General features: G+C 51.8%; 18 protein-coding genes and 1 non-coding gene across 19 annotated transcripts; 12 read left to right on the plus strand and 7 right to left on the minus strand.

Moving 5' to 3' along the window:
- Positions 1–2,005: 2,005 nt before the first annotated feature.
- BDP81DRAFT_394922 (ABC transporter) lies at positions 2,006–7,525 on the plus strand (the record flags this gene model as incomplete). Its single annotated transcript, XM_060588017.1, has 18 exons — positions 2,006–2,437; positions 2,469–2,696; positions 2,769–3,015; positions 3,095–3,356; positions 3,413–3,681; positions 3,747–3,904; positions 3,929–3,980; positions 4,034–4,773; positions 4,849–4,972; positions 5,105–5,461; positions 5,560–5,683; positions 5,769–5,840; positions 5,906–5,956; positions 6,020–6,084; positions 6,153–6,571; positions 6,629–6,707; positions 6,930–7,239; positions 7,309–7,525. 18 exons carry the CDS (start codon positions 2,006–2,008, stop codon positions 7,523–7,525), a joined length of 4,206 nt encoding a protein of 1,401 aa, XP_060444922.1.
- A 298-nt stretch (positions 7,526–7,823) lies between these two features.
- BDP81DRAFT_320902 (uncharacterized protein) lies at positions 7,824–8,711 on the minus strand (the record flags this gene model as incomplete). The annotated part of the gene is made up of 2 exons (XM_060584562.1): positions 7,824–8,272; positions 8,363–8,711. The coding sequence occupies 2 exons, from the start codon at positions 8,709–8,711 to the stop codon at positions 7,824–7,826; spliced, it is 798 nt and encodes a 265-aa protein (XP_060444923.1).
- A 1,223-nt stretch (positions 8,712–9,934) lies between these two features.
- Positions 9,935–10,624, plus strand: BDP81DRAFT_461611 (ribonuclease; the record flags this gene model as incomplete). The annotated part of the gene is made up of 2 exons (XM_060593799.1): positions 9,935–10,259; positions 10,395–10,624. 2 exons carry the CDS (start codon positions 9,935–9,937, stop codon positions 10,622–10,624), a joined length of 555 nt encoding a protein of 184 aa, XP_060444924.1.
- A 693-nt stretch (positions 10,625–11,317) lies between these two features.
- BDP81DRAFT_489664 (heterokaryon incompatibility protein-domain-containing protein) lies at positions 11,318–13,916 on the plus strand (the record flags this gene model as incomplete). The annotated part of the gene is made up of 3 exons (XM_060595261.1): positions 11,318–11,780; positions 11,850–12,572; positions 12,805–13,916. The coding sequence occupies exons 1-3, from the start codon at positions 11,426–11,428 to the stop codon at positions 13,914–13,916; spliced, it is 2,190 nt and encodes a 729-aa protein (XP_060444925.1). The 5' UTR covers positions 11,318–11,425.
- Positions 13,917–14,216: 300 nt separating this feature from the next.
- On the minus strand, positions 14,217–14,624 carry BDP81DRAFT_394926 (uncharacterized protein; the record flags this gene model as incomplete). Its single annotated transcript, XM_060588018.1, has 2 exons — positions 14,217–14,292; positions 14,350–14,624. The coding sequence occupies 2 exons, from the start codon at positions 14,622–14,624 to the stop codon at positions 14,217–14,219; spliced, it is 351 nt and encodes a 116-aa protein (XP_060444926.1).
- Positions 14,625–17,270: 2,646 nt separating this feature from the next.
- BDP81DRAFT_350243 (glycosyl hydrolase family 43 protein) lies at positions 17,271–19,250 on the plus strand. Its single transcript, XM_060586196.1, has 5 exons — positions 17,271–17,458; positions 17,512–17,555; positions 17,636–18,023; positions 18,084–18,248; positions 18,300–19,250. The coding sequence occupies exons 1-5, from the start codon at positions 17,366–17,368 to the stop codon at positions 18,954–18,956; spliced, it is 1,347 nt and encodes a 448-aa protein (XP_060444927.1). The 5' UTR covers positions 17,271–17,365; the 3' UTR covers positions 18,957–19,250.
- On the minus strand, positions 19,093–20,672 carry BDP81DRAFT_489675 (uncharacterized protein; the record flags this gene model as incomplete). The annotated part of the gene is made up of 3 exons (XM_060595262.1): positions 19,093–19,659; positions 19,718–20,466; positions 20,539–20,672. 3 exons carry the CDS (start codon positions 20,670–20,672, stop codon positions 19,229–19,231), a joined length of 1,314 nt encoding a protein of 437 aa, XP_060444928.1. The 3' UTR covers positions 19,093–19,228.
- Positions 20,673–21,656: 984 nt separating this feature from the next.
- BDP81DRAFT_429463 (FAD binding domain-containing protein) lies at positions 21,657–23,442 on the plus strand. Its single transcript, XM_060590518.1, has one exon. The coding sequence runs from the start codon at positions 21,711–21,713 to the stop codon at positions 23,316–23,318; it is 1,608 nt and encodes a 535-aa protein (XP_060444929.1). The 5' UTR covers positions 21,657–21,710; the 3' UTR covers positions 23,319–23,442.
- A 157-nt stretch (positions 23,443–23,599) lies between these two features.
- On the plus strand, positions 23,600–25,214 carry BDP81DRAFT_429465 (aminotransferase class-III). Its single transcript, XM_060590519.1, has 2 exons — positions 23,600–24,022; positions 24,079–25,214. The coding sequence occupies exons 1-2, from the start codon at positions 23,615–23,617 to the stop codon at positions 25,099–25,101; spliced, it is 1,431 nt and encodes a 476-aa protein (XP_060444930.1). The 5' UTR covers positions 23,600–23,614; the 3' UTR covers positions 25,102–25,214.
- A 246-nt stretch (positions 25,215–25,460) lies between these two features.
- Positions 25,461–25,550, plus strand: BDP81DRAFT_t180. The gene has a single exon. It is a non-coding gene; the product is annotated as a tRNA-Phe (tRNA).
- Positions 25,551–27,549: 1,999 nt separating this feature from the next.
- BDP81DRAFT_407039 (uncharacterized protein) lies at positions 27,550–28,954 on the plus strand. The gene is made up of 3 exons (XM_060588997.1): positions 27,550–27,879; positions 28,095–28,133; positions 28,236–28,954. Exons 1-3 carry the CDS (start codon positions 27,804–27,806, stop codon positions 28,736–28,738), a joined length of 618 nt encoding a protein of 205 aa, XP_060444931.1. The 5' UTR covers positions 27,550–27,803; the 3' UTR covers positions 28,739–28,954.
- A 53-nt stretch (positions 28,955–29,007) lies between these two features.
- Positions 29,008–31,551, minus strand: BDP81DRAFT_407040 (uncharacterized protein). Its single transcript, XM_060588998.1, has 3 exons — positions 29,713–31,551; positions 29,508–29,653; positions 29,008–29,446 (listed from the first exon to the last, which is right to left on the minus strand). Exons 1-3 carry the CDS (start codon positions 31,354–31,356, stop codon positions 29,188–29,190), a joined length of 2,049 nt encoding a protein of 682 aa, XP_060444932.1. The 5' UTR covers positions 31,357–31,551; the 3' UTR covers positions 29,008–29,187.
- Positions 31,552–31,800: 249 nt separating this feature from the next.
- Positions 31,801–33,138, minus strand: BDP81DRAFT_481732 (fructose-bisphosphate aldolase class-II). Its single transcript, XM_060594973.1, has 3 exons — positions 32,745–33,138; positions 32,303–32,682; positions 31,801–32,245 (listed from the first exon to the last, which is right to left on the minus strand). The coding sequence occupies exons 1-3, from the start codon at positions 32,837–32,839 to the stop codon at positions 31,854–31,856; spliced, it is 867 nt and encodes a 288-aa protein (XP_060444933.1). The 5' UTR covers positions 32,840–33,138; the 3' UTR covers positions 31,801–31,853.
- Positions 33,139–34,020: 882 nt separating this feature from the next.
- On the plus strand, positions 34,021–38,570 carry BDP81DRAFT_429470 (uncharacterized protein). Its single transcript, XM_060590520.1, has 8 exons — positions 34,021–34,796; positions 34,849–34,981; positions 35,043–36,217; positions 36,270–36,423; positions 36,477–37,037; positions 37,099–37,340; positions 37,397–37,783; positions 37,846–38,570. Exons 1-8 carry the CDS (start codon positions 34,221–34,223, stop codon positions 38,368–38,370), a joined length of 3,753 nt encoding a protein of 1,250 aa, XP_060444934.1. The 5' UTR covers positions 34,021–34,220; the 3' UTR covers positions 38,371–38,570.
- Positions 38,571–40,214: 1,644 nt separating this feature from the next.
- BDP81DRAFT_394936 (uncharacterized protein) lies at positions 40,215–42,369 on the minus strand (the record flags this gene model as incomplete). Its single annotated transcript, XM_060588019.1, has 4 exons — positions 40,215–40,367; positions 40,803–41,380; positions 41,764–42,153; positions 42,207–42,369. 4 exons carry the CDS (start codon positions 42,367–42,369, stop codon positions 40,215–40,217), a joined length of 1,284 nt encoding a protein of 427 aa, XP_060444935.1.
- Positions 42,370–43,686: 1,317 nt separating this feature from the next.
- Positions 43,687–46,105, plus strand: BDP81DRAFT_321171 (uncharacterized protein; the record flags this gene model as incomplete). Its single annotated transcript, XM_060584589.1, has 3 exons — positions 43,687–43,908; positions 44,133–44,725; positions 44,911–46,105. The coding sequence occupies 3 exons, from the start codon at positions 43,687–43,689 to the stop codon at positions 46,103–46,105; spliced, it is 2,010 nt and encodes a 669-aa protein (XP_060444936.1).
- A 1,071-nt stretch (positions 46,106–47,176) lies between these two features.
- On the plus strand, positions 47,177–48,439 carry BDP81DRAFT_472181 (late sexual development protein; the record flags this gene model as incomplete). The annotated part of the gene is made up of 2 exons (XM_060594604.1): positions 47,177–47,512; positions 47,600–48,439. 2 exons carry the CDS (start codon positions 47,177–47,179, stop codon positions 48,344–48,346), a joined length of 1,083 nt encoding a protein of 360 aa, XP_060444937.1. The 3' UTR covers positions 48,347–48,439.
- A 3,378-nt stretch (positions 48,440–51,817) lies between these two features.
- On the minus strand, positions 51,818–53,902 carry BDP81DRAFT_450232 (uncharacterized protein; the record flags this gene model as incomplete). The annotated part of the gene is made up of 4 exons (XM_060592499.1): positions 51,818–52,608; positions 52,886–53,016; positions 53,236–53,467; positions 53,545–53,902. 4 exons carry the CDS (start codon positions 53,900–53,902, stop codon positions 51,818–51,820), a joined length of 1,512 nt encoding a protein of 503 aa, XP_060444938.1.
- Positions 53,903–55,955: 2,053 nt separating this feature from the next.
- On the plus strand, positions 55,956–57,725 carry BDP81DRAFT_320942 (uncharacterized protein; the record flags this gene model as incomplete). The annotated part of the gene is made up of 3 exons (XM_060584568.1): positions 55,956–56,312; positions 56,366–56,541; positions 56,606–57,725. The coding sequence occupies 3 exons, from the start codon at positions 55,956–55,958 to the stop codon at positions 57,723–57,725; spliced, it is 1,653 nt and encodes a 550-aa protein (XP_060444939.1).
- Positions 57,726–58,354: the final 629 nt, after the last annotated feature.

Here is a 58,354-nt window from a genome sequence, read left to right on the forward strand (position 1 = left end):
CAGACCTCCCGAAGGGTATATGGCGTGGAGGGCCGTAGGCTCGAGCTATATACTCTATAGTACACGCCTCTTCCTAACGTCCTCCAAATCTTGCCCGTGAGCTACTGTCTGTTCTATCCGTCCCTAGTTCCCGCTGGTTCCATAGTTCCGTTGTTACCGTCTGTCCCTCTAGGAGGAGAAATTCGTTAGTCGGGCCTAGGTCAAGACCTAGTCCTTAGTACCGCGGGCAGATCTTCTGAAAGAAGTCTGTCACGCGGAGAAAGGCCTGGAAGCCAATAGGATCAGTAATTAACCCCTTATAGTACCGCTCAAGAGATCCTATAGGTCCTATAGGATCGAGTAGGCTAGAAGGGTGGGGGGTAGGCCACTGATGCCTCCTCACTAGGGTCTTTTGGCAGTAGACTAGATGGTCTACCGCCTTTGCCTCCCCGCAGGAGCAGGTAAGTAGTGCTTCTGTATGGTTAAAGCGTTGGTGGTATTGTTCGAAGTCTCCATGGCCTGATCGGGCTGCTAGGAGATGATGAAGGATAGCCCGCGGCAGGGCTAGTTCGGGAGTGCAAGCGAGCGAGGGTGGCCTTTTTTCCCGTCTCTTTACCACCTGGAATCGAGAGAGTCTAGATCCGTGGGCAATCAGGCTGACACTTACTCTGAACAGGCGGCGCAATTCTCTCCCGAGCTAAATCCCTATCCGACGTTGACCTCGGGGAAAACATCATCATCGCCGGGCTCGCCGTCCAAATCCTCTTTTTTGGAGGCTTCATCATCGTCACCTGTCTCTTCCACTATCGCGTCAACAAGAATCCCACCGATCCCTGTAACTCTGCCTCCCTGCCCTGGAGACCGTTCTCGTGGATCTTGTACGGTGTGAGTCTGCTGATCATGATCCGGTCGGTCTTTAGAGTTGCAAAATACGTAACTGGCAGCAACGGGGCGCTGATGCCAAGCGAGGTGTATATTTACGTCTTCGACGCGGCACTCATGTTACTTGTTGCTGCCGTGTTCAATGTGTACCATCCCGGCCCTATTATTCAGATGGAGAACAAGTTGACAGCTATTTCGGAGAGCAGCGTGCCTCTTGATTTGCAGACTTTCATTTAGGCGGATTTAGTCGCTCGTCCCTTGCGCTGAGCTTCGGTTAACGGACGAAACCCCGGAAACTCTGGTCCATAACGCATTTGAGAGGGAGAGATTTTAGGGATATCGGAAGGCCCCCAGAGAATGTTCAGAATCTCTGCAAATGAGTTTGCTTTGGAAATCCATAGACGTGGATCAATATTATTTACCTTAGCTTTTTGTTATGCTTGTGCTATCTTCTAGTATCGCAAGTCTGCTTTTGCCACCTACCGCCGTCTCGCAGGCCTGTGAGGCACAGGTCAGCGGATGTCGCTTCAATTATTGTGTCACTGGTGGCCCAGCACAGCAGCAATCAGACAGGGGTCGCTCATCCCATCATGTTCATTTACGTCAACTCTAACGCAGATTCGATCAAAGCAGATTTATTCAATCTCAGAGCCAGAGCAACGACCATTGCAATCCTCTCACAAGGAAACAATCCATCGAGTGACCACGCTTGAGCCTGACGCCATCTTCGAGCCCGTCTCTTCCCGATGCCATAGTCTGCTGACGAGAAAGGCTTTCAAGGGGAGGATCACTGTACGAGCGCCAATTAGTCCCCTTCAGGCAGGTGAACCGTCAGACTACAGCGCCGAGACGAAATGCTTAGGGAGCGTTAAGACCGGCTGTTCCCGACTTGCCAGGGTGTCGTTCCGGTCTTACAATTTCGAAACCGCCCTGCTGCGAATCCTTCGCCAAAAGGGGACTTTTGTCGGGTTGTCGCGGTATCGCGGCGCTCACCCTCACGCGCGTCATCTTACTGTCGAATACAGCGAAGCACCCGGGAGATAGTAACGTCGAGACCAACTGAGAGCTTGATAAGAGTCCTTAGCGGACGACGATTCTGCTAGTTGAGCCTGCGATGGCATCTCCGACATTGACACTATCCGAAATGGCCATGGAGCTTGGATGGGACAAGGCACAGGTCGTCGAGATCGACGCATTCTCCTGTTCCGTTAATTCACCTTGGAACTCCGCGCTATGTCATCAAGGCTTCGACCTCAATCTTCGCCTGGAAAAAGTACTCTTCTCTGTTGTACCTTGCTCAATCGCCTTGATCTGGGGACTCTATCGCCGTCGGCAGCTTCAGACTAGAGCAGTGGTCTCTCACGGACATCTTCGCCCAGTGGCTAACTTGATCAGCCTCATCGTCCTAAGCTTCCTGAGACTATTCATCGCACCTACTTCAATCGCCATCGCACCTGTTGCTATTGTTCTGATCTCCGGCATCGCCAGATATGCTGGGCGACGGAGCGGCGCGCGGACGGACCAAGGTTCGGGTCTTCTTACCCTCAAACAGGCCAGTTCAGACAGATACGGCTTGGTAGACTCATGAGGCTAATGTGCGCACACAGGTCCTCTGGCAGGCTCTCACGGCATTCCAAATCGTCTCACTCATGAGAGTTGCCATTGAAACAGAGACTCAGAGTCAATCTGGTATTCATCTTGCTTCATGGATCTTGTCAGTTACGACGAGTGTTCTCTTCACATTGCTATCAGAGCGAGAGCACAGCAGATCCTTGGCTCCATCAGCCCTCCTCCAACTCTTCCTCCTGACCACAATATTCCTCGACGCAGCTCGCGTGAGAACGGCATGGCTTCTGTCGCCGCAAAACAACAGCGAGGCGTAAAAGGCCCTGCTGTTGATAGTTCAGGTCATCCTCAAGGTACTCCTTCTCGCAGCCGAGTCTGTGTCAAAACCCGCTGTTATCGCGATCCCAGCTCGTCGGACCTCTAGAGAGGAGACATCAGGTATTTTTGGCAAGAGCTTCGGGACCTGGGTCGATCCGCTGCTACGCCTAGGGTGGCAGAAGAATCTTGTAGCAGAAGATCTCGATCCTGTTGACGAAGCTCTTGATGGAGAAGCGGTGCTTAAGCGGCTCTCTTCGGCGTGGAAGAACGGTTCGCAACCCCCGTCACTCACCCCTGATTCCATGCCCCTTCTTGAGGGACGCCTGATGCTAACTGAGAATGATTACAGTCAACCAGAACAAGAACCACGCTCTAGCCATGACGGTTCTGAAGGAGTTCCGGGCCGAGCTCTTCTTCATTCACGTCCCGCGCGTCGGCATGGTGGCCTTCGGCCTGACACAACCCCTTCTCGTCCAAACTACAATCTCGTACATCCAAAATCCCATTGACAAGCCCATCAGCTACGGCCAGGCCCTTGTCGTCGCATTCGCCATCACATACCTCGGACTAGCTGTACGTTTCACTTGGCAAGATTTCCGAACCTTCACAAAGTTTTCACGGACGCAGAACTAACCACCATCTCTTCATCTACGTGGATCTCCACTAGATGGTCAGGCCAACTCACCCATCGCCTCATCACCCGCATCCGCGGCGCCCTCATCGCCATAATCTACCAGAACATGCTCACTCTCCGCGCGGAGACGGGTAACTCGCAGGCAGCGGTCGCGCTGATGAGCACCGAGGTCGAGCGCATCACCGTAGCTGCTCAGTGGTGCGTCGCCATCGTCCCTAATCTTATCCAGCTCGGGTTCGCCATGTGGATTATGAGCGAGCAGCTTGGGGCTGTCAGCGTTGCTCCGATCATCATTGCGCTTCGTAAGTCAATCACCTGGCAGTAGATTCAACTGTTGGAACTTGTATTGATCTAATAAAATTGGTAGTCAGTGTGTCGGCCGGCATCAGAACGGGGCAGTTGATCCCGCCTCGCCAACGGAGGTGGATGCTGGCGATCCAGAAGCGGGTTGGCATCACCACAGAAATCATTGGCTCGGTCAAGGGCGTCAAGATGAGCGGCCTGACTAGCACAGTCCAGGACCAGGTTCAAGGTCTTCGAGACTTTTAGCTCGACGAGTCCAAGAAGTTCAGGAGAGTACAGATTCTCAATGTGCTTATCGGTAAGTTGGACAAGCTATGCCTTCTTGATTACGCGATGTCTAACAGTACCCAGGACAATTCCCATCAATAATGACTCCGTCCATCACCTTCGCCGCCTTCGGCATCATCTCAAAGTTGTCCGGTGGCCAGCCGCTCAACGTGGTTCAGGCTTTCACATCCCTCAGTCTCCTCGGCATACTGATAAATCCCGTCTCCGAGCTCGTCATGATCCCCAATAACCTCGGAGCCGCCATCGGGTGCCTTGACAGGATCCAAGAGTACCTCGTCAAAGAGAAGCGGGAAGATTACCGCCTTGTCAAATCAAAGACAGCTCCGGACCCCGCCGTGCCGCGAAGCAATGGAATTCGCGAGCCGCCGCAAAGTGACAGCCAGCCCCGACCGCTGATCAAAGTCTCGAAGGGTTCCTTCGGCTGGCGCAAAGACCAGGCCATTCTCAAGTCCCTGGACCTCGAGATCCACCCAGGGAGCCTTACAATCCTCGTCGGACCCGTCGGCTCCGGCAAATCTACCCTGCTCAAGTCCCTCGTGGGGGAGACGTACCGCATCTTGGGGTCGGTAGAGTACACAAGCTCAACAGACGTGGCATACTGCGATCAGGACCCCTGGATCCTGAACCAAAGCATCAAGGAGAACATCATTGGCGGCGTCGCTACGCAAGACACGTCCGACTTTTACGACAAGGTTATCCAGGCCTGTCAGTTAGAAGAAGATCTCAATCTCCTCTTGGAAGGCGACGAGAGTATAGTCGGAAGCTCGGGTTCGGCTCTTAGTGGTGGCCAGAAGCATCGGATTGTACGTAATCCCGCGCATTTCTCCTGAATTTCCTTACCCAGATGAATAGGAAATCTGCTATTGACAACGTCGCAGGCGCTTGCTAGAGCCGTCTATAGCGGAAAGCAAATCACCATCATGGATGATAACCTGAAAGGCCTCGACTCTAAGACGGCTTCGAAATGCTTCCATGCGCTCTTTGGGAACGATGGACTCTTACGTGAGCAAGGGTGAGCCGTCATCTTTGCGACGCACAATGGTAAGAATTGTTTAAGCTTGCTTCGTTTACTCTTCCTATACCCTCTCTCCTTCTCCTAGGTTGATCCCAAATACGGCTAACGTGTATGTTCAGCCCAATGGCTCCGATCCGCGGACAATATTATTTCCCTCGGTAGTGGCAGGACCATCTCGGAGACAGGCTTGTATGAAGACCTCTGCGAGACTGGAGGCTACGTCAGCACTCTGAAAGTCACCCAGAAGAACGACCACCAAGATGGCGACACAGCGGAAGTAGAAGAGATTCAAAAGAGTGCCGACAAGAAGGACAAGGCTGCCGCAATCCAGAAGCCAGATGACTCGGCCAAGGCTAAAACCCGCGGCGCTACGAACACGAGTTCACTCCTGTACTACATCAAGTCAATGGGAATCACACCCTTTGGGCTTTTTGTAGCCATGGTAATTTTTCAGACTATCTGCAGAATCATGCAACGTAAAAATTTTCCATGCTTGCCTCCTACCTTCTATGTCGCCCAGCTACGAGTCCCGGGTCGGGTCTTACTCAAGGTATCTATATTAACCTACCTACAGGCCTCTGGGTCAAGTTTTGGGTCGCTGCCGACGAGGATGGAGGACAAGAGAACCTGGATATGTGGGTGGGCGTCTACATCCTCTGGGGTGTCTTGACGGAGTTGGCCCTTGCCGTCGAATGCTAGTGAGTCCTATATTCCTCAAATTCCTTCTTCGTTTGAATGAGGGCAGGAATTTGGTCACTGACAGATTGACCTTTCGCCTTCAAGCTACTTCCTCGTTGTAATTGTTCCTCACTCGGCAAAGGGGCTTCATTTCAGCGTCCTCAGATCTGCTCTCTCGTAAGACTTCACCTAGACTTCTACTACACCCTGGTTGAGATATCTGACATTTGACATCATCCCAGCGCGCCCCTGTCTTTCTTCGTCAAGACAGACACAGGTATCATTATCAACCGGTAAGCCCGATCCATTGTCAGAACAACGTCTAGGCCCTCAACTGACCTTTTTACTCCCTTCAGCTTTAGCCAGGACATGAACCTCGTCGATCTTCCCCTCCCCCTCGCCTTCATGCTAATCTTCGACAGTAAGCCCATCTCCACCCTCAATCCTCACATCTCCTCGAACCAAATTACTAACAAAACAACCCAACAGACCTCACCCTCGCAATAGCAGACATAACCCTAACAACCCTCGCCACGCCTACCCTATCCCTATCCGTCCCCTTCCTAATCCTCCTCCTCTACCTTCTGCAACGAATCTACCTCCAAACATCCCGCCAAATCCGCCTCCTCGACCTCGAGACAAAATCCCCTCTCTTCTCCCACTTCATCGCCTCCGCCACCGGCCTAGTCACCATCCGCGCCCTCGGGCCCAGCTGGACATCCCGCGTGCAATCCCAGAGCCTGCAACGGCTAGATCTCTCCCAGAGGGCGTTTTACGCAATGGGCAGTTTGCAGAAGTGGCTCTTACTGGTGCTGAATCTTGTTGTCGCTGCGTTGGCGGTGCTGCTTGTTGCGTCTGCTATTATGCTGAGGGATCGCGTTGACCCCGGGCTGCTTGGTGTGGCGCTCGTGAGTGTCATGACGTTCGGGTAGTTGCTGACGCAGTTGTTGAATTATTGGGCGCAGTTGGAGACTAGCCTTGGGGCCGTGGCGAGGATTAGGGAGTTTGGGGCGGAGACACCTTCGGAGGAGAACAAAGACAATGGTGAAGATCCCGTGGTGAAGGGCAAATGGCCTTCCAAGGGACGGATTGATATCTAGAACGTCTTGGCCGCGTATGATGATCATCAGGTTCTCAGTGCCGTCAATCTTTCCATCAAGCCTGGAGAGAAAGTGGCCATTTGCGGACGGACGGGGAGTGGCAAGTCTACGCTTCTTGCGCTTCTTCTGCGACTGCATGAGCCGGCTGCTGACGTAATTGAGGTAGACGGCGTGGACATTCGCAGTGTGCCCGTCACACGGCTCCGAGAATCTCTCGTTGCGCTGCCACAGGATCCGCTCTTCCTGCCTGGGACTGTCCGTCGCAACCTGGACCCTTTTGAGTCTTGCAAAGGTGATGCCGACATCTGGGACGCGTTGGAGAAGACTGGACTAAAGGCTCTATTCGAAGATAAGGGCGGTCTCGAGGCTAATCTCAACACTGACTGGTTGAGCGCGGGACAGAGGCAGCTGTTCTGCATGGCGAGGGCCATTTTGAGGGATAGTCGTGTCTTGCTGCTTGATGAGGCGACAAGCAGGTAAGTTTCCTCCCCGATTGACTCCAAATCTCGTCCAAGAACTACAAGTACGCTAACGATTCCTAAAAGTCTGGACCAAGCCACGGAACAGGTCGTGCAAGACCTCATCGGCAGCGAGTTCCAAGGCTGGACAATCATCGTTATCGCTCATCGGCTACGGGCCATCGTGGACTTTGACAAGGTTGTGACGCTCCAGGACGGGAAGGTTGTGGAGTTCGATAGTCCCAAGAAGCTGCTTGAGAATGGCGGCATCTTTGCCGCTATGTGGAAGCTGCAAGAAGGTTGAGTGATTCCTGTCCCCCTTCGGATTTCGTTTCCTGTGCGTTGCTGGCGTGCAAAGCCGGTTGCGATGGAGGAGCTAAGCCTTTCCTTTCAACTAGTTGTTATCAATAATGGGCTTGCATTTGAAACATGTGCTGGTATTTAGAGCGAACCTATCCTTTCTCCGTATGAGTAATGGCCCTCATTGCTAGAGCATAAATACTTATTTTCGTGTGTATCATCATCTTCCTGTTTTCAAATCATCTGTCCTCAAGACGCATTCATCCGACGGACCGACCTCGAGCAACGGCATCCGCCCGTCCCTATTTGCTCTTCATCTTCTCCGCAGCCTCCTTCGCAAAAGCGCTCACCTCCTTGTCAGAAGTCGACTGCGACACCGCTGCGAAGCCATCAGTCCAGCATTGCCATCTCTCCTCATTCAGTCCCTTCCACTCGCGGTCTGCAAATTTGCTCCCCGGCTTGCCCGACTTGCCCTCAAAGTCCCGGCTCTTGGTGCCGAGCTTGTACAGGGCGTCCTTGGCGTAAACGGTCCACTGGTAGGCCAGTCTGGTGGCAATGGTCTGGCCTTCGGCGGCGTCTGCAGCCTGATCCTCCTCGAAGGCGGAGCGCAGGGCCCAGAGGCCGTAGAGGGAGAAATCAAAGGGGTCCTGGGGGTTGGTGAGGTCGGCGCGGGCGGTGAGCTGGGCGGCGAAGGCGGAGAGGTTTACCCAACTGGCCTTTTCCTCTGCTGATGCGGATGTGTCGAAGGCGTCTGGATGCGTAAGCTAGGCGTTGTTCACGGGTTCAAGATAGTGGTATTCAGATGGCATATCAGCCTGCTGCATGAGATGGGTGTACTCACCAAAGTTCCACAGATCGCGGGCAACCCATCCAAAGGTGGGAAGATCCTTCCAGACAACCTGACTGTTCAGTTTCAGGGGCTGGCCATCCGATGCTGTGACGGTGCTCTCGCGCAGGCGTTGCAGGAAATCAACGAGCGGGGTCTGGTTCTCTGGGGAGGTCTGCTTGGCGACGGCAAAAATGGCGTTGTATGTATCCCAGAGGAAATCCTCAATCTGGGACTCGGACTTCTTTGCCAAGTCTTTGAACTCGCTTACGGTATCTTCAAGTGCCTTCTTGTCGTCGGCCTTGATGAAGGATGTGAGGGACTTGTAAGCAGGCAACGCCGCAATGGCATCGTTGACGCTCATTTTAGGGGTATCGTTCTTTGGTAAGAAGTTGCTTATTTTGGGTATATGTGAGAATGAACAAGAAAGAGCACAAAGCAATGGCTTTCCGGAAGAGTTCGAGAGAGAGGAGGGGTTGCGATGTTGACAGGTTGACAGAAGATGTGGCGGTGGTGGAGGTGCTAGTGTTGATAGCTGTTTTATGGCGATGTCACAACGGGAAGGTGGGAAGCCTGGACGAGCCCAATCTCGGCCCACGTGGAAGCGACGCAGCTTCACTGACGTCGTCAGCGGGCAGTTGCGGTACGTACTCACAGTCGTACCTGCCAGAACCTGTGAGTAATAAGGAAGGTAGCCCCGCTCTCGGCTACCACGTTGCACCGTGCACGGAGAAGAGAACTGGGGGCAGGAGCCGGCCGGGCAGCCACGGAAGGCACGGCGGACAGGGACAAGAAGAGACACGCAAGCCATGCACTCTATCCCAAGAGTCTGAATGCATGTGGCTGTGCCTAGGAAGTGTTTGTTTGACCATTCGAAGTGTGGCACATCCAGCTGAATTATGTGCATTTATTTCCATTGGACCTAACTGCATCTCGTCTCGGTTGATCGGCTCCTCCCGCCTTCCAGCCCAGGACCTGGCGCTGCAATGAACCCAAATCATCCGGCCAATCGCCCCCAAAGGTGTGGAGACGGCGGCCTCTGGGAAACAGGCACGAGATTAAGCTTATGTTTTTCGTCAAGCTTTGATTGGTGCCAACTTTGATTTCACGTGACTTTTCACGCCGTTCCTTCCTGCCTCTGAACCCGGCTCACCTGAAAACGCGCTGGAAACGCCTAAAGACCAATAAAGTTTTGCGCTGTTTGGGAGCGTTTGGAAGTTGGGGGAACCGCCCAGCCTGGCCCCCGGCAGGAAGGGACGATGTGAGCTGAAATCGACTGGATTTCATTTGCATTTTCCACACTTGGCACACGGGATTCTCGAGCCGGCCAAGTTTCTCGGCAGCTTTGTTGTCTTTTCTTTACTCGCCTTATCCTTTCGACCAACCTAATAAAGCCTTCGCAACTTTTAATCGCGGGCAGGCCCATCTTCTCTTTGATTATTGAACCATCACAACAGTATCGCTCCTACCGCGTTTCAAAAGACTTCCCCAGATCCGCAAAAACACCACAGTACCCGACGTCCACGATCATCTTATCATCCATCCATCTTCAACCAACCCACATTCCACCAGACGACGCCATCCAAAATGATCTCCTTCAAATCCGCCCTCACCCTGGCCCTCTGCGCCGTTTCCGCCGCCGCGAGCCCCATCCCCAATCCCGAGCCCGAGCAGGCCCTCGAGAAGCGCCAGGGCACAACCGACGTCGGCACAGTCACCTGTGGCAGCAACAAGTACTCCAAGAGACAAATCCAGGATGCCACTGCCGAAGGCTGCCGTCTCTACGCCGCGAACCAGCAGATCGGTACCAGCCAGTACCCCCACCGCTTCAACAACCGCGAGAGCCTCGTCTTCGCCACATCGGGCCCCTACCAGGAGTTCCCCATCATAACTTCTGGAAACTACAGCGGACGTAAGTCGCATTTGAATCTCCGTACATCTCATCATTCCCCAAGAACAGGTCTCTTGGCATTTCAACTGTCATCTTTGCCGCTCTTGGCACGTCATCAAGCATGAGAAGACGCACTGACATTGTTACACTATGCAGGGGCGCCCGGAGCCGACCGTGTCGTCTTCGACCCGGCGTACCGAGGCAGCTGTGTCTACGTCGGCGCCATGACCCACACCGGCGCTGCATCGCGGAACGGCTTCGTCTCATGCAACCAGACGAGGTCGTCGTCTTCTGGAAGTGGTACATCTGCTGCATCGAGCCACAAGGGATCCGGCTCGATTGGGGCTGTTGTGTCTATCCTTTCGCTCCTGGCACTCACTGCCTAAACTCGGATTCAGCAAGCAATGCAAAGAAGCAAACTCCGAGTGAGGGGCAATGTGAGCAAGGGCACATGCTGACGCCGCTGGCCGAGGGGAAGGGGAATGACCCAACTCTCGACGTACAGACTCTGGTCTGGCCCTCGTCGGGCCTCGTCCCCGGATGACAGAGAGTTCAAGGAAAAGCAACAGAAACAAGGCTGTCTGGGCCCGATGTTTATGGTATTTGAAAATCGCCTTTTTTCGAACAGTATGGACACGAGGGGCTAGAGCTGGGGATTGAGTTCAGAGTTTGGCTGACCGCGGTATTTTTCCCGACCAACTGAGTTGTTGCCGCACCGAGGAGGCAGGGGAGCCCCCTTCATCGCAAACTCATGCGAGAGCGAACTGGAACGGGAAACCTTTATCAGATGGCTGGCCTTCCCCCACGATGGTGTGGCTTGACAGGCACGAGAGAATGCCGGAGAGGGGTTCCTCAGTGCCCTTGGGTTGGCTTTGACGCAAACCAGTTGAGCCTTTACTAATCACTAGCCAATAATGAACCTTCTTGGGCGCGAATTGCGCCCGAAATTCAGTCATTGATATTACACACATCTCATGTCAAGCATCACCGACCTTACATGAACATTCACTTCGTCTCCGACGCTGATGGCAGAAACGCACACAGCATCTCACATCCAATCAAGACCCCTGTCCGCGTGCTGCTCAATGACCCCACCGCTTTCAAGAAGTGCCATCGTCGTATCTCACTCTCAATCTCAGCCTCGTAAATTCACATCTCAATAAATGAGGATCACAGAATGAGAGTTCATGAGTCACTTTGAACCAACAATGATCATCTGTAAATTCTGTCAAGCTACGGTCCTTGATTCCGGGAAGAGCTGGGACTATCACCACCAGGACTCAGACTCATTTGAGGGCTCACTTCACTCTCGGTGTGTCTTTTGTACGAGGCTGGCCGAAGGCCTCGGTGAGATCAGCCCTTGGTTTGATCATGACCTCAAGGTCAAATCTCTCTATCGTTGGAACATCCGGCAGGCTGCTCAGATCCGTGAGACGAAGAGCCACGTCTCCATCACATTCCGACCTGTCCCGAGCCGCACTTGTGGGAAGCTGAAGAGCGAAAACCTACCAGAAGTCACGGTCTATCTCTTCCCCGAAGAAGGTTAGTCATTCCGATGAAGTTTCTGCCTCCGAAGCAACGAGTTCATTACTTATACTCATTCCCTTGTAGACCTAGGCGACATCCCCGAACACCACGACCTCGGAAATCGAACAGACTCGGAAGCATCCAAAGCCCAAATGGGAACCTGGATGCAAGACTGTGTCACCAACCACCCAAAATGCATCCGAAGCCACAGCATTAGATCCTTCATCCCAACCCGCGTCCTCGACGTCGGTCCCCCAAACACCAACACCAACCACGCGACGGAAACCCCACCCTCTCACATCCGCGTAATCGACACCACAAAAGAACCCATCACCGGCCCTTACATGACGCTCTCCCACTGCTGGGGTACCGGTAGCTTCATCCGCCTAACTGAGACCAACGTCAACGAATATACCATCAATGGCATCCCCTGGACAGAACTCCAAGCCAGCAACGCCAACTTTGCTGACGCAGTGCGCGTCGTTCGCACGCTGGGATTGCGGTATATCTGGATCGATTCGCTGTGTATCATCCAGGGCCAGGAGCATTTGGAGGACTGGAGCCATGAGGCGCCTCTTATGCATAAAGTCTACCGGAACTCGTGGTGTAACTTGGCGGCGGCGGACTCGAGGGATCATACGCGCGGGCTATTCCGGGAGAGGGCGGCGGAGGTGGTGCCTGTGAGGTACGAGAGTGAGCAGCCTTCTGTGACGTTTGGTGATATGGTATGGAGGATTTTCCCGGCGGATTTATGGGATCGGGATTTGCTGGGGAGCCACCTTTACACTCGTGGCTGGGTGTTCCAAGGTCAGTATCTGAGCTCCCTATTTTCGCCCTCATCTATCATTTCAAGTCAGCATACTGACATGACGAACATAACGTATGCTCTCACCACGCCTCCTTCAATTCACAAATACGCAACTCTTCTGGGACTGCGCTACGATCACTGCCACCGAATCCCTACCTGCCGGCCTCCCACCACCTCTCGACACCAAATCCGCCACTGACAGACACTGGCGCGGACGCCTGCAATCCTCAGCCCTCTCCGTACGAGGCACAGGCGAAGACTCGCTCGAAGAGTTCTGGAAGAGCGTCGTGGAGGCGTACACGAGCTGCAATCTCACATTTGCAAAGGATAAACTTGCGGCGCTATGGGGTATCGCGAAGCTTTTGCGGGATGCGCTGGGCGAGGAGTACGCTGCGGGTTTGTGGGGTATCAATCTCGCTGAGCAACTTGCTTGGAGGGTCTTTGATCGTACTCAATCAAAACTTTACGGTGAGGATGAGAAGGTCGTGGTCCCTGGTGGTAAGGCGGTTGGGAATCCAAGCTGGTCGTGGACTTCATTGAAGGGGAGGATCGAGGTTGCGCCGAGGGTGCCGAGGCTGGATAGATTCTACACTGCGTGTGATCATGGGGGTGGGAACGCAAAATTTCAGGTCAAGAAGCCGCTTTTTGGGCGATTTGAGGGGGAGCATTCGACTGTGTGGCGGGATGAGGTTGTTAACATGACGAGGAAGCTGAACCGGGCTTCGGAGAGGGTGTCGGAGAAGGCTCGGATGAATGTTACTACGATTACTCCTATCGTTGAGGATATCGCAGAGGAAGAAGTCGAAAAGGACGGGACGCCAAAGACGGCACCGCAAGGCGCAGTCACGCAGGCGGAAACGAAGAGGGAATTCGCCATGGACAAGCCCTCAGAGCTCCTCTCTACATCTCTCCGCCTCCAAGCCCACATTTGCCGCGGCTCGCTCGAGGCATCTGGAGACGGCAACTGGACTTTCACCTTCCCGGGCCTAAACCAGAGTGACGCGCTCATCGAAGCTTATCCCGATGTCCAGCCTCAGCAGGACAGCGCTGCATGCGAGATGCTCTTGCTTGCTGCGACTAAGGAGATGAAGGATAGGTGGGGCTGGCCGGTGTTTGATAATGGGTACCTTGAAGACGAGGATATTGCTGACGTGCGTTATTCCGGGACGGGAATTCTTGTAGAGAGAGTTGGTGAGGGGCGGTATAAGAGGATTGGTGCAGTTGTGTTTCGGCAGGTGAAGAGGGAGAGTTGGGCTTGTTTTCGGCGGGCTTGTGGGAATGGTGATGAGATGTTGGAGGATGAGCTTCAGGTTGAGGACGGGGAGAAGATTTGGCTTGACTGAGGGTCTAGGTGCTGGTCCACTGAGAGTTTTGGGGTTCAACAACGACTTCCTTCAAAGGTTATGGTATACCGTGATGGGCATCTTTGGCTACACGTAGTGTAGCCTGCTGGTACCATCAGCAAAAATTTGGACACACAATCAACAAATAAGTTTGACTTGAACTATTCTACAACCATCGTCATGTCATCATCATGTACTTCCGACTCTAATCGCTTTCCTCGCTGGGCACAAAACCAGACACCACCGCTATCAAAACATTGAGAAATCAATAACCAACTCTAATACTGTCTCCCTTTCCCCTTAGTTGGGCTTGGTAGGAACGGGGCCAGGACCAACGCCCGCACAACCAGTGTATCCGGCAACAGCCTTAGAAGTGCTTAACAAATTTGTTAGCAAGTGCCATTTACTCTTCGAACGACTCCCAAAAACTTACCAATCCAGAATACAGCCCTTATCCTTGCCGCCTTTGCCCTTGTCGCCCTTGTCTCCGAGGCCTTGGTCGGCTCTTCTCATCAAGACGTTCTTGGCTGCGCCGCAGGCGTCTATGCACTTGACGTGGTCCGCGGCAGTTTGTGTCTCACAGGCCGCGATGGCTCCTCCTTCTTTCTTTCCTTTGCCCTTGTCACCGTCGGCTTGAAGGTCGGCTGGTGCTGGTGCGGCAACGACGAGTGTGGCGGCGAGGAGAGTGAATACTGTTGAGAAACGCATGTTGAAAGTTGTGTGAGGTTGTCAGAGTTTTGCTGAAGGTTATCTTTGAAGCGTGGCTGATTGGGTAGATGTTACTCGAAGGTGAAAGATTTTTACAAGTCTGTGGTTGCGTGAAGTTGATATGTTTGCAGTTTGAGTTGAACTAGAAGTTGTAGTTTAAGCTATTGTGGATGTGGTAAATAGTGTTAATGGTGATGAATGGCCTCTTTGCTGAGGGGAGTTCCCCCGGCCTTATAAAGACTTTGGTGATCACAGAAGCTCCCCTCTAATACCTCCTTGATTCTGCGAATACGATCTTATCATACCATGTCACGATGAACATTACCTCAGAGTTCAATCAACACCCAACGGCCCACATGCATCTTGAAGCCTATTTCGATCAGTCCCTGGAACGTCAGTGGATGACGTCCGTTCATGCTCTCGCATTAAGCATCCATTTTAGGCCGTGGGGCACAAGAATTAGACTTTAAAGGGCCCACTGGCCGTTGTGAATTTATTAGAAACAGCAGGGATGGTCTTTACGGTCTTTGCCCATACAACATCGGACGACCGAATAATCCGAATACGCAAGGGAGCAGCCGCCAGACCAGGAAAGCAACGTTTTAAGTGGTGGCCTTGAGCGAGTTGGGTATAAGTGACGTGTCTGTGTACCTTACTTTGGATGAGATGCCGAATAGTTGATAAGGAAACTGAGATGATACTGTGAATAGTGTAGAAGTGTGATCGGGGTACCACCTGGTTGGGAAGGAACCTCGGAGGAATTCACGAGCCTCGGGGCCAACACGTGAAGGCTGTCGTTCTGAAATATGAATTGCATCATTTAGATTGTCGGCTGAAATGTCTTATTCCTTGGAAGATTCGAGCATCATCGAGTCAGGAGATCATGTGCGATTGGGTTGATGGTTGATGGCTGAGTGCCTCCCCATCCCTGACAAGACGCCAGGGGAGCTTCTTCCATCGGCTGGTCCAGAGTCGCATCGTATTGATCCTCGTCATTGTCAATCGATGTTCCCGGGTACCTGGGAGAGTCGTCATAGCCCGGTGAGCGGCTGTTCGGATGGCCAGCCTAGTCTAAAGAGCCAAGTACCTGCATGCCGAGAAGCAGCCAGATTGAGAAGCCACCTCGTCGTCCTATTACAGCCTCACTCTAAGCAAACGCCGGAATCGGTAATTCTCAGTTTTCGTGAATTCATCGGACATCCGCAGACAAGCCATCTGCGTCACGGCCTTCATCGCGCGTTGCTCTTGTAGGCTTTACGATCCCCTCTCCGTTCATGCAGACACGAACTTCATGCTAACCCAGTAGCCTCAGGATTTGAACGCTCTTCGATTGCCAGCACAAGACATCGGGGCATTCCCCTACTCCTGGTGAGGAGTGACTTTGTCATCGAATGACGCATTTCTACCCTCCAAGTCGGCAATTATGTTCACACCGGCCGAGTGAGATGGGATTATTGAAGTCTCTTGGTGAGTTGACGGCATACTTTTGAGTCCCAGTGCGCCATCATTATCATTGTTTCAATCTCTAGGTAAGGCAGGCGAGAATAACATGTTCATGCTAAGTTCCAAGCGCTTAGATTTCTCTGAGCCATGGTTCATTTTTCCAGCCTAGTTCCCTCAACTCTTTAATGTTGCGTACCAAAGATGGAGCTGTTTATTTCACGCATCTTGCTCGCCATTCTGTAGCTAGTCTCTACTTCAGCCTGAAAGGAATATAACTCTATGTGCTGAGGAATTATGGCCAAGGTATCTGCCACTGAAGCCTCGAGCTTCTGAAAGGTTTTTGAGGTTTCACTTCTTGAAACCGCTACATAAGTAGGCTATGGAGCTACTCACTTCTAAGACTTCCGTGATGCAAAAATTGACTGCTGTTTTTCGGACTTTTCTTGCAATTGCGACTAATTCCTAGTCATGTTGTTTGGCGACTGATCTTGAGACTTGCACTTCGGCTTCTAGCTGATACTACTCCATGCGTAGAATTGGTTGATGCAATTAGTCTGTTGTCAACTCTAAGACTTCCAATACTTTGCTTCGATAAAGTAGAATCTCTGTTGTCAACCGTGCATGCTAAGGAGAAAACAAGATGCACATCCACATACCTTAGTGATGCCACCGGCCCCCAAGGTGATGCCCCTGCATTCAACCACTGACCACTCAATCATGTGAAGCTGAGTTTACTTGGCATTCGACTATTGAAATACAATACGACGAACTGCAGGATCACGCGGACTGATCGCGGCTTTCTACTCAACCGATGCCTGTTCTCTTGGCCCTGTCGATCACCGCGTTGAGCAATCGCTTGAACCTGATGATCAGCAGGTTTTCCCGCCTTGGATGCGGGGTTGTTGTGGAGGATCCCATCGATAATCACCGTTAGAATGTGATGAAAAAGCTGGGGAAGAAGGCTATTCTCGGCTCCGAGATCCCCACAGTGGTCGTTTGGTCGGAAGACTAACCGAATTCAACCTGTCGAATGTGACGCTGCATGGCCTGGAGGTTCTGCTCATTCGCTTCACACTGACCCGAACCAGTCTTTCTACATGCGCAGCAACCAGAGGAATTCCCCATGGCTGAGCAACTACGTAATGTGTTCTGACAAGTGAATTGCCAAGACATTGGCATTGGGCATGTATACAAGCATCGCGAATGCCGCGCGACTTGAGTGAGATGCTCGATCAACTTCAAGTTCGAACCGAGTCTTCATCCTCTGTCAAGCAGCTCTGTTGAGACTAAGAGTCGCGATGCGTGCCTCACCACTTGCTTTGGCCGCTGCCCTTACCGTGGGCGGCGTAAATGCTGCCCTGAGTGTTGTTCCAGGGGCAACATGGACTGCCGTAAGTGGACCCCAGTCGCCCGAACAAGCTTATTCTGACTCGTCTATCCACAGACGAACACTGGAGAGCACGTCCAAGCTCATGGCGCAGGTATCATGTAAGTTGAACTCAGCCTTTGCACTTGCTGAAATGTGGTAATGATTTGAGAGCATGAGACACCTAACATTGGTTACTTAGTGAGGAAAATGGGGTATACTACATGATTGGCGAGGAGAAGACCGACGGTGCTGCGTTCCAAGCAGTCAACTGCTACTCGTCCACGAACTTGATTGAGTGGAGCTTCCAGGGACGCCTTTTGACTCGAACCGAGGAAGCCGGTGACCTCGGTCCCAACCGAATCATCGAGAGACCCAAGGTTACCAAGAATGACGCAACAGGAAAATACGTCCTGCACCTTCACATCGACTCTTCCGACTACAAGGATGCCAAAGTCGGTGTTGCGACGGGTGATAGCGTCTGTGGCCAGTATGAGTACATCCGCAGCTTCCGCCCGTTCGATTTTCAGAGCCGCGATATCGGCATCTTCAAGAATGATGATGGAAGCGCTTACTTGTTGAGCGAGGACGTAAGTCTAATACCCTAATGCTCCTGTGTCACTTTCAGCGTTGGTCTAATCATCAGACAGCGCGAGTACGGTACCCGCATCATCAAGCTCACGGATGACTACCTCGATGTTGCTGAGGTGACATTTGGTTGGGAGTACTTCGCCGAGTCACCCGCGCTTGTCAAGCGTGATGGCACATACTTCATTTTCGGCTCTCACCTCACCGGCTGGAACCCCAATGACAACGTAAGATTAACTTTACAAAACCTTGGGCAAGACTTGCTAACATCCTCACAGGTCTACAGCTACGCCACATCTCTCTCCGGACCTTGGTCAAACTGGACGGAGTTTGCCCCCGTTGGCTCGAAGACTCACAACAGTCAAGTCAGCTTCGTGCTTCCCCTTGGCACCGACAAGGCCATCTACATGGGCGACAGATGGCAATCGACAAACCTGGCGGCCAGTACCTACATCTGGTTGCCTCTTCAGTTTGATGGCACCACTGTGACTCTCAACTGGCATGATTCCTGGAACCTCGACACCGCCGCAGGCACCTGGTCCGAGAGCACAATCACATCCGAAATCGAGGGCGAGACTGCCGCACTTTCCAACGGCGCCCGCATTGTTGACTGTTCGCAGTGCAGTGGCTCTTCTGCTGCCGGATACCTGGGCGGTGATGAGGATGGTACTGCTACTTTCAACTTCACCGTGGCTGAAGCTGATCGGGTCACTCTTATCGTCAACCACAAGAACGGCGATACTGCCTCTCGACATGCCGCGGTGTCAGTAAATGGCGAAGAGCAGTCGGTTGCTTTCCTTGCGACGTCTCATCTTTCTACTACTGGGAGCAGCGCCTTTCACGTCAATCTAAAGGAAGGAGAAAACACAGTTACCTTTTCGAGGTCTGAGGGATGGGGTCCGGATGTCGACCAGCTGATAGTGCCCAGTGTATAGTTGAAGCAGTACACTATCTCACTTGGACTGAACTGCAGAAAGTTGGAGCTACTAGAAACCATGGGATCCCTGTAATAATTGATTCTAGGAGAGGAAGCGAAACTTAGGCAGAGTTTCTTTCAATTGAACCCATTGCCTAGAGGCTCTAAACGGATGTCTGAAAGAATGGGTGTAATACTGAGTTGCAGCGGGCTGGGGCAAACAATCGAGCCGTCAAAAAAAGAAACAAAGATGAGAGCCTTTGGTAAGAACATGAAAGTTCCCAGCGTGTCCTAATAGTCTTCCTCCGCGGACATATTCTTCCCCTTCCCTCGCTTCTCTGTCCCATTGACTTGCGCCGAAACTGCTTCGGAAAGCTTGAAGCCCTGTTTGCTCTTGTCGAAGTCTGCATTGAGGTAACAGTCTATCATGCTAGGAAGAGTGCATGAATGGCGTTTTCCGTGTAGAAAATCGGTACTCCATTGAGGAGAGCGGAAGGCCCTTACGATCTTCTCCGTATTCTCAATGGAGTATCCTGTGTAAGGTAAGGCTGGCTTGGGATCAAGTAGCCTGTGCCTGTCCATTTCTTTCGTGAGGGCTCCCAATAGAATACTGCTGCATTCAAAGTTGCAACCAGCAGTCCCACTTCGCAATGCGTCAAGAATTTTCTGAAGCGCTCCAAAGATGATTTCAATCGCATCTTGTCTGCGCCACTCGACCTGGTCTTTGCAACGATGAGCGTGTGAGCGAGTTAACTGAAGGTGGCTTGTCTAGGTACTGACCGATAACGATAGAGGCGATTGGAAGTCCCATGGTTTTTATAGGGCAGGCAGTCTTCATCACGGCTAGTTGTGTCATTTGTTGGAAGGTGTCGTTCTGTTGGAAAACGTGCGAAATGAAAAGCCAGAGGACCAGTTCTCTGCAGTAATCGACTGGAAGGTTCTTTCTCAGAGGCTCAATCCAGATGAAGCTGTAAAGTTCGATAACCTCGTGACAGTCATAGTAGTCGACAAGGACTGCCATCTTCGCCAGCGTCCCGAGGTCTATCTGTCGAGGCACACTTCTCATCTTTCCGTGGATGACTTGCATCAGTATAAGTAATACCTCGGGATCCCAGTCAGTTGCATCCATGTGAAAGCAGCCATCAGCATGCTTGAATGAGGCTTCAATCCACGGGCCAGAGAGCTTGGTCGAGAAGTATCGGGATGCAAGAGCTAGATGTTTCGAAGACACAAGGTATTTCACCACCGGCTCTTCATAAGACTCTTGTGATGGTTCGTTATCTGGAGCTGCAGCTGGGAGAGGCTCAGCTGTATCTTCAATGGGCAGAGAATCATGGCCAGTAGAGTCAGAAGGGCCGGCTGCTGGAGGTACATCGAAAGGCGGTGAATCGGTTCTCTGGACCGGCGTTTCTGCTACCTCCAATTCCGCCGCACGTATAAATAACATTTTCCTGTACTTCTTCTTCTGTGCCGCGGTGAGCCCGCGATAAGGATCTTCAGGTGTTTTCAAGGTGTCGGCTGCAGCTCTGCTATTGACGGAATCAGAAATGGAGGGAAGATAGCGGCAAAGAGAGACACGTTAGATTGTTCGTCCAACTTACAGTTCTTCAATAGTGAATGCTGGGTTTTCGGCTGACGCACTTGAATCCCACTCTGCAAAGGAAGCCCCGGGGTTTCGAAGGATAAGGACAACATCCCCGTCGGGGTCGACCCGATAGAAGGACTCGTGGGTCATGATGATGTGATATGGAAGACGAGCTCCAATGAGTAATTCTGGATGATTTCCGACATCCTTTGGACGAGAGAAAACATGCTCTTCTTGTAGGCGGCTCGTTGTAGCAATCATTCGCTCAGTCGTTAGACGCGGCAGCCTGAAAGTGTATGTGTGGAGTCAACGGCCTTCTGCATAGGCTGAGCAAATCAGCGGCAAAGGTTGCAGTTGTCGAGAACTAAGACTTCAATCCTGACTGCGGATTTGTTTTTGGCTGAAGGCCGAGTGGGCTGATGCATTGCTGTTTGTTTGTATGCAGCGACTTGCATGCACATCACTGAGGCTTTGCATGTTGCATGGGGCTCGATGCCTAAAGCCAGATATATTCTGCCTTAATCTTAGGCTTTGTAGGGACTCATTGGCACGCTGGGGTTGGTTTCGGCCGTTTGACTCTATATACGCATACTCCTGTCGTTGTTCAATGAGAGAATGGATTGAGATTGTGGCTTGGAGACTTTCAGCAGTCTAGTCCACTGAGAGCTTCTATCCAAACCTTTCGCGTGCCAACAGGTGTTGCTGAACCATTACGGATTATACTGCTTTAGATAGGAAAAGCTCACTTGAAGGGTTTAAATTACTCCGGTAGTAGCAACCGCTTACTGGGAGATTTTGCGCCGTTGTCATGGATGTATTAACTCTGCTAGGGCCGTGCATAATTCCTTCGTGAAAGACATTCAGACACAAAGGTAAATGATTTCCTTTGAAGTCGCAATATTTGAGTATGTTCTAGTGAAGAGATTAGGGCGGTTCTACTGCTGAGCTGCTGCTGTGAGCTGCTGCTGTCTGAGCGTTGAAGGTCAGCTGCTTTGAGAGCATTATTAGCTGGAAGCCACAGACTGAGACCTGCGTCATCCATAACGTCATCAGAGTCTGAGCGACAAATCAACATAAGGTCAGTTGTTGTCTTCTCCGTAGATGACTATTGAATTGAACCCAGTTTGAAAACATCCGCGATACACACTGATTGGTTCATCCTACCTGAACTTGCTTCCCTCCATCAACATGCCCGAAATCGACGTCCTCATTGTCGGGGCAGGTCCTACCGGCCTAACTTTGGCCATTGAATTAGCGTCGAGAAAGATCGACTTCCGCATCGTGGAATCAAGGGAAGAAGTATCCGATAAATCAAGAGCGCTTGTGGTGCAGCCTCGGACACAGGAGTTGCTCTATCGCTATGGAGATGTCCAGGAACTCATCTCACGGGCACGGCAACCGATTGGCATCGCGACGTGGATCAACCAGAAACCAGTTCTCAACATCACTTTTGGCAGCTCTGATGAACTCTCCCGCGAATATGGGACCGACTTCCCGCGGCCTTTGTTGGCATCACAAGCTGAGACGGAACGCTTCTTAAGCAAACGCCTGGAGGAGGTTTCGAAGGTCCTGCCTGAACGAGGAACTACGGCACAATCGATCACCCAGGATGAGACCGGAGTTTCGGTGACACTCAATAGGGGATCACAAGTTGAAAGTCTTCGCTGCAAATATGTCGTCGGTGCAGACGGATCGAACAGCACCGTTCGGGAAGCCGGCACGAAGTTCCAATTCAAAGGCGCAGAGTACCCGCAGGAGTTCCTCCTCTGCGACTGTCGCGTCAAGTGGAAGCAGCCGCAGGAAGGCAAGGCGATGTTCATGCTTGGTCAAGGCTCACTTATTGTCATCCCACTTGACGACGATGTTATTCGGCTTGCCGGGAGCAGCTGGCTCGGAAAGACAGAAAGAGACCCGACGCTACAGGACTTCCAAGACCAGCTCGACAAGATGGCTCCAGGCCAAGGGGAGCTCTTCGACCCTATTTGGCTGAGCAAGTTTCACTTGTCCAACCGTGGCGTGAACAGTTACCAGGATGGACGACTTTTCCTGGCAGGAGATTCAGCTCACGTTCATAGCCCTGCCGGTGGCCAGGGCATGAATACTGGCATACAAGACTCGATCAACCTGGGCTGGAAGCTCGCGGAAGTCCTGAAATGCAGGAGGGGTCCCAACTTCCTCGACACGTATAATAACGAGAGGTCACCGGTGGGAAAGACGGTTCTCGCCAGGACCGACCGCATATTCACAGTCATGACATCGCAGAACTTCGTTGCCACCTTCCTTCGCAATTATTTAGGGCCGATTGTTCAACCCCTCATATTTAAGGACTCGGATCGCTGGAAGATGGCCTACAGATTCTCATCTCAACTTCACATCCGCTACAGGAAGAGCGACATCGTGGCTACCGGCAGCAACTTTAGCGGTCCGGTCCGCGGAGGGGATAGAGCCCCGAATGGCACCTTGATAGGCCTGGACGGGCAGGGGAAGCTTCATGATCTCTTCCGCTCTTTGGACTACCAGCTTCTTCTGTTTACTGGACTGGGTGATAATTTCGTTTCCGAGAAGGAGTTGAATGCTGCTGCTTCTGGCTGTGGACCTATTGACGTCCACATCATCTCCAGTCAAGAAGATATGGGGTATTTTGATCAAGACGGGAGCTTGCACCAGTTATATGGATTTGACAACCCCGGGTACGTCTACGTTCGTCCAGATGCCTATACGGAACATATTGGCTTGCTTGATAGAATTGGTGAGCTTGAAATATGGATAGCAAAGCATAGGCAGGTGGATGCTTAGACTAGGAAGCCTGAGATGTACGTTGTAACGATTTCTGTATTCACATGTGTAATAATACTCTAGCGGTAGCCAATTTCTGCAGAAAACTTGACCTGTGATCCATTCATTGACTCAGCACATTATTAGGTAATTGTAAGCCCAGCTGCCAAAGTTGAAAGGCTTGTGCTCGAGACAGACGGGACTGTGGTAACATTGGACCGCGGGAAAGGTGTCGCCCTCGGGCAAGTAGAGGTGCCCCTCAGCCCCGCTACCCGCGGTAAACTCACACATGTTGTTATCAACCCAGATAAATACTCATGTTACTGCAACTTCTGGACGTACATGAAGTGAAACATCGTCTGAGCTTTTTTCCATCCTTACGAGCATCATTATCCCTCCAGCAATCATTCATCATGGCTTCCGAGAGCACAGCCGCCTTCTGGGCGAAGACCGACAAGTATTTGATGTCCACGGGGGTCCCTTACTCTCCTGTTATCATCACCAAGGCCAAGGGCACGAAGCTCTACGATGCCGAAGGTCGCCAAATCTTGGACTTCACGTCTGGTCAAATGAGCTCTCTCCTGGGCCACTCACACCCGGAAATCGTTCAGGTGGTTCAGAGATATGTCGCTGAGCTCGACCACCTGCTCAGCAATATGATCACTCAGCCTGTTGCCGATCTTGCTGAGAGATTGGGCAAGCTGCTGCCCGCTCCCCTCGAAAAGGTAACCCTCCTATTGCTTGGTCTGCCTGAACCATATTGGCTGATATCCGCCCAAAGTCCTTCTTCTTGAATACCGGTTCAGAAACCACAGAAGCTGCCATTAAGATGGCAAAACTCCACACTGGGAAATTCGAAATTGTCGCCCTGTCGGCAAGTTACCATGGCCTGACTTCAGGTTCCGGTTCCGCCACCTACTCCGCCGGCCGAAAGAACGGCGGCCCCGCAATGCCGGGCCAACTCGCGTTCCCCGCACCTTACGCCTACCGCTCCATATTCCGCACGGCCGACGGCGCCTACGACTGGGAGAAGGAGATGGACTTCGGCTGGTCCATGATTGATAGACAAAGCGTTGGGTCTCTGGCGGCGTTCATTATGGAGCCGATCTTGTCTACGGGAGGTATTCTTGACCTTCCCAAGGGCTACCTCAAGCGTCTTGGCGAGGAGTGCAAGAAGCGCGGCATGTTGCTTATTCTCGATGAAGCGCAGACTGGTGTAGGCCGCACTGGCCAGATGTTCGCTTTCGAGCACGACAATACCGTCCCGGACATTCTCTGCTTGTCCAAGACTTTGGGATGCGGTCTGCCTTTAGCCTCTGTCAGCACGACCGCCGAGGTTGCGCAAGGATGCAAGGACGCTGGCTTCCTCTGGCTGACGACGCATCTCAATGATCCCCTTACAGCCGCAGTTGGCAACAAGGTTCTCGAGATTGTGGAGCGTGACAACATTTGCCAGCGCGCCACCGACCGCGGAGAACAGCTCCGGACCGGTCTTCTGAAGCTTCAGGAGAAGTACTGGTGCATCGGCGATGTTCGTGGACGTGGGTTGCTTCAGGGCATCGAAATCATTTCCGACGCGAAGACGAAGGCACCTGGATCGGACCTTGGCCAAGCCGTTTCTGATAGGGCAATGTTCTTGGGACTGTCGTGTAACGTTGTCAATCTGCCGGGCATGGGCGGCGTGTTCCGACTCGCGCCTCCGGTGACTGTGAATGCGGAGGAGATTGAGGAGGGTCTGAGGATATTGGATGAGGCTTTTGGCTATGTCCTGGCGCAACGAGAGAAGACGACTCCTGTAGTATGAGAGGTTAATTGCTGTCGAGAACAATTCAATTAGCTTGCCTTTGCATCCGACGTGCGTCCGCAAGTCACGAGATGACCGGAAAACATCATCCTTGAATCAACATATTCGTCTTGGTTACGTTCGATCCTGAGCCCTTTCGGTATAAGTCGAATTAAGTACAAGACTGGGCTACCTAGGTTATTGAACTTTACCATAGATCATAACGATGAATTTGCTTTTGAGGGCCTGGGATGCCCCGATTGGCTGTGGTCGTCAGCCGCCGTGCCGGGAAAAATTTGGCCAGAGACCCGCAGGGTTCGGAGCCCTAGCCCACGATTCATGAGCCCCCTTTCTTGTTGAGCTCTCATCAGCATCCAGCGGCGGACATAGCTCAGTTGGGAGAGCGTCAGACTGAAGTCAACTTCAATCACTTGATCTGAAGGTCGTGTGTTCAATCCACACTGGCCGCAAGGAATATATTTTGCTCGGCGGCCTGTTTGTTGTTCAGTGATCTTGTCTTGCTTTTTGAGCTGGCTAGCTAGCCTCAATCCATGCGCGCAGAATGACAACTCCCATAACCTCGCCGTTAGCGCAATCGACAACCAGGCTTTCAAAGTCATGCCTTTATCCAGCAAATACGCAGTGGAGAACATTATCGGCGCATGAGTTGCGATTGAGGCGGTCTCTCAGCTCTTGGTCAGTAGGCACCTAGTACATAAAGTAAATGAGTGCCGAATTTGTTACTGGGTATTAATACGCTAAGGCAGTGCGCAAGGCGAACGCTTGGTCCGTGAGCCGGGGAGTTTCTGTACCGCTCATCTAAGACACAAACCTCGACATGAGCTTGCGCGCCCGCGATTTCTTTTGGTCCGATATTATGTCGCGGTCGGGCTAGATTCGTACTTGTCTCGTGCAGGAACTCCCATAGTGTCTGCAGAAATAGTATCCAATAAACGCTGTTTGACTTGGTCCCAGGAAGAGCTATTGAGTAACAAAGCCAGACAACGTCATAGCCCGTGCCACTGATACCCGTCCAACCCCCGGATAGTGGCTTCGTGACATTTCATATACTAAGCAGACGGCTTCGAAGGGGGGAGATTGGAGAGCAGAGTGCAAGAGATAAACAGATCACGCCACCGTACTCGACCATTCTATCCATAACTATAGGACCAGATCCTTACCTCCTTGCCACTGACGGCTACGCTTAGAGCCACCACGACGCTTCTGACTAGACCACCAGGGTTGACCATGGAATGGCGTAGGCCCGTGACGTTTGGGTGGATTTGAAGACGCAGCCTAAGGGGCTAATTACAGAAAAATTTTCGTCGATAGATTTCCTGCAAGAAGCCAAACGCCACTCACCTTTCGACCACGTTCAGATCCCGGCTCAAATAAATTTCTTAGATGCTCGTATATAAAGTCATATGCGGAAAAGTTCGGAGTTTTCCCGGCACGGTACTTTGGGTAAGTAGCGCGGTGACAATGTATTTTAACGGCATCAGAGAGGTCCGAACCCCTCGTTCTCGTATACCAGCTGCAAAACCTAATGTCAAGTTCGGCACTCTGTCATGACCGCGACTTGATCTCCGCAATGCGGTTGTCGGCAGCCGCACGTAGCTTGAGATCCTAAATATATGAACCCTGGAGCAGCTGCGGCTTGCCACAACACGTCAGGCCGACATGAGGCGAGTCAAGAAGTGCCAGAGAGCATGCATCACCGACTGGCCCAGACTTGGTACTCAAGAACATATATTATTTGAGACTTCGCTGCTTATTGTGAATATTGAATACTCGGGATGATTGCATACTGGATTCCAACATTCGAGAGGAGTAAAAGGACTTCTACTATTCCAGCATTTCGGCGCTTTTCTCGTAACAAGTCCGAAAAATGACTCAGCTAGATGAGCAAACCTAACGAACGATGAGTGCTAGTTCTTTAGCGGTTAGTTTTCTTAGGTCCTTGGGCAAATTCAGAACCTTATGTGCCTGTGGGCAATTTTGCAACCGTCCTTTCTTTACCGCCGTGTTAAGAGCCCAGCCCTCGTGTGGCCACGTAGGGGTGATTTCTGTAGATAGAATCTAAGCTGACGAGAAGAGATTTACAAGCGGAGCTTCCGCGGAGGTGGAGCGTAGGCGTAATGGAGCCCGCGCGGTCAATCGTGGCAGAATATCCGGGCGCTGGCCCGGATCCATTAATCGGGTCCAGCCCGTAACACGCCGGAACAACACGCTTGAGAAACATAAGCATGCTCTCACGACAAGCTTTCTAACATCTTTCCTATTGAAGGCTTATTTAAGTGATCTGAAAGTGAAGCTTTTTGACATGGGGTGTAGTCGTGGTGTCAACTGAACTCTGAGGGGGAACGAGCCAACGTGTAGACACTGCGGCCTAACAGCGGAGAGTCCGGATGAGCTAAGCGACCCTTGGTGTAGCTGTCCAGCAGAGATCACGACAGTCGCGGCTTGCAGGTAACCACCGAAGCGCCCGAAATAGTGTCAAGTCAACGAAATGAGCACAGCTTCACGGCTAGAAGAGACGGATGCCTCTTGCCTCATTGCAAAGCTCGACATTGTCTGAGCTCGCTTTGCAGGTATAAAAAGACACCGAATTTCCTCGAAGAATGGAAACAATCTACCATTTCCATCCAACACTCTTTCCCGCTCTCTCTTTCAACACTAAAACAGAATCAAATTCATTTATTCTCGATCTATAATTCTTGACAATGGCACCCATTATGAAGTTCTTCTATGCTGGTCTGCTCGCAGCCAGCACCCTCACCTCCGCTGCATTTGCCAGCTGTTGGTATTCCTTTCACAGGGAATTTAGTTCGAACCGTAGGGTCCTGGGGGTGACGAAGTATCAATATCTCTGTATTGATTGATTCTGCGTAAGGAGTAGAAGGGAGATTCCAACCGGAGGTTGGGTGGGTAGTCGAGGTCTAATTGTACTCCCTCGAGGTGGCCCATGCTCTGCCCTTACTCGCGGTCGAATTGGACTTCCAATCCGACACCAGCCCTATTTGACAACGCTGGCGTCGCCATTGAGGCTAGAGGTGAGATAGACTCTTCAAGTTCCTTTCTACAGACAGCCGTTTCCTTTGACTTAGGAAGGAATACATTAAGGGATCAAAGCTAATCTCGATTTCTTTTCACAGAAGTCAACTTCCTGGCTGAGGGCGTCGACACCCCAGTTAGCATCGAGGTCACCAACGGCGTCGCCGTTCGCAGCGCCGACGAGGTTGACGCTTCGCTCGAGAAGCGCGTCTTCACCTCCCCTCATGTCCGCAAGGCTTTTAAGATCGTTGCCGGCAACATGATCTCGGCCGCCTCCTGTGCCTTCAACTTCTGGGTCGAAGAGGACTACACGGGCAAGTGCACGGTCTGGTACAGCGGAGTCACCGGCGGAGGTGTTTCGACCCCCAAGATTGGCGTCAAGGGCGCTACCTTCATCTCCAAGACTGGCAGCGAGCTCGACTTGAAGGTTCCTTTGATTGTCAAGGGCTTCTACGCTGGAAAGGAGCTCATCGTTCACTTCGTCGTTCACATTCTCAGCGACGCTGGTGAGACTTCTGTTCAGTACTTTTACGACCGTCCCACGGCTACTATCGGCGGTCAGACTGCTCCCGTGACCAGCTGGGACTTTGTCAACACCAAGTAAACGTTATCCTTTACAGCCAGTGGAGCTTCGAGAAGAGGCTGCGATACAAGCAAGTGCAGATATGCAGAGTGTCTTACATTAGTAAAGTACTTATCTATATTGTGTCCTTATGATCGGCGTCCGACTCTTGGGAAAGTGCGGAGACAAGAACCAATCTGCTTTAAGCCGATGTGAAACTTCAGTAGAGTAGTTCAATGCATCAACTTTCTGCACACCTCATCAAGCGAACCACTAACTTGGAACTCACGCTATACAATCACAATTGAATTATAGCTCGCTCGTCATTACAACCATAAGATGCATCTTCTAGCTAAAACTGGGTCTAGGGACCTTCCATCCATGTCCGTAGATGTCATTTGTGTAAGTCTTCCATCATTAAATGGATGAGACTACCTTTTGTGGCTTCAAGGGTCAACGGCACTCGACACACTTCCACCACCTCCAACAATTCATGAGCCTCTTCGACGTCCTTTTCCCCGGAATCTAGGCTTTAAATCAGAGGGCAAGGTCTCCTCCTTATGCTTCCTCTTCCAATGTAGCCTCACAAGATCTAGCCGGATAGCAACGTAGCCACAACCAGTGTATGAGCAGTCTATCTTCGGAACGTCTTTCTCATGTTCTTTCTGTCTGTGTTTCCAGAGCCCAGAGCTCGTGGTGAATGGCCTTTTGCAGCTTGAGCATTGATGTGCCTGCTCCGGATGGATCTCGCTGTTTTCGGTCGGTCAATCACATGGCCCGGGGCGATGGAAAGTTGGTACCCGGAACTTACCTCTGGTGTGTGAGCAATGGAGGATGCTCTTCTGTCATATCTGTGTTCGATTGAGTGGGCGCTTTTGTGCCTTGGGGATGGGCCCTGGTGGAACGGTGAATCAAACGAACGAAGTTTTCATGCCCATGGCCGGGCTCAATGATTTCCTATGTAGATGTCAGAGTAAGATATGTGCGAAAGCTTTGGACAGCAGGAGTAGTCTTACGCGAGAGATCGCAACCAAGTAGTCCTGGACATCTTCGAGAGTTCCCAGGCTCCCTAGAACAACAAAGCTCTTGGCCACTGACAACAGCGCCAGAAACACCGCGTTACTGGACCAGGACTTTTTCATCGGATCAAGAACCTCTTTTCGTAGTCTCTTTTCGGCTTTTGATCTCTGACTGGCGTATGCTGAGCCTCGCCTGCTACCGCGAACTGTTTTGCCGCAGCCTGAGAGTCGATAGAAGAAGTCGCCAATATCTTGCGAGAATGCGAGGACAGCTGAGACCATAGAGGCATATCCCGGATTGACACCCAGATTGCTGCTATCATGCTTGGTGTTTGCAAAGTCTATGTTGTCTCCTTCGACGTTCAAGCCAACGGAGGCGTCTTGTACTGCAGGCGGCAATGACGCAGGCATCGGGGGACTGCTGATAGGCAAGAGGGCCCGAGTAGGAAGATGTTCCAGTGAAAGGCCAGAAGGAGAGGTTTCCAAGTCTATCAGATCGACACCAGAAGCTGAAAAGGAATGACAGAAGTTCGATTCCAATCCTTCAGCTGGATAGTTGCTTCGTCCAAGATGAGATGGATCTTCTTGAAAGAAGGAAGCCGTATCTGTGGATTGCAAGTTCTCCAGCCACTCCAAGTCCAATCCTTGTGTAGGCCAACGGTCAAGTGTCAGGAATGAGGGCGATCCTTGAGATAATTCTTGTTCCCGCCAAGGAGGTGAAGATGGGTTTGGAAATTCTCCTGGAAAGCTGCCCTGGTGGCCTTCTTGTTGGGTGAACTGGGGGTAGGGCAGTTGTGGCCCGGGAATCATTCCTCCCATCGACGCATGTTGTTTTTGTCCTGATCGATGCGAGGCTTTGTCATCATGACCGCCCTCGCCTTCGTTAGTTATGGTCCGTGGATGATCTGAAGGCCACATCTCTAGGGCAAAGGAGGCGAAAGCGTTGCGATTATCGATATCCGGGATGCAGTCTCCCCATCTCTGCAGATCGACAAGGGGATTGGTCTCGACGATTCGGCCTCGTTGAAGCAAGATATTCGTGATCAGGTAAGAAACTGATGTGAAGGCGACGATTTCGGCGAGAGTGTCAGGGATGACAAAGTCAAGAGCATCTCGATGCGCCAAGATGCCCATCTTGCTCATGCCTCTAGCGTTCTCGTATATGCCTGGAAGCCCTCGCACACTTTCCGAGGATGAGCTGGAGGCTAGCGATTGAAGCCTTTCGTACTGGCTTTCCACTCCCTTCCGTAAACCGCGTAGGTTGGTCCATGCTTGTTGTATTTTATCCGTTGAGCTTTGTGTATGTCGAGGCTGGGCCGTCGAGTTGAAAGAGCTTCCCTGACTTCCAGAGCGGCGGCCAATATCATCGAGAACCAAATCCTTATCAAGTGTGCGTTGCTGTGGTTGTGGAGTGGCGTCAGGAGGATCCTGACTCTCTTTCAGCTTGTCGAGGTATGTGAGGCCTGCAAAAATTCCATCAATCTCAGCCTGGGCTCGTCGTTTTCTCTCGCTGGTATCAGGAGCGACAACACTAAGAGTGATAGGTCCGCCCTTGTCGTTAAGGAAGCGGCTCAGTCGTTCTCGGTGGAGGCTTGGGGCTTCAGGGTTCACCGCCTGGACATTGTGTCGACCCGCGTCCATATTCGAAGGCAAACCCGACGCCTTGAACGCGCGACTGAAGTTCGCGTTGCCTGGTTAAAGAAGTGGCTAGAAGAGCTGTTGGTGCCGAGCAGGTCTGGCTGGTCTGCTGCCTTCATGTTGCAGGCGATTGTCAAAGAGCCGTCTCCGCGGCCTTCATGGAAGTATAGTGACAGGGAAGGAGGTTCTACAATTCGGAATTGGCGGACTGTTCCTCCAAAGAACGCGTTCCGGCGGAGGACCCCTGGAAGTCTTAGTTGGGCATCACTGATTGTTGGTCCAATTTGGTCCTCAGCCATGTGGAAAAACGCTAACTAGTTCAGTACAGCTGCAGTGCCAGCCGCTCAACCCATCAATCGGAACGATCTTCGGCGCATCCGCCCTGAAGAGGGGTGTTAGAGCATCACGTGCTCCAAGTTGGATTCATCAGGCTTGGCTTTGTGCCATGTGGTGAACAGCAAAGTTTTGAGATATCATTCAGATTAATCAGATCCAGTATATTATGCCTTTCCTGCGCTGCCGCAAATGTCGATCCACCTTTCGGTTTCCTTCTGCAAGATATTCATGCCATCCTCCATCAATTGCGTCAGTGGCTTGCTGGCGTTCTCTCTGAGATGGGCGTTCCAGACCTCCAGGAGCAGCTTATTGACATTGAGCTTGATGGCGCCGTTGTCGATGCATTTCCTCATGATTTCTGGACTGAAGTCGTTGGTTCCATGCAGAGCCATGAGGACACGGTTGTTAATTTGCTTGTTGACATTTGTCAAGCGCTGGTAATCGAGTTGAGGGCCCTTGGGGCCGTAGTCTCCGTGGATGTTGCCGATGCTGGGTGCCAAGAGATCAATCTCGGCATCGATGAAGTCTTCGACCTCCTCAGGACTCGTGAATAGGGCTATTTGAGTTAGCGGATGAAGGACATGGGACCTGCTGAGCTGGTCTCTAGACTTACCTTCCAAGTCGCCAGTGTCTGCGATGCCGTCTTCTCCGCCATTGATGCGTCCACTTTCTGCCTCTACAGCGATGTTATGGTCGTGGCAGACCCTTGTCAAAACCTTGGTCTTGGCGAGATTCTCCTCGTGATCGTAGTGGCTCATGTCAACCATGATTGAGTCGAATGGCAAAGTTCCCACGATGTCGCGAATTTGCTGCTCATCTTGGGCGTGGTCGAGGTGTAGGGCAAGTGGGACCTTTGCCGATTTAATGGCTGCGGCGACGGCCCACGGTAGAGTTGGGAGCTGCTTCACGGTAAGAGGAAACAAGAGAATCAGCATGGGTGATTTCTTGACCTCTGCTGCGCGAACAACGGCAGTTAGGTGCTCAATGTTGTAGCTGAAGCAGGTCTTAGTCTCATCTTCTTCTGACTAGGTGTGATGGTAGCTGATGATACTTACATGACCACGGAGAGAACTCCATACTTGCCCTCAGTCGCAGCTTGGAGAATCTGCAGACTGCGGTTTTGCGACTTGCTTTCCGCCCAGGAAGACATTGTAAAGGTTGTGTGGACAATTCCGTGAACTCCAGAATGAATAAAGAGAGCAGGAGACTGATCAAACTCTGGAGATGAAGCTTGAAATGTTGATAATGACCACCTCTTATCGTCAGACTCAGTTGAGTTGTGTCATTGTGAACTCGGCGGAATGGCCGATGCCCCGCGTTCCATCCTGAGAACCCCGCGATCAGAGTTTCTGGGGTGGAACCAGGGAGTACGTACCTCGAGGCCGCCCCCCTCGAATTCCGGAGCTGAACTGAGAACACTGCGACTCTCGCTGCAATCTCAAGGCCAATGATGGAAACTTGGGGTTCTATTACCAGAAACATTCAGAATGTGAGACTTCCAGTTACTCTCGAGGAAAGCTCCCGTTGATATTAACTCGCGTCTGTCGCAGTTGAGGTCACGCTGAGCTAAATTGGTCGCTGCCTTGAAACCCCCGACAGAAGCCGACGTGAGCTGAACCCCGATCAACAGTGAGCTGGCGTACTCTTGCGGAACTTCCGTACCGTCGATACCTACTCGCAATCGTCATGGATATGTAGCGGAATTTGGCCGGCAGATGGAGAACACTGTTGAATATAATGCTTCCCTTCCATATATCAGGCTTGCCTACTCAGAAGAGATGACCCCGAGCGCTCATCATCCTCGTTGTTAATGGTCGCGAAAGCTCGGATACGCGGCACAGCACACTTCGGGGCCATTTTAGCGGGCGAAGCCGCCAAGTCCTGAGCTGACATTCGACTTATCCAACTCCCAAACAGACCGCCTCTGGGTGTGTCATCCAGCCTGGTGTGGATGGTTTATCTTACAGACCGTATGAGTCTGAGGCTCTCCTGAGACTTCTTAGCATTCTCAATCTCTTTGTGTCGCTTTCTCGACATGAGGGAGTGTTCACTAACGGGCGGGTCTCAGGGCTGAGGCCCCAAAACGTGTCTCAGCAAAAACCGCCGTTGCCTGTGGCCTTTATTGTCCAGGTGATGCTCGTAGCTGGCCACGAGGAGTTAGCGTAGGCTGATCCTTCTGCACACCACCCGCGCAACCTCCAATCCGATGTGACGGTCCTCTGAGGCTCGGTCCGCAGCTTGTCCTCGGGACTAGGGGAAATTGAGGCTGGCGAACGATCCAGCCTGCCACCGTCAGCAATAACTATGCAAGCCTGGCTGCAGGTCACGCAGACTCACAGGGTTTAGGTCGCCTTGGTGGCTGCATAAGCAAACAGGCGTCCGGTATGATGACTGCGTTGTCGACATTTGAAGACAAACAGAATGAGCTTGGCAATAATCTCATATTTCCTTAAGCAAGACTGTTTCCCAGGTCGCTCTTCGCAGAAAAGGTTTCATGTCATTTTCTCGGTAATCCAGACTGATGAGGCAATATGTCGGAGTACAAGGACTGGACGCGCGAGACTGAGAACGCGGTCCTTGACGAAGTCGCGGCCGCTCAGCGCGACAGCCCCGAGAGCACTGATCCGCCCCAGACAATCCCGCCCGGCCAGCCTTCGGAAGACACGCAAGTTGATAGAACCCAATCGCCTCCGCGGCCAAGTACTTCATCGCACTGGGAACCCCGGCCAGGTTTCGCGCACATCGACGGCGATGTCAACGGACGCGGGTACAATGAGACGTTGGTCGACATCGTCTGCGTGCCGTGTCCCGGAGCCGACCCGGTCGAGACCTGGGCCCGCGACCCACTGCCGGAGGGATACTTCGGACGGGCCGCCGATGTGCCGCCGACGGCTTTGAAAGAGCTCGCGGGAGCTAGTATCCTGTCGCCGACCATCAACCGGCATCTTCCCAAGGCGACGCATCTTTGGGTGAGGCAGGGGATCCGAAAGGAGGTCAGCGAGGCTCGCATGCTGCTTTACCGGCATCGCGAGTTGGTCGAGGGAGTCACGTTGGAAGATCTTGCGAATGATTTGATTGAGCAAGTTTGGAATACAAGATATGGCAATGTGAGTTCCTACACCGTTTCTTTCGTGTTTTCACGGGCTGACATGGCTTTAGCAACGGTCTCGTCCATTGTTCTTCATCGCTCATAGCATTGGCGGCTTAGTCGTTAAGCTGGCTCTTTTGAAAGCAATCAAGAGCGAACATTTCAAGCCATTCATGTATAACTGCCATGGAGTTACCTTTTTTGGTAAGTCTATTCTTTTTTTTCGCGACATTGAGATGACCTTTAGATACTTATACTATCGTAGCAACGCCGCATAAGGGCTCAAGCTACCTGTCAATGAATAACCTAGAGGACAGTATTCGCCAACTTCTTCGTCTTCAGCGACCACTTCCACGCTCAATATCCAACGATTTGAGATTAGGCCACAAGCCCCTCCTAAAGATGGACGAGGAATTCTCAACTATTGCAAGCGAGCTCAGGATCTGGTCTTTCTATGAGACCATCGACTCCCAGCTTTCGGGCTCTGGGTCAACGAGTAGAGGCTTAGCGAAGGAAGTTCGATTCGGTGCCCCCATTGCTTCCATCAAGTCATCATTACTAGGCGTGAGGCAAGAACGAGTGTTCTCTCTGGATAGCGAGCATGCAAACTGCGCATCGTTCGGTGAGGGAAACACAGAGACAATGAACACATATTTGCACGAGCTCTCGGCTGCGGTCCAGAAGGCGACGGATCTTAGTTCCCAGTACATACACACGCCATTGAATCTCAAGAGACACGTCAAAGTCGAGATAATTGGCTTCTATGAAGACCCAGACGCAGATATGGAGTCCGCCATTCGTCTGTACTTCACGAAGCTTCATTTACAAGAGTTTCTGGACAAAGGCCCCGAACGATGCCTGGAAGAGCGGTTGAGAAGATCCACATTTCGGCCGCGGTCCGATCCCAATCCGCCTCACCCAAGCCAGGAAGACTCACAACCCAGCTCTCATGGTCTAAGAATCATGGCTGGTTTCCAAGAGCTGGGGCAAAAGATATGGCGAGCTGGCTCAGACACTGGGAGTCGGCCCAAGAGCTCGGATTCAGAAAGCCAGGGCTCGCCCGGCATCGTCGTCACTCGCCCGTCCATGGCTGGGGGCTCTAATTCGATGTCTGTGGACGCTCTTCGTCGAATGCAAAGCCTCAAAGTGCCGGATTTATCTCCGCCTGGGTTCAATAGGCCATCCAGCCGAGCCAGCAACGCCGACAGCACACGGTCAGACCCAAAGGAACTGGAGCTATCGCCAAGGACGCCAGATCCCGAGCCTTTCGCGGCAACAGGCGTCGAGAACAGCTATTCGGAGCCACTTTCTAGACGGCAAGACCGATACTCGAGGGCTTCTGCCTTGGAGGACCTGACGGCTGGGTTCTCTAGACCGGATCCGACTGATAGAAAATTTATGTGGATTCATACTCCATTCACCAATCCCTCTTGGGTTAAGGTAAGATCGAGGGCGCAATTATCCCAGAGTCGTGCTAATGAACGTACTGCAGGATGTTTTTGGTCTTCTAGCCAACCCCAACGACCCAAGCTTCGTGAAACTCTTCAACCATGATAACTGGGCATCGAAGCATGTCATTGGAAGGCATTCTCAATCACAAGCGTCATTCGTCAAACCGGCCTGCAACATGATTCCTCTCAACTCAGGTAGGAGAATGAACAAATGACCTCGGTGCAACATAAGCTGATCATGTCAAAAGCCCCCTCACCTCATCCGTCACCCAACCTCTCGGGCCGTGTTAGTCCAGCTGGGCCTTCATCGGCGTATCTGTACATGTACCTTCCATTCCTGCACTTCGACACATACATCGACATAGTCCGCCGACGCAACTTCATCAAGCAACGCACGCAGCATGGCAGGTCTCGTCCTGTTCCGCGAGAGATTGCGCAGCTAGACTCCGCGGAGCTTCGAATGATCTGGGAGTACATAGGATATGACCCGCCGCTCAACTACCGCCGGACTCTAGATCAGTTTGCGTATCCTTCCTTGAGAGACACCTGGGCCCGCGATGATGATCAGATGCTTTATAAGCTGACCAAGGATCGTGCTTCCACTGGCGTTGACTTGGAACAGCTAGGGCTTCAGAGGAGACAGACCTCGGGGTCGACATGGAGCCCGATGAACAAGCTCACGCCTTCGAGCACGGGGTTGTTGGAGGAAGAGGTCAATACGGACGAAGAAGACCAAGATCTCGACGAGGTTGTCAAGGATGGCAAGGTTCTCATGGTTGATGAGCTTTGGCTGTGGGCCATCGACACCAGTAGGTCATCCCAGGTCGGTCTGTTGGAAGAAGCAAGTAGAGAACTGACAAAACATCGTAGAAACCTTGACCACGTTCTTCAATAGAAGGGAATCAAAGCCTAAAGAGGGACCCCTATTTCAGCAAGCAGATCTCAGAAACAGCGTATACAATGAGCTCAACGGCGATCTCACAGGCCGTTGTGAGAATGCACTGGACCTTGCAGCCTTCATTGTACTCCACGCCATCACCGTTCTACTTGACCGGGCTTCGCATCCCGACCTCGAGATCTTCAGAATCTTTGAAGAAGCAATCAGCATGCTCGTGAGTTACCTCCAGTCTCTATTCGAGTTCCCTAGCCTTGAGACTAACGGGTACAGACCGAGCGCATGACTTCCTCCTTGAAGCACTTCCGCATGCAGACGTTCAAAGATGTGGGGTTCGACTCGGACTCGGACAGCAATCGGCCGGAATCCATCAAGAAGCGCCACAAGCGGGAGCTGGAAGAAGCCGAACGAGAGAACCGCGAGAACACGTCGGCGCTGATGGAACTCCGGGATCTAGAGGACGAACTCAAGTCCCTCGAAAGGCTATTCGAAACCCAGGATGGTGTGGTCCGAAACATGAAGTCGATTTTTGAGGGAGAAGACCTCAAAAGTGTCACAAATAACGGACAGATGTACCTCGAAGAAGCGTTAGCCAAGCTCGATGAGTATAAGAGTCAGACGCTTGAGATGCTGAAAAGAGTTGACACGACAAGAAATGATGTGAGTGCTTTTCTGTTCAAGCTTACACCCTTGGGTCCAGAATGTCTACTAACGAATCAAAGTACGAGAAACTTCTGGAAATGGTCCAACGCAAGGCTCAAGTCGACGAAGTCCGGTGGTCTCGACTTCAAACCGAGCTAGCATCCTCGCAAAATCTCTCCGTCATGATCTTCACCACATTTACCGTCATTTTCCTCCCTCTGTCCTTCTTTACGAGCTTATTCGGTATGAACACAGTCGAATGGAGCGAACAACTCCCAACCATCGGCTTCGTCGGCGCTGTCTCACTACCCCTATCCGTTTTCATAATTGCAGCAGCACTCATCGCGGCGTTCAGCAGTCGTGTACAAGGATTCGTTCGAATGGGGTACAAGAGTGGTAAGAAAGTGGTGCTATTCATAGCATCTGGCATCGAGAAGGTTGTGCCACGAAAGAAGAGGGAGAAGAGACGTGTCAACAAGGTGGAACGGGAAGAGAGACGCACGAAGAGGAAAGATGGTGGATATGACTTCTGGGAGAATGTGAGGATGGAGAGAGCAAGCGTGTATCGGATTCCGGATGTAAATCGCAACAAAACGAAAGCATGATACCAACGAGCTTTCAGGGACAATTATTCAATCAATCATGTTGCTTATAATTATTTACAAGAACGTCTAAGAGCGTATAGCGCTGTTGCTTCCGAGGGTTGGGGCTAGTGATAGCAACATAGTTACTTCATCAGGTTAACGCGGGCAGCCCAGCGACGGACCTCCAACTTTGGGTATGCAGTAACCCTGAGTCACCGTCCCACCCGTGAATGTGCTAGCAGCATTCTTTTTCGAGGGTCCAAAGGTCGCCTTATTCGTCGCCTGAACGTTCGCCTTGGCCGAGGCGCACCTCAAGTTGAGATCGCTGCATTTATTCTCCGCAAGCTGGCACGATGGGAGACAACCGCACGCAATACTCCCTTGCGAATTATTTCCACAGGAAACTGGGATGTTCAACATCGGTGTCCCGCCATTGGGACATTGCGAAATCGCTTGCGGACTGGTGTCACACAGCTGAAACGTTACCATTTTTGTTGAAAAGACCTGCGCTGCCGGGAGTCCGTTGGTAGTCTCCGGATCATAGTCAACTGTGTACTCGATCGCCGTCTTGAGTGTGGACAGCGAAACGGGAGTGGCCTTTGGCGGCGCTTTCGGTGCCGCGCCGTTGCGAACGGTGTACCCCGTCGAGCCCTCCACGCACATGCTGTCATCTTCGAAGGCAGCGCGGGCAACGTCTCGCCAAAGAACAGTCATGTTATTCACGTTGTCGAGGGTGTAGTACAAGCGGCAGTCGGCCGCAGAGTAGCGGAACTAGAGCGGGGTGGAGACGTCGTCCGCGCGGAGCTGGTCCCGGAGATTGAAAGCCGCGCAGCTGACGTACATGCCTGACTCACGGACGTCGGGCAGTCTGGCTGCGGCAGTCTCGCTCTTGTCCCGGGCAAGGGCGAAGTCGTTGTCAAGGAAGTTGCCAGAGTATATGCGGGCTCCTCGAGTACCGCCCGCCGCTTGCATTGGGTCGGGCTTGGGGGCACCGCCCACGACGATGGTTCGGGCTTTGCCTTGGGTGGTGGCCAACTCGAGGAAGAGAGCACAAGCGGATGAACAGGCACCATCAGTGAGCTGTGAGACATGTCAGTATTGAGTTTCTATAGCGTAATGAGCTACACGGTTGATTCGACTTACAATGACGATATTTTCCGGCTTGAACGGTGGAGACTTGCCAACATCTTCGTTGTCGATGTAGCGGTTCATCAGCCAACCATCAAAAGCGGCCTGGTGGAAAAACGGGTTGGGTAGGTCATAGCGTTCCTGGAGAATATGTGAGCTGAGAGCCATCTGTATTATCATCGTTACGGGCCACCTACCACTAAGCTGAAGTCGTCGTCATTGTATTTTCGCGGGGCCTGATACTCCTCCCATGAGGTAAAGTTCTCGTTCGTCTCAGCATTCAACCGAGATGTAATAACCCATTCATCTGCCACCAATTCAACTTTCGCTTCAAATTCGGTGGAGTTACTGGTCGGAAGCCCCTCCCAGCTGGTCAAAGTGCGGAATGCTGAGCACACCGGTGGAGATGTCGTCGTTGAAGTACCCTGTCACAACACCACCGTTTCCAGTCGCGTCCAAGTTGTGCTGTTGTTTGTTGTTCTATTTAACGCCATGGCGGCAAGGGCGCAGCCGCCCTTGCGGCAGACCTCCCGGAGGGTATGTGGCGTGAAGGGTCGCAGGCTCTAGCTATATACTATATAGTACACGCCGTATCCTGACGTCCTCCAAATCTTGCTCGTGAGCTACTATGTGTTTTATCCATCCCTAGTTCCCACTGGTGCCCTAGTTCCGTTATAACCCTCTGGTTTCTTAATAGAGGTAGTTTGTCGTTTGGAGGATAGGTTATGACCTATCTCCTAGTACCGCGGGCAGGTCTTCTGGAAGAAGTCTGTCACGCAGAGGAAGGCCTGGAAGCCTTCAGAGTCAGTGATTAGCCCCTTGAAGTAGCGATCGAGGGACCCTATAGGTCCTACGGGCTCCTGGCGGCTGTAGGGGTAGAGGGTGGGCCACTGTTGCCTCCTCAGTAGGGTCTTTCGGCAGTAGACTAGATGGTCTGCCTCCTTAACCCACCCACAGGAGCAGGTGAGTAGTGCTTCTGTGTGGTTAAAGCGTTGGTGATATTGTTTAAAGTCCCCGTGGCCTGACCGTGCCGCGAGGAGGTGATGAAGGGCAGCCCTAGGGAGGCCAAGTTCAGGAGGGCAAGCAAGGGTAGCCTTGAGCCCTAGTTGGGTATAGCGGGGAGTTGCCTCTTGTTTCCACCATCGTCTATATTGGCGTCTTGGCCGCTCTTTAGCAAGCCACTTGATACCTGATAGAGTAGCTAGTTGGCCCCTAAGGACTGGTAGAGTTGTTCCCTCCTTAGCTAGGCTGTCTGCTTCTTCGTTTCCTTTAATACCTTGGTGCCCAGGAGACCAATGGGTTTGTATATCGTGTATCCTAGCTACCTCCTGGATCTCAAGGAAGGCCGCTTGTGAGGAGTCTGGGACCTTACCCCGAATCCCCTGAATAACGCTGGTATTGTCGATGCAGATGTGTATAGGCTGGCCTTGGGAGGTCTGAAGGGCCCGTCGGAGCCCAGCCCTCGCCCCCTCCGCCTCACCATCCAAGTTGTGCTGTACGACGTCCGGGTTGGCCGGGAATGCTTTCAGACTCTCATTGTAGAAGCTCCGGCGTTGTTGCTGCGGCTCTATGTCAATGGTGCCGCCTGACTGGTCGCCACCTCCAAACGCCGGCGGCAGCGGGACTTCACCATAGGATGCTGGCAGCAGTCCGAGGACGAAGTAGTTGTAGAAGTCGCCGCCGGTTCTCAGAGGACCGGTGAAATCAGGGTTGTTGTAGATTGCTACCCAGTAGGTCTCTTCGACGGCGTTTACGGTCAGGCTGGGATCTTCGTAGGTGAAGTTAAGCGCGTCTCCTGGGTAGAAGGTACCGCTGCCGGCGAAGATGTTCAACGCCCCCATGATATCCTGTACGGGGTTGCCCATGATCTGATTCCAGTCGGCATGGGGTTCAAGCATGTCAACTGAGTTCAGCGCAGCATAGCGGGTTAGGAAATCGACAATTGGTTCGTTATTAATGTGAGAAATAGCGGAGATCTTTGTTCCACTGTCTCAGTAATCGCGAACATGAGCTTGATATCGAAGTCAGTAAAAGTCACACATAGTCTCTGACTGCACGGAGTCACTCACTGTTGGTATTCCTTTCACAGGGAAGTTGGTTCGAACCGTAGGGTCCTGGGAGTGACAAAGTATTAATATTTTTGTATTGATTGATTCTGCGTAAGGAGTAGAAGGGAGATTCCAACCGGAGGTTGGGTGGGTAGTCGAGGTCTAAGTGTACCCCCTCGAGGTGGCCCATGCTCTGCCCCTACTCGCGGCCAAATTGGACTTCCAATCCGACACTTACATTCGAAGTATATTTTGGGGATCTCCTTGCCGTCGATTGATGCTGTGACGAGGGACCAAGGGCTCGAAAATGAGAAGGCTGAAAGAATTCCCGCAGCAAGATCGACGTGGGCGTCATGGACTGAGTAGACCAAAAGCTGCAGATCGGCTTCAAATTCGTACTGATTCTTGTAGGCACCTGAAGTTACGTTCGCCTTCAAAAGCTCCAAGCCTTGGTTGAGGTCAAACGCAGGTTGTTGATAGCCTTCAGGAGGATTCTTGAGATATGCCAGTGTGCTTTGGAACTGCATAGTCTCGTTGTAGTACTCGATGAAGCGAAGTGCCACGGCGTCGTTGAAAGGAACGCTAGTCAAGCATTCGTATACGTCTGAGGCCCAGAAAATTCGATATCCTGAAATATGGTCAGCATGAGAGGATAGACTTCACTGCAAGTTTTGATCTTACCTTCATTCACACTGTCGATGATGTCGCCACAGATCGATTGCGGCGGAACAGTCGCGTCAGCCGCATCTTGTCGTCGAGGCAAACTCTTTGGAGCCTCAGATGGGCGAGCAAGCACTGCACCTAAGCAGTGGCTCAGCAGCAATAAAGGGAGGTTGAACAACATTTTGACTTGAATTCAACCAGAAGGATCTTTATTCTTATTATTAGCTATTTTAGCTATGTATTCTATAATGGGAACCAGACGACGCTCGACTTGACTGAAAAGAAGCTATCAAACACAAACTTCAGGAATAACAACCGGAGCCGGCCGGCTAGACTCTTCTTATTCATCTCATTCCATCCATGAGGCAAAAAGCAAAGTATACACCTACGGGCTAACATTCGGCCCCCATGACCCTGCTAGGCAATCGTAAATCCAGAGCCTGGAGACCAGACTGCTGGGCTGCATCGTGGCTGCATATTGTGTGGCCCGATGTAACCAATGTGCCTCCAATGTGAATTCAAAGACTTGGAGCCCGTTTGATGAGCATGTAAGTCTGCGACAGGCTAGGCAACATCATTTCTCGACGTGAAGCGTGTAACAACCATGAACTCAGGATGATGCCAACGGGCCGCAGAACAGTGATCCAGAACAGACTTTTTCCTATAGAATTATTCCCTCTATCGCTCGAAAGCACCTTAAGTACGGCGTGAATTCTCCGTATCTGAAGACAAGCTTGCGAAGCGTACATGGAGAATCGAATAGTATCATGCGATGCGTCAACGGCTTGTGGCTGCGGCCCGTTGTTGTAGTTTGAGTGGGACCTGCTTCTAGGGCTAGGCTGCTCGTCAGACGATTATTGAACAAGACATGTGGCTTGTTTGGGTCCCGTAGGATTCACGGCTGAGATGTTAGTCAGCACCTAAGCATATTACTTTGATTAGTTAGGCAAGCAAGGGAAGGTGATTTTGCGTGAGATTCCAGCAACTTGGTGAGGCGCAGCCCCTGCAGCTGCATGAATAGCTCGATTTCCCCCTTCCACGACCCCGGTAGCATCAACACACGCGATTTTTACGAGCCACCAGGAACGGTAAGGCGATACGCCTGCTGATAGAGCCTCTCTAGGCAGCCACCAAATCTCTGCACCCGTTTCTTGATGACACAAGGCGCTTGTGGACCCGGCAGTGGGTGTGATGGTTCTGCTTACCACGTGCATACTCGAGCATGGCGTTCTTCTACAGGTGGAAGTGATTGACTTTCTTGAACGGGTGGCCCATCTGCGATTCATGCTAATCCGATATTTCTTTCCCGTTGAGGAGCCCTATCCGTAGTGTCCGGTGGCACGGTGAACGAAAGAAACTTATCCAACGTTTCTTGAATGTCGGAAGTCCGCCGGCTACGTTGAATATTTGAACTTTACTACTCTGTTGGGGCCAAGCTACAGACGTTGCGCCGTTTCGACCCTAAGTCTTTCCAATCCCAAAACGGAGACCCCAAAACATGGACACCGTTGAAGAAGAAGAGGCACACCATCCCGCGGTGAGGGAACTGTTCGAGAGTCGGTCAGAAATGCACCCCGCATTGAGCGAGTCGCACGAACCGGGCGCAAATATCTGGCAGCCACTGTGGGACTGGGTGTTCATGAACGACATCTTTCAATGCTGGCAACGGGATGACAACAAGTGGATGCTGCGCTGTGTCGGTAGACCAGGGTCAGGCAAGGTGCGTACAAGTCGTTTTTTGGTTTTACCTTTTCCCTGGCATTTTCCTTTGCATTTCTTTCCTTTGTTTTGCAGGTTGCAGTTTGCAGTTTGCATGAGGGTCATGGGCCTCGAGATCGTCCCATGGGTTGATCGGATGCCAAGACGCTGGTTGGCGATGCATCACGCTGATAGAATTCATGCGCTGATTACCTACTTGCTGACTTACAACTCGTCCCATTTCAGACGACCTTGTCTGCGCTGGTGACTAAGAGGCTGAGAGAACAATACCATTGGGAGAGGGAAGCGGTCGCCTCAGTCTTTGTGCGGGCGGACGTGGCCTCGGGCGGTACCGCCTTTGTGGAAGACGTTCTGACGAGTATATTCCACCAACTGTGCGTCAACCACACAGAGGTCGACGAGGACGAAGCGTACGTCGCAAAGTATCGACTTTACCTCGACGCTAGGAAGCACGGCCATCGCGACATCTTCCGGATCAAGCTTATGCGAGAGACGCTACAGTCACGACTTGGCATGCTCGATCACGCGTTCCTTGTCGTCGACGACTTTGACAGGTGTAGTCCGGCCGTCGACCTGTTCCTTGAGAATGAGCTGGCCATCTTGGCGAACGACTCAGAGCTCAAGGTGCTCATCACCTCCCGCGTCTCATGTCTGAAGACAATACCTACTTGGCAGTATTGCGATTCTTGCGAAGACAAGGCGACGAAGTTTCTTCATGTCTATTGGCGATGTGAGAATTGCAAAACGAGAAAGGTGAAACTGGATTCACACATCCTCTGCCAAGAATGCAGAGACAATGGCAAGACATGCATCAACTGGTGAGTTTACCATGGCCGTGCCAAACTAAACACTGTCTTTGCATACTTCACCCATTGTTATGTTGCTTTTTCACTTCATGAAATGAACCTTTTTCCATTGCGGGAAGACGTGCGTGTCTCGTCGAACCAAGTTGGAGTTGAGACTCTCGAGTCGAATAAGGCTGACATCCGAGGCGAATGCGAAGCGGAGACGCCGCAGACTTCGTCCAACCTTTTGATCATATTGAGCTTGAAGTCGACTTCGATTCCGCCATGGAATCGGCCGCACGATTCATCGATTGGGACCTGGAAACGGAGCACGGAGACCTTGGCCTGGGCAGCCGCAGCAACAGCAGCCGGGAGAACAACCCAGACGAGCTACCACCACTCTCCGCCTTTGGCAGACGGCTGGCTGACCCCCGAAACCATGAAGCCTTTGCCGACTTGCGAGACCAAATTAAAAATCAGGCCCGCGGTAACATCGGTCTAGCTCGTCTGCGACTGGACGGCCTGCACCCAACCCAATCCCTCGACGCCGTTGCTGTCCAGGCAGATAAACTGCCTGCGAATATCGTCTCGTTCTTTGACGCCGGCATTCGACGCATCGAGGAGCGACCGCCTGCACAACGAGACCTCGGCTTGAAGGCGATTGCCGCCGTCGCGCATTATGATTTTCTGGAAGGTGGTGTGGCGTATGAGATTGTAGAGAAAGTCCTTCATCGAGCTGCCAAGGCCTCCGCTCGAGCTTCCGCCAAGAGAGCAAATTCAACTCCGACGGTATCATCGTCAATGAGGTCTAACAAGACTTTGGCGGCAACCAAGAGGCCAGAAGCAACAACATGGGTTCATGTGCCTCATCGCAGCCTCGAAGAGATGTTGCACGCAACGCGTGGGTTCCTGGAGTTCGGCAACCAGGAACACCGGCCACTGCGGGCCTATTGTGAGGCCTTCCACACGTACGCGCAGGAAGACTACAATGAGTCGCTCGTATGGGCGCACGCGCAGCTCGACTTTGAAGGAGAGGGCTTGGCGGAGTTCGGCAACAAAGGGATGAGGCGCTCGCGGACGGGCGTCGCGCATTTTGTGGAGAAGAGGGACCAAGCGATGACGCCGGGACCTTTGCATCAGGAACCACCACCAATCTGGACTGATAGAGAGATGGGTGAAGGAAGAGGAGGGGGAGCTAGTCTTGTTGGTGGTGGCTCGGGTGCGAGCCGTGGTAACGCTCCAGATGCTACCGTTACTGCCGCCGCCGCTTCTGACGGCTCGGGAGCGCATGGGGAGACCCCGTTTCGTTCTGCTGCGGCTATGGCTGCTGCTAAGCGGAAAATGGTCAAGGCCTCCGACTTTGAGCGTGACCAGACCTTCAAAATGGCAAGTAGAGGTACGAGCTGGGCCTGATTCAGACACAGATACGTTCGACGTTTACCTTAATCGATGTCTGGTGTGACTCCATACGGGGACTGGGGTTTCGGTTCGGGAGTGACATACCGCAAACGTTGGTCCATGTTACCCGATTAGGGCAGCGAAGAGAAACACGTTGGGAGGCTTGGAGGGCGACAGCGTTTGACGTACGTATGGACACGTTTCCGACAGGGACGGCGAAATTCGAATACAGCGCCCAGAAGAGAAAAGCTTGAGCACGTGTCAGGTTCGTTCAATCAAGAGTGAAGGCCACTGACTGGTGGTGGACCGCGGGGAAAAGATAAGTGAGAGATTGCGAGAGACAGATGAGTGAGAAGAATGATGTCTTGTTTGAGGGCTGGGCTGGGCTGACAAGGCGTTGAAGGTTCGCCTAGGAGCTGGTATCGTCCCTGTTGATTCCCTGTCTTCGTAGACGATCCTTCGAAATCGAAGACCCAACAGTCTGTCTGTTCCCAGAGATGTCATCCAACTACCCCCCCCTGTAACATGCCAGTTTGAGCAAGTTGAGGGGTGCAACTTCGTTCCGAAACCAGCCCTACCTGTGGTTTTCTACCTATGGTGCCGTAGGTGCCTTGGTGTGGCCCATTTCTGTCGGCCCAGGATCTTTCCGTAGGAGCGCTTGGGTATTCCCCTCCAAAAAATCTGATGTGCCTGTGTGTAAGTGTGTGGTTGGTGTGTCGCGATGTATGTACCTACGTCGTGGAAGAAGAGTATTATGTGCGGTCCTCGTCTCTGCCCACCCACGAGAGTTGCAGGTCCACGTGCGCCAAGCAACAAACAGGTTTCAAGATTATGTATCGAAACAAACTCCTCGAGAGTATAATAGTTCGTCCCGGTCGCCCCAACCATGTCACTGTAGCTCTTGTATTTCGTGCCAAGTTGATCTGTTTCGTTTTGACCCGCCTACTTTAATTCGCTTCCCCTGTCTATCGTTCACCTCTTTTTCTTCGTGTAAATTATTGGATATTCAACACACCTTTTCCGACTCTGAAGGATATTTCTCTGTACAACTTTGAACTTGGTGGTACGCAAAAAGAACTCGTCAACATGCAGCTCTCCACAACTCTCGCGGCCGCCGCGGTGATGCTCGCCGGCTTCTCGGCATCGGCCCCACTCGAACGCCGGGCCTTCAGTGCCGAACTCCCGATCAGCCCGGAGCAGATCAAAGTCGTGGAGGAAACAGCGCGAGGATCGCTCCCCAACTCTGCACCGCCGCCCAAGTTGGAGCCAAGCAGTTTGACGGCTTTCCAGCTCATTCAGTTCAACGAACAATTCGAGGTCGCCTTCTTCTCATCCATGCTGGAAAACGTCACCAATGGAGGACCTGGTTGGGAAACGACCGAGAAAGATAAGATGGTCGACGCGCTGAAGGTTATCGTTGCTGTAAGTTTCTCTCACCTTCGGTCAGCGAAGTAGCAAAAAGAAGGTTGTCATCGGGATTCGTGAACCTGGCACTGACAGCTATGACAGCAAGAAAAGCTCCATGCGCTCGACGCTAAAGGTGTCTTGGACCACTTCAATGCTTTTTCACCGCCGCCTTGCAAGTATCAGTTCCCGACCAACGACTTGAAATCGGCCGTGGCCCTCGCCGAAACCTTTACCTCTGTTGTTCTCGGCACTCTGCAAGATGCGAACCAGCTTTTGGCAAAGAATGGCGACGCCGGTCCCGTCCGAGCCGTTAGTGCCGTCATCGGCCAAGAGGGTGAGCAGAATGGATTCTATCGCAGCATCCTCTCGCGCCCGCCGTCGTCGCAGCCCTTCCTCACGACTTCTATCGCGCCATTTGCCTTCTCTGCGCTGCAATCTTTCGTTGTCAAGGACTCTTGCCCGTTCAAGATGAACCAGATCGACATTCCCCTCTTTGCTCCGTTGAATGTCATGCAAATGGCAGGAGGAGAGATCGAGGCCAAGAACCAAATGCTCAACTTTGAAGTCGACTTGCGGGAAATCGTCACGGCCGGCCGCTTCCTCGGCAAGGACAAGGCACCTTTGTTCGTCACCTACCTTAGCGGACTCAACGTTCCTCTGAGCGTGCCTGTCTCCAACCCGCAGTGGGACGGCGCGAGGATCGCCTTCCAAGCCGAGTTCCCCTTCGATAAGAAAAGCATGTTCGGTCTGTCTATCGCTGCACTTACGTACGAGGGCAAGTTCACCAACCCCGACGACATTCCGAAGGCGACCCTGGCAGGTCCCGGATTGATCCAGGTTAACAAATGAGAGGGTGCAACCTTTAGGATTGTAATTGTACAAATGGTGTGGCATGTTGGCAAGCGTCGTGTAGAAGATCTGGAAGATATCCCAAGCCAAGGCGTTTCTGGCGTTCAAATAATACAGCATAGACTAGCAATTTCACTTCTAAGCGTCTATTCAAGTTCGCATTTCATGAATGTGCGTTGACTATCCGCTTCTCTACGTCCCAACAACAAAACAATCAGCAAGGCTAAAGTAGCACAACACAACCTCACATCTCCTACTTTGAGTCAATGACGCACTTACAATAAGATCTCGTGCAATGGCAGTCTTTTTTGGGGCCTAACGGTGTTGCTTGACAATTCGCCAAGTCAAACAACGACTTGTCCGTCTTGTCTGCACCCCTCAATCCTAATCTAAGCTGATAGCGTCATGACAATAGCTATCACTTGTGAGCTCCACTATCAAGCACCTCTAATGACCGTACCTGCTTCTTCTCGGCTTCTTCAGATAAGAACGGGAAGTCTCGTATACCAGCCGATGACGCTAGTATGAAGTGTTGGAGAACATCAGACGATGAGTCCCTTACCGAGCACAGAATGGCCTTCCGACCTCTCGACGCCAGAGGGGGGAAAATCCCCGGCCCGATTGGGAAATCCTTCGCAACTACTTGGGCCATTTCCCATTGGCAACGAATACTAGCAGCTTCAAATCTCAAGCAACTAATCAGTGCGGGAAACCCCGTGTATGTCATTGTTCTCACATCTCTGTTCAGCAGGGTAGACGTCGCGCATGTGGTGTAGATCACTCCGAGGCAGACATGATCTCAACGATCCATTAAGACAATCACTAAGATCGCCAGAAACTTGTGTGTGCACCCAACGGCAACGAGAGACAGAACGCGATAGCGATTCCTTGTCGTGCCCCCCTTCTGTCCTCGGGGCCGTGACCCTGTGCACAGAGGAGGCCCTGTCACACGCTTCGTCTCAGACCACTGCCAACACTTCGGATTCAAGGGTTGCCCTTTTGACAGTTCGGACGTTTGCCTATCGTGTTGCAGTCGATGCAGTGCCACGACACAGGATAGCCCGGCACGGCTGGCGGATAAGCTCACCAGGGGTTCGGTACACCATGGTCCCGAACAGGAAAATCCGACTTGTGGGTTGCGCTCAAATACCCCAGAAGCTTAGATCTGTGACGAAAGGACTAGAATTTGCTGATCGGACTGCATGACTGACGGCAGTTTTCCCGACGTAGGTATGTCGGCTGATCAGTTGGCAGTTACTGTTGTTGGTCTCCATTCCGTCACTATCCGGGGCCGCTCCCAGCCCGCCGGTGTGCTCAGCCAACCATCTGTCACGGAATGCGAGGAAGAGGAATTGGAATGATTGATCATCGGGTGATTTATCAGTTGGAAGTTGAGAAGGAGGAGGGGAAGAACCGATGCGATCGCCGAAAGAGTAAACAAGGTGGGGGTGGTCGACTTTAGCCTCGGGTCGATGGCAGGCTGAAGAAACATGTGTCCCTTACTGAGTTGCCGAATCCCGGGATCAATGAGTGAACGCTCTCCAATGGTCAAGATTCCGAATATCCAATCCGGAGTAAGTTCCTGTCTGGAGGGTGTCCAAGGAAGCTTCGATCAACCGACGGGCCATGGAACGGCGATTCGTGACTTACCCCTGGGCCGAGTCATTCTTCCCGGAACTCCACGTCGGAGCGTTACCTCGCAACAGCGGTCAAATCTGCTTGGCAGTAAGCTTATTTGCTCTCAAGTGGGGGACTTGCAATGACTAAGGAACTCTGGCTTCTTTTTCTCGCGGTCTAGGCCGGCAGATCACTGCTTGTTTCCGATAACTCAGGGATAGAGCAAAGCCAGTAGTCGGTCATAGTTGTGAGATTGGTTTCGTTTTGTGACAGAGGCACGTGAGGCTCCAGCTCTGTCGGCGACTGTGCGGCTGGAATTTTTGGTTCCATAGAATGTGTGGTATGCCAGAAGAAACAATGGCTAGTTATGAATCTATCTGCTTGCAATCCTATTCGTCAGGGTAGTCCCAACGATGCGCCGTTGTATTCGGGTTACATATCAAGTCAGTACTTATGCTGTCAAATAGGGATGTGACGCAGGGTGGAAGCTTGAGTTTTTTTATTGAAAGTAGGTTCAGTCAACAATCACCTAATTCACAGCATCTACTCAATTATTACCGACTTGAAGTCTATCAACCAATGATCCTTGCATTTCTGGCATGGCTCACAAGGCAGAAACTTTGCCCCCGCGATCTGGGGTTTATCGAACGCTGCCTCTCTTTTAGCCCAAGACATACACAGTTAGGGATTTCAAAGTGCTACGAGTACACGGAAATGGAGATATCATTGACCTTGTAGCACCGGATATCCGGCCTATGTTGCTACGTGTAGTATTGGTGTCTTTCTTAGTTACCGAGGTGAGCCATGGCGTTCCAAAGGCATCCACTGGATGAAATTTGTGATTACTTTCTCAGGGAAAAGCTGAAAGTAGACATATTATCTTGCTTAGGCGTTCAAACTCTTGCAGCCCTAGACCCCTTGTCACGTTGGCTTCAGACAATACTGCGCTATCGGGTCAGAGGTGTAATGGAAAGTTGAACGCAGTATTCTCTGAGAACAAGACTATATAAAATTAGTCACACAACGTTTGTCGAATGGTGTCTCCGTAACAGGCCTGATCACGATTGCCTTTGATGCAGTATTGGTATTCGGAGAGCACGGAACACTGGGTTGGCTGCAACGGAATCAATGATAGCAGGAAGTCAACAGTAGAACTCTACCAACAGAAACAAGGCTCCCCCGATAATGACAGAATACCAAGATCATACAGACAATTTCTAAAGGCCGAAGAGGGCATCTATTCTTGCGGCTGAAGCAGGCTTCAAACGAATGGACAAGTAAACGCATAGTGGTTTCGATCCCAGTGCGGTATATTTCAAAACGGCAGCGGTACATGTGGATTGACCTTTGGGCCGCGTACCGTATCTGGGGACAATACATTGTGTTCGATGCCCTTTGTAAGATAATTTTCAGCTTCCAGCAAAATCAGTTGTGGTGAAGAACAGCCAGCAAGATGTTCTGTGATGGTTAGCAGATTATTACTTCACACTACTGCTTCAAGTCCATACTATGGAAGCTTTGCATGTCCCAGTTGATCCTATTGAAAGTGCCATCTAGAAGTCCCGGAGTCCGGGACGCATTATTGAAGAAGGCCCCAAACATTTCTACTTCAGATCAACCTTCAAATCATAGTGATTTGGGTCAATCCTTGATCACTCTCGTGGGCTGACAAGATAGCGTCTATGACATCTTGGGTTTTTTTACCATAGCCTCTCTTCCCTCCAAGTTTCAACCACCCGATCCTGCGATACAAGTTTCCGAGATCGCCAGATCTCTTGAGAATAAGACAAGTAACGTCATTCGTTTTACCAGTCTGGCCTCTTTCAACATCCCTCCATGAAACCTCCTGATTTCTCACGGGCAGAATGACGTCTCGCCGCTTTTATTCAGACTGTCTTCAACTGCGTTAAAGTAAGGCCACGTCGTGAATGGAGGAAATACTTTGTCTGTAGGGTCAAAATGAATACACCCATTCTCTGCAGGTGAAGATTTCCGCTTATAGGTAGTAGAGTACACCTTCGGCCGTACCGTTATGCTACCACCGGTTATATTGACCATGTCGTCTCCCTCATTTGTCGTTATCACACTTGCGTCAATAACCTCAGCTAGAAAGTGATTCCCATGACCAGGCAATATTGTCTGTACTGGCCCATCAATAGATACCCAAGACCAAGATGGAGCTCTGTATTTACTCGTGATCCTCGACTTTGGCATCCATGCATACCAATCTAGCTGGTATAGAAGACGTGAGCGCCACAAGCAGGCAAGATAAGTGTCACCTGTGACCTGCCGAAAGAGCTTGGCAATCCCCCCAAGGGCGTAGAGCTTATACTCTATTACCGTGAATTGGCATTGCGAGTAGGTAGTGACGATATCGATCCAAAGATCCAAGGCATCAAAGGACATGAGGCCATTGATCTTGAGCTCATCATCCTTTTCTTGCGACGAAAGGAGGCGCTTGATGCTCTTCGAGGATTTATGAAGTGGGACTCCTTGAGGAAACCCCTCACACCTGTGTTCCTCCAAGCACTCCCACATGATTTGACTTTTTGTAAAGTAAATCTGCCGTGGTGACAAGAAACGCTCCTGGAACACCCATCCCCTGCTGTGCAGAGCACCATCCTGAAGGTGGCGGTCCCAGTATCCTTTATCAAGTATGTAAAATTTCCTAGACTCTTGAGAAGCAAGTGTCGGATTGGAAGCCCAATTCGACCGTGAGTAAGGGTAGAGCAGGGGCCACCTCGAGAGGGTACAATTACACCTTGACGGTCCACCCAACCTCCGGTTGGAATCTCCCTTCTACTCCTTATGTAGAATCAATCAATACAGAGATATTGATACTTCGTCACCCCCAGGACCCTACGGTTCGAACCAACTTCCCTGTGATAGGGATACCAACAGCAAGCTTTGACGTGACGATACCTGGCCGAATGTCCCTTGCTACACGAGATCGAAATAATCCACCGTCGGGGCTGTTCGAAGCGGAGGCTGCAATATTGCAAGCTGCATTGGCATAGACATCTCTCATCGTGAGCGCTTCCTTTTCCCAGTCACTCCGGGAGTTTTTAATAATGCATAGACAGTCTATCCAAAGATACCGAATACCGAGATGATGTGCAACTATAACCAAATCTTGGAAAGTTTGTGGTAGTTCCACAATGGGACTCCCACGACAGAGTAGTTCTAAATTGTGTGTTGACAAAAGCAACTTTTGAGGCTCAATGCCTCACCGGTAGCTCAAGGTCAAATACCGAGGGGAAAATTGACAGTACTTCGGATCTAGATCATCTGACGTGATGACTAGTTTCCAGGTTGTCTCCCCCTTGGAACCAATATCGACGAGGCGGGTTGGCAGCCAATGGAGGACTGAGGTAGGCAGGCGCTTGCATTGATCATGGCCAAGAGAACACGCTTGAAACCAAGAATGAGCAAGTTCAAGAGTTCTTGCTGAACCGGTGCTTCCTTCGATCTTATCAATGGAGAAAAGATATTCGTATTCACTCTCTATTAATACTGTTAGCCAAGGCTTTGTCTTTGACTTTGCCGGATGAAAAGAAATGCCCTTCTGTGGCAAAACATACCTGACGAAGGAATCATCTTGATTCGGAAATCTGTAATACGTTCGCTATGAATTGAGGTAGGATCTCGGTAGATAATATTCACTCTGATCTGGTGGAGTTTGCCCTTGTAATAGTCACTGTCGACCTTGAACGACAATGGCCGCCATAATTGAGTATTTAAGGTCTCCCATCCTTTCCTTTGCAGCTCACTCAAGTTCCACAATTTTGAGCAGATGAAGCAGTCGCCCGACGCTGCCTTTCGAAAACCGTCAAGACTTTGGTCTTGTGGCGTGATGCAACGATTGGAAGCAGAGTCGCTTGACGTTGGCTGAACTACTTGTGTGCAAACAGTGCACAGAAAGACCATTTCCGTAGACATCTTGGAGTTAGAATCAGTTGAATGTTCTGTCGTTAGATGATACGAAGAAAATTGAGAGTTCACATTCATGTTCTATAAGATCTAGTGAAGGGAATTCGTTTCTCGTCAGGCTGCAGGTCAACGAATTTGAGAGAAGCTGACCCCGCTTCCAACATGAATTCATCACATGACTAGATCTCATGTGCTCATCCTCCGATTGGAGTTGTGACGTGCATTAATCCAGGTCAAGTCTATCTGCGAGGACAAGATGATATGCAATCTACCTTACTTACAACCCTTCTCGCGGTTGCGTCTCGATTGAAGCATGCGCAGATGCGTGAGGGTTGAGCCAATGTCGCCAACCAAACTCATACTTCGATATAGCCCCTAGCTCAGTAACGGACCGCGGGGTTTAAAGTCTCCAAACCAATACAAATACGGATTTAAAGAGAAACGCTCCGCAGTTGCTGACATACAATCCGTATCTTATTTGCAAGAATGAAGATAGAGTATCCGTAAGCACAATACAGAACTGATTGATTAATGATTACCATATGCCGGTCCCGTGGGGCAAGCTTTGGACAAGGTTGGCCCTGCCAGCGGCGCGCGCGGGCTGCGAGACACCCGCCTCAATACGGCCCAGCCATTCGGCTCTCTCGTCCGAACGGGGCACTAGCATAGCGGGAGAAGAAACCTTGTCAATCTGTCAGGGCCTGCCACCGCACCTAGGGCTAATTGTTTTGGTGTTGTTCCAGTGGGTGGCATTTGTTGGTACGGCTCCTCTTGGTTGCTGCAGTGCCCGGGTCGCTCACACTGAACTGAAGGTTGTTGGTTCCGGGGCGACAACAGTGCCTTTTCTATTCAGCGGCTGAAGGAGAAAGTTTCAGGAACGGCCAGACACATCATTGGCGTTGGAACGCATCTGCCGTTGTCCCATGTTCAGAGGAATGTTCGAGGGTTGGTTAAGATTAGGAAAGCTTGGAGCATTCTCAGTGCTAGGAACTCAGACTTGCGTGCTGAAAAAATATTTCTGGGGCCAATTTTTCCTGCTGATAGCGGATCTCCCTCAGGCTTCAGGGGAGTTTAGACTTTAGACTCATCGGACAATCGCTAGGATCAAAACCTCAGCTTAAGCCCCATCAGGCAGTTGGATCCATGCGAAAAGTCCCTTGTTTCTCGCCTCCTGGATCTCCCAGAAGAGCAGAGATGTCATCTCGGGCTGTCCGTTTTCGAGATGGCAGGGTTGCCGGCCTGACTCTTAGCCCTGGAACCCCTGAAGCGCATGAATCGTCAATCGCGGCTGTGGTGGAACACTGTTACGGATTCTACCGAGTGCTTGATATTTTTGGCGCATTGTCGCCGGAAGCGCTCTTGATTTACTCAATTCTTAGGCAAGCACTTCTTGGACAGCATCTGTTGTTGTGGAAATGTGCTTTGAGAGTGGCCAGTTCTTGGGGTCTTATACCGCCCATCAAGATCTTGCGTGTCTCAGTTTGCGTGTACAAAATTTCCCTTGAATACCACGGCCTCTTGGAGACGCCTCGGCGTGTCCAGTGGGGGCGCGATATCGACCGACGACATGGCTCCCTCGGTGCAACCGGCCGGCAACAGGCCTGTTGTTTGACGTTCAGGAATTTAGAAGTTAGACTAAGTGGGCTGGATTTGGTCTCCATCTTGGGGTTGTACCCACATTCACCCGGAGAGCTTTAAAGATGTCGCTCCCTGCAGTGTCCTTCGACATTAACCTTGCATTTCTCTGTTCGAGGTGTCTTGTGGTCATTGTCAACTACCGCAGATGCCTTCGCAGGCATTCACTCTCACGTGCACGTGAAGATTGCCTCAACAATTCGTAGGCCAGGCCTCCAAACGGCTCTTACGATGCCTTACCCCTTCAGAAGGGCACAGAGTATGTCGTCCAACATCGGAGTGCCATTTGGAAATCCGTTGCTAACCTCAAGGCAATCCAGCGTTGCCGACTCTGTCAGCCCAAGATGAACTGGAAAACGCCTCGATTCTCCGCAACGATGCCGATAACGGTCACTTTCGCGGCCTGCCTGCAAGCCGACAGTCCAAGATGAAGGTGCTTATGAAGGTTCTCTCACGATGGGCAATCACGATGGTCATCATCATCTCGATCTACGTCGTCATTTGGGCATATTCCAACAAGACGGTTATGACACAAACTACGAAGCGACAGTATAACGCCCTCATCACCGGTCTCTCAATTGCGCTGGGTCTCGCGGTAGCGAGCAGTCTCAACCACATGGTGGCCGAGCTGAGATGGTGGATCTTGAGCCGTCGATACAGGTCGAAGAGGAAGGTGGAATTGATATTGCAAGCCGACAACCTGAAGCACACCATTGCGTTGGCGGCGAGGTCAAAACGATGGTCAATTCATCTTGCTGCTGTTGGATGGCTCATCTTGACGATTGTAAGAGAGCACCAGGCGTCCGATGTGGTGACTTTGCTAACCTGGCCGTGCAGGGCTCTCAAATAGGTCTCGCAGCCATTGGTCTCTGCTACTCGACAGATACAGCCGACAAACGAGCTCTCCTAGTCCCAGGCAACGTCTCTATAGCCAACATGGCATCTATCGAAACGGAACGAGTCGTCAAGTCCAAGACCCAAGCCTTAGGTGCTTTGCAGTACACAGCGAACAGGTCGGTCCCTTCCGCGTTTCTAACGTACCTCATACCGGTGATCTAGCAGCTAACAATCTTCAAGCTACGGAACAATTTCTCTAGCTTACAACACGGCGGATATATCAGCAGCCCCGCCGGCCAGAGCGATCCACGTCCCAAGCGATCCCCTCATGTTCTGCACAGATACGCTGTGCAAATACGTCTTTTACGAAACCTCCACCGCGTCCATCAAGGATCCTGACGCCAACCCAGTCACCGTCGCAACAGACCGGAGCGTCAACGCCACGACTAAATGCACAGCTTGGCCCGTTATAGGCGGCGGCAACGGCACATCTACGAACGTAACGGTAGCACTCGAAAACAACCAGTCATGGGACATCTTCATCCCGAATCGAGGCGGAACCGACCAGACGACTTTCATGACCTACAGCCAATTCGATTGCGGCGAAGGATGCTCCATGGTCATGGCATTCGAGGCATCGGATACCTCACCTTGGTACTACAGCTGCAATGTCACTATGGGTCAAGTCGTGAACGCTACACGTGCCGAGCACCATATCGGTTCCAACCTCACGTCTCTCGCCTCGGCCAGTATCGCACTCCAGGGATACGCCGCTTCGTCTTTTGTCAACGACACCAACTTTCAGTACCAGATGTATCCTTCCGAGTCGGTGTTCGGCACGCCTATGAACGGTACTACCGCGGACATGGAGGCAATGCTGTCGCGGTTTGCTATCGGGGTGGTCGCAATCACCGCCGACAGCAACACAGATCTCGTTATCGAGGGGACCATGCCCATGAAAGGCACGAAGCTCAATGTCTCGCACTGGGGGCTGATCAACATGATATTGATCCTCACGGCGACTCTCCAGCTCATTCTCGGCATCGCGGCTGCATTGGTGGCTAACCGGGTGGTAGTGCCTGATGGCGGTGCGGTGGAGATGGCGCAGGTGATGAGGACGATGGCGATTCGGGATCGCACGACGACTGAACCCAGTGAGAAGGGTTCCACTGGTGAACCACGGTACAAGTCATTATGGATATATCGGGATACGCTGTTGTCCAAGGAAGGAGGGCTGTATGATCTGCATATGGAAGAGCAGCGTTATCATGCGAGGAGTGAGTCTGGAATGATTGAGATGAGCCAGCAACGGCCAGGGACGGGCCGTGAGTCTACTGCACCGTCAACGCCGACGAAATGATAGATGGTGGTTTCTTGCTAGTAATAAAGGGAGGTTGATTCATCTCTGTCACCCGTTCGTCAAGGTATCGTCAGCCTGAAGAGTGCTCTGAATTATCCAGATTTATGCAGCAGATGAAATGCCATCGGCACTTTTGTGCAACACGATCAGCCGAAGCACGGCCAACATCGGCCTAAGCCGGCTCGGTGTGGGACCGGAGGTTTTGAAGGATCCATTCGATTCCGATCCCGGAGTACCCGGCGTTCACGGTGGCAGACACGGACACGCGGAGTAGCCCCGAAAATGAGACATTTTGCGCATGATTTATTACGCATCCAAAGCATTTTTTGTGGGTAGAACCGCAGCGCGCCCTATGACGCGCCTTGGATGGATAATCCTGTTGGGAAACCCTTTGACGAATTGCGGCTGCGTGTTCAGGTCCGTTTGATTTCTTGGGGCAGAATTGAGCCTACGAGACCACTTTTGTGATACATTCTAGCAGTAAGAGGATCGTCACTCGAATGGATTGGCTCAGTAGTGATTGGGCAATCGCTGGATCAGGCCACTGCTTCTTAACTATGCTCCGGTTTATTTTATGAGCGCCCGTTTTTCGGCGCCAGTTCAAGGTCACTCACGATGAATGAAGAATG

Source organism: Colletotrichum phormii (assembly GCF_030913505.1).
Source record: "Colletotrichum phormii strain CBS 102054 chromosome Unknown BDP81scaffold_11, whole genome shotgun sequence".
Taxonomy (NCBI): domain Eukaryota; kingdom Fungi; phylum Ascomycota; class Sordariomycetes; order Glomerellales; family Glomerellaceae; genus Colletotrichum; species Colletotrichum phormii.

What these genes read in the sequence shown, in the direction of transcription:
- BDP81DRAFT_407040 (XM_060588998.1), bottom strand. Translation starts at nt 31,356, where the DNA reads ATGGACGCGGGTCGACACAATGTCCAGGCGGTGAACCCTGAAGCCCCA. An exon ending in ACTTGGTTGCGATCTCTCGC is followed by an intron (nt 29,654 to 29,712) that starts GTAAGACTACTC and finishes ACATCTACATAG; the next exon opens with GAAATCATTGAGCCCGGCCA. An exon ending in CCATTGCTCACACACCAGAG is followed by an intron (nt 29,447 to 29,507) that starts GTAAGTTCCGGG and finishes GACCGAAAACAG; the next exon opens with CGAGATCCATCCGGAGCAGG.
- BDP81DRAFT_429470 (XM_060590520.1), top strand. Translation starts at nt 34,221, where the DNA reads ATGTCGGAGTACAAGGACTGGACGCGCGAGACTGAGAACGCGGTCCTT. An exon ending in CCATGGAGTTACCTTTTTTG is followed by an intron (nt 34,982 to 35,042) that starts GTAAGTCTATTC and finishes ATACTATCGTAG; the next exon opens with CAACGCCGCATAAGGGCTCA. An exon ending in CCAATCCCTCTTGGGTTAAG is followed by an intron (nt 36,218 to 36,269) that starts GTAAGATCGAGG and finishes AACGTACTGCAG; the next exon opens with GATGTTTTTGGTCTTCTAGC.
- BDP81DRAFT_429463 (XM_060590518.1), top strand. Translation starts at nt 21,711, where the DNA reads ATGCCCGAAATCGACGTCCTCATTGTCGGGGCAGGTCCTACCGGCCTA.
- BDP81DRAFT_407039 (XM_060588997.1), top strand. Translation starts at nt 27,804, where the DNA reads ATGGCACCCATTATGAAGTTCTTCTATGCTGGTCTGCTCGCAGCCAGC. An exon ending in CTCCGCTGCATTTGCCAGCT is followed by an intron (nt 27,880 to 28,094) that starts GTTGGTATTCCT and finishes ATCCGACACCAG; the next exon opens with CCCTATTTGACAACGCTGGC. An exon ending in CGTCGCCATTGAGGCTAGAG is followed by an intron (nt 28,134 to 28,235) that starts GTGAGATAGACT and finishes TTCTTTTCACAG; the next exon opens with AAGTCAACTTCCTGGCTGAG.
- BDP81DRAFT_350243 (XM_060586196.1), top strand. Translation starts at nt 17,366, where the DNA reads ATGCGTGCCTCACCACTTGCTTTGGCCGCTGCCCTTACCGTGGGCGGC. An exon ending in CAGGGGCAACATGGACTGCC is followed by an intron (nt 17,459 to 17,511) that starts GTAAGTGGACCC and finishes GTCTATCCACAG; the next exon opens with ACGAACACTGGAGAGCACGT. An exon ending in GCTCATGGCGCAGGTATCAT is followed by an intron (nt 17,556 to 17,635) that starts GTAAGTTGAACT and finishes TTGGTTACTTAG; the next exon opens with TGAGGAAAATGGGGTATACT.
- BDP81DRAFT_429465 (XM_060590519.1), top strand. Translation starts at nt 23,615, where the DNA reads ATGTTACTGCAACTTCTGGACGTACATGAAGTGAAACATCGTCTGAGC. An exon ending in TGCCCGCTCCCCTCGAAAAG is followed by an intron (nt 24,023 to 24,078) that starts GTAACCCTCCTA and finishes ATCCGCCCAAAG; the next exon opens with TCCTTCTTCTTGAATACCGG.
- BDP81DRAFT_481732 (XM_060594973.1), bottom strand. Translation starts at nt 32,839, where the DNA reads ATGTCTTCCTGGGCGGAAAGCAAGTCGCAAAACCGCAGTCTGCAGATT. An exon ending in GGAGTTCTCTCCGTGGTCAT is followed by an intron (nt 32,683 to 32,744) that starts GTAAGTATCATC and finishes GACCTGCTTCAG; the next exon opens with CTACAACATTGAGCACCTAA. An exon ending in AGACACTGGCGACTTGGAAG is followed by an intron (nt 32,246 to 32,302) that starts GTAAGTCTAGAG and finishes TAACTCAAATAG; the next exon opens with CCCTATTCACGAGTCCTGAG.